Raw genomic sequence first — 72,089 nt, 5'->3', positions numbered from 1 at the left:
CTATGATCCTGTGACTTTTCAGAGCTTCATTAAGATAGTCTATTGCTTTTCCAGTTAAAATTCAGAAATATATTCAGAGTAACCTTTCATGTCACAGAAGGCCAGTCATCAGACTTTTCCAGGGTTTGCCTGTTGTCTGATTTTAGAAATTGTAGCAATGTCAAGGTGTGGGATCAGCAGATGGCACCAAAACTTATTGAGAAAGCGGGGTCTTAGACATCTAGTGACAGTCTTGAAGCAATAATCTGACATTTATCCACCAGTTGCTTAAAAATATTTATCTCCCAAAGGTCCATAACCAAAAGCCAGGAGTAAAATAATCACCAGGAAATTACACACAGACTTTTGTTTACTTTTATTTTCTTTCGTAAGTATAATTTTTCTTTGCCTATTTACTTATTTACTAGAGGTGATGCATCCTGATGGTGACTATAGCAGGAGATTTAAAAATAAGAGATGGATATTTCACCGCTAACTCTGAGAGGCTCCTGAATCTATTTGCCACCTTTATGTATCCGTTTTCTCATTCACTCGTTACTTATTCAGTCCAGAGAAATTGTGTTAAATGCAGGTAGAAACATGAATCGGACATAGTCATTGCCTTCAGAGCTGACAGTCTTGTGAGGATGATGGGAAAGATAAACATGTCTGACTAACAGTAAGGTGAGTGCCATTATAATGAGGCAGGTAAAATGCGTCATGAGAGCACAGAAAGAGGACCATCTAATTATCTCTGAGTGACTAGGACTAGGAGTCAAAGGGGAGTGGACACTGGTGCTGGGCTGTGAAGAATGAAAACAAGTTGTCAAGTCAGAAAAGCGGGTAGGATTTCCAGACAGAATGAGGAGGTTAGGACATACAATAGTGCCTGCCATTTGCTGAACACCTTTTCACAAACAATTTACAATTATTAAGATCATGAGTATTATTTCTATTTTTATTGACCAGTATTATAATTTTCCAAGAGGCTATACAAAGTTAGCCAAAGCCATTTAGCCAAAAGTGTTTGAGATTAGATTTGAACCCAGGTATGATTTTTTTTATTATTATTATGTCTGATTGGCTCCAAAACTTACATATTTCCAAACCAGTACACTGCCTGTCTCTATAGATGAACTTCAAGTTTCCTTCCTGGAGAAGACCCTAACATTTTAAATTTCCAACATGCAGAAATGTCAGTAATGTGACAACTCACAGGTGTGGATTAGTCTGGGTCATTACTGAATACTACACTTTTTCTGTATTGTGACAATCCATTTACACTGCATTGGTGGGATTTAAAGCCCCATACTGGGAGCCTGGGGAGGTTTAGGCTGTTGACTGCATTTTTAATTAGACACAGAATAGGTTACATGAGAAGTCTTTTCATTGAATGTTTTCACGGTTACATGCATATGTGTATATTTCTATCTAGTTAATTTAGTATTCATCTAGCATCCAGTGTGAGAGGCATTAAAGCTGTTCTATCTTCCATGAAGTTACCAATAAAAATGAGCTATTGTATATACCCAGTTATGTAATGAGTAAATGAGTTTATAAGTAAAAACATTTGCAGTGTGCATAAAAAAAGAAACAAAACCAAACCTGTTACCGTTGAATTGATTCCAACTCATAGAGACCCTATCGGGCAGACAAGAACTGCCCCCATAGGGTTTTCAAGGAGTGACTGGTGGATTGGAACTGCCAACCTTTTAATTATTAGCTGAGCTTTTAACCACCGTACCACCAGGGATCCTGGCTATGTGCATACCAAAATAAACAAACCAGTTGCTGTCAATTCTGACTCATAGTGACCCTAAAAATTTAGTTTATAAAACTGTAGAAAAAAGTTACTATCAATAATTATTATTATGTGAATATTTTTAACATCTAAAATTAACCTCTGTCCATATATGAGTTACTTTCTGTTAACATGTCCAATAACTTCGCCAAGTATTTTCAGTGCTATTTTAACATTCAAAGCTACTAATATAAAATTTTATCAGAAAAAAAAAAAAATCCACTTTTCTGAAGGAAGTTGAAGTCTAGAGAAGTAAAGATGCTCATGTCAAACACCACATAAAGCAATTAGAAAAGAAGAAAAAAAGATAAGAGCTCATCATGCTCACTATAACATCAACTCCACAAGGATTAAGATTTCTATCTGTTTTGCTTACTGATGTCTCCCAAGTACAAGGAACAGTATGTGGCCTACAACAGGCTTTCAAAAGTTATGTGTGAATAAATAATTGATCAAGTGTTGTGTGTCTACTGAATTTCAGGATAAACTACAACATGAGTCAGACAAAAAAAAAAAAAAAGAGATCTATGAAGAGCTTTATGGAGTGGAAGAACTTGAGCCAGGATGGAAGAAGGAGTAACATTCGGAGAAAGGGTGGAGAGAAGAAGTATGCCAGTCTAGGAGCACAGCATTGGCCATCTTGGGTCAAGGCTCAGTAGTGGATCGTTGTGCACCAAAAGAGGCCCACATCCACACTAAAAAAAAAAAAAAAAATTAAATAGAACAGAAAATAAAAGAGATGAACAGATAATAGCAGAGTATATTACAGGGGATAAAGATAAGCACTTCAGATAACGATAAGGTATTGTGCTGCCACTGAAGTCTGGTGAAATGCCTCTTGGGTTTGGAATCAGAAGTGCTTACTCTCAGCCCAGGTGCTGTCCTTTAGTATCTGTGTAAACTTTGACAAGTTACTTTGTATGAAAAAACTTTTGTTTCGTCTGGAAAATGGGATCATTATACATATTTCACAGGATTTCAGTGGAAGTTGATTGCCAAATACCTAGCAAAGGACATGGTTCCTAGTGTACAATCAATAGTAGTTATTATTATACCTTATAGAGATGTTATGATGATTTATCAAGACATCACTTTCATGCAATACTTACAGCTTACTAGAAAAAAAAAAAAAAATTTTTTTTTTTTTTTTTACTAGAAGCACTCCGTAATCTCACAATTACATTTGCTACCACATTGGCATTATTTAAATTTACTTTAAAAGATTTTTATTTTATAATTAGAAATACAGATTCTAAATGAGGTCATGTTTTACTTACTTTAAAAACTATGTTAATTCTTTCATTCTTATTTTTTTTTAGTTATCCATTAATTCAGTATTTTTAAAGCACATAGAATGTGCTAAATGATTTATATGATATACACACTGATACTAAGATGAAATAACTAACAATCTAATTCAAGAATGAGGCAACAAAGAAGTAAAATACCAGTTATAATACAAAGTGCTTGACTATTAGCCAAAAGAGATTCAAACCTACCCAGAAGTGCCTCGGAAGACACGTTTGACAACCTGCTTCTGAAATGTCACAGCCTTTCTGCACACATGGGTCACCATGAATTGGAATCAACTCCATGACAACTAACAACAACAGAGAAAATACTAGTAACTCTGGGAATTCATTGAGGTATAACATCTGAGTTAAACCTTGGAAGGTAAATAAGAGGCAGGGCCAGCTTCATGAACAGACAACCTGTACAGTCACACAGGACCCTGGGTTTAGAAGGACCCCAGGCTTGGCTTAATGTTCTGCTGTCACTGTCTTGAAACTCTTAATAGTTTTATCTTTGAACTTGTGTTTCTTAAGTGAAGTCTGATGGGACGATGACAAATGTGTGTGAGCTGAGGAGATACATGGAACTGATGTGTTTGCTGTTCCTTGCCACCTAATTCACATATAGTGTTGGAGATGCCCTGTGAACACAGAATTTCAGTGAATATACGATACATAGGAATTCAGTCAGACTCAAAGGGAATACAAGTTAAGCATGGTACGTACATCTATGACTGAACAAGTGGGGAGGGGATAGGGTGCTGACAGCCCAAAGAGGTCACATTTTCTATCGGAACCAGGGCTTATTTTCCAACCCAGAAAGAAGGCAATGACATGGTGGTTTGAACAGCTCAATCATGTCCTTTCTTAATCATATTACTTTCTTATATTAGCCAATCACCTGAAAATGATGACAAAAGACAGGATGGACAAGAAAGAACAACCCATAGTTGATTTTCCTTTTCTTTTGTCCTGATTCACCAGTAAGCTCAAGGTAGAGAAAGTGTTGGTAGAATGTGTGCCTATGAAGAACGAAAATAAAAAGAGTTGAGTTAATGTTGTTCAGTGTTCTCAAGGTTTTTGTAAGAACAAAATATGTATGCATGTATAAGCTACCAAATATGAATTGAGTAATTCTGGTGCTTCTGCATTCAAGTTAACTGCTCTTATATTTGCATTTAAAACTGAAATTGCACAAGATAAAGATGAATAGTAAGATTCTTGCTACTAATATAAAATTTTAATTTTTATTTACTTATAACAACATTAAATGGCAAATTAAAACACCACCATGTCAAGTCCAGAGAGAGACCATGGATGAAAGAAAAGAGCTTTATATTATAGTGCTGTATAGTTGCAGTTTTTTTTCCTGCTTTTTGAACAAGTAAATTTACATTTTCACTTTTCACTGGACGCTAAAATTTATTAAACCAATCCTGATAAGGGATACTTTGACTAAAGCTCCCACAAGGTCAAGTTGTGAAGAACATGGACCGTGGGATACTTAAAAGTTGCACTTTTAGAAAAAAAACCAAGCAGGTAGGTAAAGGAAGACCAAACTTGCCCAAAACTTACCTCATTGACTTCCCATTTTTGCTCAGAACTTTCTAAGAATTAAACTGCAAAGTCAAATGGCAGCAAAAGTTAAGATGTCTCTAGATTCCAATGGTTCTACTGGGAGAAAGTATAAGGAATGTGAAGGAATGTGGCTGTATATTCATGGAAGGCCCTAAGCCATTTTCGTTTTAAGAATGTAAAAAAAGAAACTAAGCTTTTGCTGGCTGTCAGGCTGATTCGTGAAGATTGAGAAAAGTAAGGTAATATATGAAGAAATCCGGATGTGGGGAATGAGGGCCACTGGGAGAGTATAACTGCATGTCCTTTAAGCTCCTTTTCCTGTATCAGAGTCATGAATTTGAATTTCATTAGTATAGACATTATCTTCAGTTGTCTGTACCATGATGTGTATTAAACGGGCGATCATGTGTTTAGAAATCAGCCGTCAGCCATAGAAAGTTAATTATTATTTAACTTTGAGGGTTATAAATCAAACCATTTTTAATTAAACAAAACTGCTTAACGATGACAAAAGTACATTAGTGCATTTTTAGGACAAATTACAAAGGAGTGTCATATATTGAGACTTTAATTGTCAATTTAGACATTCCATTGTTTTCTGACCCTTTCAAGAAAATCTATTTTATGTTGGTAAAATATTGACTATTAATTTTTTTTAAGTATTGATTATTAAAACCATCCTCCAACTGTGTAGTTGGTAAAGAATTTGAAAACTATTTTTCTGTGACACAGTAACAACACTTCATAGGTGTAAATACTTTATACTAATATACCTTTCATAATTCATTGGTAAATTTGTTTGGAAGATCTTCCTCGTGGGAAACAAGCTAGCAATGTAAAACTTTTACTGAGAGTTTCATATGTGCTAAGCACGCTGCTAAGTGCCTAACATGGGTCATCGTATTTAATACTCATAAAACCAATTAAATTTTAAGGTACTATTATATTTATATAACATTTTTATAGAACGTTTTTTAGAAGGAAGCTAAAGCTAAGAGAGATTGCCCAAATTAGCTTTTTGTGCAGTAGAGAATTGGTAGTAAATTCTCAGCTCTCCACTGGAGCCTTTAGCCTCCTGGTCTACTCACAACAATGTTTTTTTATTTTTTTGATAATCCCCACTCTAGTTCAAAATGTCTATGTTTATATTGTTTATGAGTATGCATGTGGCTTATTGTATGGGAGAATTATATAGGAGAAATGTATTTGTATTAGAAATCTACAATAGTTCACTCACATAAATTGCAAAATTATTAGATACGAAGAATGAGCTAATAATTTAAGCATACGTTGGGAAGAGGCAAGGTGAAGGGGGCTGTACGAAAGTTTCTGAAAAGCAACTTACCTAAAGCACTAAACAGAAACCCTGGTGGTGTAGTGGTTAACTGCTACCGCTGCTAACCAAGAGGTCAGCAGTTCGAATCCGCCAGCGCTCCTTGGAAACTCTATGGGGCAGTTCTACTCCGTCCTGTAGGGTCGCTATGAGTCAGAATCGACTCCACGGCAACCAGGTTTAGTTTTTTGGTTTAAAGCACTAAACAGAATTGACTGGACAACTGGACAGCAATCATTTGTTTGTTTGTTTGTTTTGGAAAGCACTAAATTAACAATAACACTAAAATCTGTTAAAGGAGAGAGTGCTGACAAAAGAGTTTTTTTTTTTTTTTTAATTCCTACAGAAACAAGACAAGCATAAGACAGCCCTCATTCCAAGTGACAAATTCCCAGTTACTGACCCTAAGTTAATGTGTCAGGCCACAGTATCCCCTAACAGAAGAGCTTCACAAACAGTGTGCACTGTGAAATTCAGAAATTCAGAGAGGAGAAAGAATCTGACCTGTCCACTTGGTGCTCAGACAAACTGTTTGGACTTGTCACAGCATCACCTGTGGGAGGACTTGTAATTTGAACCAGGAATCAAAAGAAAACTATCTCAAACCCCTCTCTCTTCCTATCTCTTTATTGTTGATTCTGGTAAAACAAACAAAAATTTTTTTAAGAGGCCATATTTCTCAGCATTATATCTTCTAGTGCTTGTTTCCGTTGTTTTTTAAAAAAGCATTGTCCTTTCCAAAATTATCTAAAAACTGTTAACTGCCCATGCTTTTATCTAGTAATTTTATTATTTTATTATTTTTTTTAAACTAAGTATTATTTATCTGAAATTTATTTTGATCTTAGGGCAACAATAAGGATCTAGCAATTTTTTTCTCCAAAATAACTAATTTTTACAAAATGATTCTTTGAAATCTGTATGAAATTGTCAGCTTTACCATATGCTCAATCCCTTAGTGATTCTGGGTCTATTTCTCAACTGTCTAGTCTGTTCCATTGGTGATTAATCTATTACTGGCTCGCTGTATGCTGCTTTCATTATTGTAGCTTTATTATTTATTTCAATACTGGTAAAACTAGTCCCTCATCATTATCTAGGAAAAAAGAAAAACCTTACAATTTTGCTTTCTGTATTTGAAGTCCATAACCATTCTTTTCCGATGCTTAAAAATCCTAACACATTTCATTAAATGGTGGTGTTCATCACAAGAGAGCACCAGAACCTCCCAAGCTGAGGGTTCTGTCTATATGGATCCCTCTTGGGGAGAAATCACATCATATCTCTGTTTTAAAGTTTTATTGTTCTATATATTTAAATATGCTCTATAATTCCCACCTGCTTCTTCTGGGAAAAAAAAAAAACACAATTCTTTTTACATGGAATTGAATATATATCTGCTGACTCAGGGAATCAGGCATAAAGAGAGACATAAAAAAAAAAAATCATGAAAAGAGGGAACAAAGTTTACAGCAGCCTGTTTCCTGTTTTGCAATCAACTGCCTTCTCACTCCTGGGCAATGAATAAGGAAGTTCAAGTGGAGTTTGATTTGATAAATTGCAAGTAGTTGGTTTTTACCATGAGAATGAAGCTTCCCATAAATGAAAGTAACTTTACTAAATACATGTATAATATATATGCATGTTTTTAGGAGTTTTGGAATCTATAAGCCAGCTGAGTAGGTTCAAAAAGTCTAAGCCTCAACTTCCCCATCCATTCTTAAAATGTGGATAAACCAAGAAAAAAAAAAATGATGGTGAGTTTGATTGCTGTCTCACAAAAATCAGATGTAATCTAAGAGTGATAAGTTAAAATGAATAACAAATAGATTATTGTGCCTAGGTGTTTGCATTTGTAAATAAATAAAGCCATTTTTTTAAATAATATATTAATACACATTACCACCGGTATTTAATAAGATCTTTTCTCTGTCATGTAAAAGAATGCTATAGACCTCACTTGGAGCATCGGTCTGGTTCACATAACCTTATCTCCCTCTTAATTCTATTACCCAAAGAGGAAACACAGTTGATTGGACCATGGAGATGCCTGACTTAAACTGGGGTGGTCAGCATTCTTTCTTAAGGATTCTGGGTTTGAGATAAACAGTCGATCACTCTGAGTGACTTTTTATGTGTCTAATCTGAGCTCACTAGCTCTGGAGCCCATTTTATACACGGCACATAAGCCACAGAAGCAGACCGTGCTGGCATGCCCATAGAGAAAAATCAAGCAGGCAGAGAAAGGGGCCAGAAAGTGCCTGGGAAAACCCAGAAGGCTTTCTAAGTCCCTGGTGTCAATACCTTTCTGAAGCTCTGTGAGACACTGCCGAGTTTATTCACTAAGCCCTCATCTCCCTTCTCTTCCCCTGCCTTTTATTTGGTTTAACTTAGTTATGACTTGCAATCAAAAGAGTTGTAGCTAAATCTGTGTAGTTGTTAGATACGAAGCCTTTCAGACCTGTGTGTAAATCCCAAGCCTGTGATTTGGGACAATTGCCTAATCTAACTTTTTGAGTGTCTTCGAGGATTAAAAACCCACCTCAAAAATTATAAGCAAGATTATAGACTATCTAGTGTGCTGAGGCAGGCTCCTACCAGCCTTCAGGAGTCAATTGTTAAATAACCAAGAATTTTGCCAACTGGCGGTTAAATCCATTTAAATCCATTAGTAACTTGAAATTGACTGTTGTGGGAGTATTTACACCAGGAAAATTAGCAAATGCTTTAAAAAGGACTTTGATTTAAGTCTGTTTACCAGCATACCACTCTTTAAAATAATGGACGTAAAGTGCTTAACATAGGCCTAGTACATCATAAGCTGTCAATAAAATATTATTAGAAAATTAATCACTATATTCGGACTCTATGAGCCTAAAGCAATCTAACTGTTTGTGTTATGTGAACATATACCAGATGTCAATAGCAAATAGCCAATTGGGAAACCATGTTCATCAGAGTTTATCCAAATTACAAAGAAGGGTGTTAATCTGGGTCTTCCAAGAAAAAATTACACATGCAATGGTTTTATTAGGAAAGAAGTCTGTGTAAGGAAAATAGGCAGGGACCTGAGTGAAGGAAAAATAGAGAGAAAATTGGGTGGAAGCATGCTAGACTGACAGGTCTTCTAAAGAAGGTTGAGTGGGGGCTTGAGGCAAAGTTGGCCCTCAGAGCAGCCCTGTTTCTCCCAAGAAGGGATCTACTTTAGTATCCTTGCTATTGTAGCCATTAGCCAGCCAGATCCCATGTGAGGTGCGGACTCAACACCAAGCAGGATGTATTTCAATGCAAAGCGGCTGAGGGTCCATAGATCAGTGATATTACCTACAGTAGAGGCCACCCAGGACCACTCTCATTGCTGCCACAAGGAGTTACTGAAGAGCCTCAACGATTCCAGCTTTGTAGAGCCTGCAGTTGCTCTCAGCTTTAGTGTGCTTAAAAATCAAAGTAGTGATGATTAACTCACAGTTTCTTTGGTTCCTCTCAAAGAAAAAGTGATTCAGCAGATCTGGAACTACAGACCATGAATTTGATTTTTAGCATGTTCTCTAGGTAATTCTGGTGGAATAGTAGAAAAACATTTTCAGAGGATTTTTTTTTTTCCTTAAAATTTTAAGGTTACTTGAGTCTGAATTGACTCTATGGCAACAGGTGTTTTTGGTTTGTTTCTTTTTGTTTGTTTTATTTTGTCATTTTACATCTTTAGGAATCATACTATGCATAACTGAAAAATAATAAGACTGTTGAGAGTCATACAGAAAAAGACAGTAGCACAACCCTGGCCTATTATTTGGAGTCACTTTGTTCTTCTGATCTGGTTGTGTTCTCCATATGTGTCTAAACACATTTATTCTGACCAGGGGAGGGCCTCTGGATAAGTTTCATTCACCACACCCCCTTTTTTCTTTTTTTATACTTTCCTTCTCTCTTTTCAGTGACCTTGTTTTTGCTACTTCCATTGTTATTTTGGTTTTTCAAGGGCAAATGTTTCAATACTACTTATCTTGCCCACCCACATCATTAGTGCTTCTGTCTTCTCTATTTTCAACGTCACCATCCTAATCCAACTGCGAAAAAAAATTTGAGCATTGCAATTATCTCCGTAGTGAAAATTTTCAAGACATTTGCCTTCAATTCACCACACAGAGGAGTTTTCTTATTATCTAAACTGGGTTACTTAAATCTCTTCCTCAAAAACTTTTCCTGCTAAAAAAAAAAAAAAAAAAACACCTTCTCAAGGGCTTTCTAAAACAAACAAACACACAAAAAAACCTGTTGCCGGCTGAGTCGATTCCGACTCATAGCGACTGTATAGGGCAGAGTAGAACTGCAGCATCGGGTTTCCAGGGAGCGCCTGGTGGATTTGAACTTCCGACCTTTTGGTTGGCAGCTGAGGCTCTTAACCACTACGTCACTAGGGTAGGACTCTGATAGTCTATTTGGCATATATAAATCAGCATTGCCTAAAGCGCGTCCTATAGAAAACTAGTTATGTGATAGGAGTTTATTATGGTCTGCGTTCAAACAAATGTGGGAATTGAAAGCCTGAACCAAAGTTAACAGCTTCATTTATTTAAGACTCTCGGACGCTTTAATCTGCTAATGCATACAGTGAATTTTAGGAGGAATATGCAGTATGCTGGGTGGCGGGGTGGTGGTGGTTCAGAGGTAGAATTCCCACCTTCCATGTGGGGGAGCTGAGTTCAATTCCAACAGAATGCACCTCATGGACAAGCTCATCTGTGCATGGGTTTGCCATGAGTTGAGGGCCAGCTCCATGGCAGCTAACAACAACATGTAACGTGGTTCTGGATTAGCGGTCCACAGAAAACATTTTTGTGAAAGGCAACCTGACTTGATTTTCTGCCATTCCCCACAGGGAACTGGGACTCCAAATGTACCTCCTCTGTGTACTCTGTCTCATTGCATCTTCCTGTTTGCTCACACTTTTCCTTCATCCTGATTCAAGGAGAGTTTTTTGTTTTGTTTTGTTTTAATGTAACATTGACTATGAACCAGGATGTGACGTGAAGTTTGTGATGCATAAAGATACACCATGAACTCAGGCAGGCTCTCTGCACTCTTTACGTTGCTGGGCTCAGTAACTTGAAGAGGGTGTTTCTAAATTAGCAGCCAACGATAGCATCAACTTGATACTCTATTGACTATTTCATCTATAGTCTATGAGTGTTGTCTCTTGATTTTATCACATTTAGCACTTTTCAAATTGGTTCACTTGGTTAATTCTTGCCTCCCCCAGAAAATTGTGCATATTTCAAGGACAAGTTCATACCTTATTTATGTTCTGTATAGTATCCAGCAGAGTGCATTATGATGTGTACCAAGTGGGATTTGCTGAATTGAAAATTAGGTGTGTGTGTGTGTGAGAAAGAGAGAGAAAGGGAGAGAGGTGGGGGGAGGGATTCAGGAGTCAGGAATATAAACAAAGGAAGTTGAGATTGTGGGAAAATGGATGCAAAGTCTAGCTACTCAGAAGGGAAAACTGCAACAGAATGGTGAGTCCAAAGCGTGCAATGAATCACACAAATGTCTTTTTTTAATGTTGTTACTTAGCCAGCTTTGCTTTGTATTGCACCCTCAAGTTTTTCACCGTTCACAGACACTCACTAATTGCCACACTTGGAAAATAGGCTTTTCTCTGTAATAGCCTAAAATAATTCAAGCCAGTGGAGCCTCCTGAAGTACCAAAGCCTATTGCAATTGGATTTCTCTCAGACTGACGGCCTCTTTCTCTGTGGATGCACATGAACGCACAGCCTGTGTTTTTAATATATCATAAAGAGATACAATCTCCCTCTGTCTACAGCAGTTGTGAAATATTGTGCCTGGGGATGAACAGGGTCTGCAGGAAGAATAGTAAGATAAACTAAAGGAGTTTTTAAATTGAGAATTTATGTGTGAAAGAAAAAGGCTAACATATACTCGACCAAATGTATTTCTTTTGAAAATGGAAACTAGAAATTATTACAGCTTCAATGTGTTATCCCTGTAATAGCTCAGCTGATAGCACCAGTGTCTATGTGATAAGAGCCTCAAAGAAAGGTGAAGCAGAAGTCACTTAGAATGACTTGTAAGTGAGGAGTTTTGTATTACTGACAGTTCTAAAAACAGTGAAGGGTCAATTTTGTGCACTTCAATTCATTTGATCCAGGAGGATAGTTCTTTACTAAAGAGACTGATAGATAACCTTCAGAAGGTTATCTTAAAAAAAAAAAAAAAAGACATTTGATTTGTGAATTAAAGGAGAATCTATCTGGAATAAACTCTAAGTAAAATGACAAGGATGATATGAGGCTAAGTATATAGTATTTAACAGAGAACTCAAAATTAGCACATTTCTATCTTTACTCATCACTCATTCCCTAGATATACTCCTATCCACCCACCAGGTACAGTGGATGGTAGAAAAGAGAGACAAAGAGTATAAATTACAGCCTGGTGACCAACTACTGCCAGAGGGGCTAACCTATCTCAATAACCTATCAGTTCCATTTACAAGGAAAGACAGTAATGAGGTGGACTGAATTATTTGGAGAACTCCTTTTGCCTAACCTAGAAATGGTTAGAGCCAGTAATAAACATGGATTGAAAAGCTCATTCTGCCTTAAGTTCATATACAAATCTTGAATCTCAACACTCTCAGTGGTAAGGAGAGGCTTTTCAGAATCAGTAGTGAGTAGAAGAAGAAGGAAATGCTAGTAGTGGAACTTTTGACCAGCATCTCCTTGGCTGTTAACCAAAAGATCAATGGTTCAAACCCACCAGTGATTATCGCAGGAGAAAAGAACTGGAAATCTGCTCCTGTAAAGATTTACAGCCTGGGAAACCCCATGGTGTAGTTCTACTTTGGCCTATAAAGTTTCTATGAATTAGAATCAACTTTACAATACACAACATTTTAATCAGTTTACCTTAAGTAAATCCCATTATCTTTTATAATGTAGTGGGCTTCATCCAATCAGTTGAAGGCCTTAAGAACAAAAAACTGAGATTTCCCCAGAGAGAAGGATTCTACTTCAAGACTGTAAATAGTCATCCTTCTGGAATTGCCAGTTCACTTGATGGTCTACAGAGTCAGAAAGAAAACTGCTGGAGTTTTCTTCCTGACGTAAGGATTTTGAACTTAGGAGCAGTGGTTAAGAGCTCAGCAGCGAATGAAAAGACTGGCAGTTTGAATCCACCAGCTCTTGGAAACCCTTTGTTCTATACGGTGGTGATGAGTCACAATCAACTCAACAGCAACAGGTTTTTCGGTTAAGCTTCACAATAAAAAAAAAAAAAAAAAATTTTTTTTTTTTTTATTGTGAAGCTTAACCGAAAAACCTGTTGCTGTTGAGTTGATCACAATAGCCTCACCAAATTCCTTAAAAAAAGTTTATTTTCTGTCTGTCCATCTCCCCATCTGTCCATCCATCTGTTCATCCATCCATCTGTTCATCCATCCATCCATCCATCCATCCGTCCGTCCGTCCGTCCGTTCCATCCATCCATCCGTCCGTCCGTCCATCCGTCCGTCCATCATCCATCCATCCATCCATCCATCCATCCATCCATCCATCCATCCATCCATCCATCCATCCATCCATCCATCCATCCATCCATCCATCCATCCATCCATCCATCCATCCATCCATCCATCCATCCATCCATCCATCCATCCATCCATCCATCCATCCATCCATCCATCCATCCATCCATCCATCCATCCATCCATCCATCCATCCATCCATCTATATATCTAAGAAGTCTGATGGCTCAGTTTTTAAGCACTTGGCTGCTTTAGGTTAAAGGTCACCTGTTTGAACCCACCAGAACCTCTGTGGGAGAGAGATGTGGCAGTCTGCTTCCATTAAATATTTACAACCTTGGAAACACTATAGGCCAATTCTACTCTTTCCTATAGGGTCACTTTAAGTTGGAATCGACTCCAGGGCAATGGGTTTGGTTTGATTTTGGTATCTATCTATCAGTCCGTCCATCGGTCCGTCCGTCCGTCCATCTGTCTGTCCATCTATCTAGAGCCCTGGTGGTGCAGTGGTTAAAAGTTACAGCTACTAATCAAAAGGTTGGCAGTTCAAATCCACCAGCCCCTCCTTAGAAACCCTATTGGGGCAGTTCTACTCTGTCCTATAGTGTCCCTATGAGTCAGAATTGACTCCACGGCAATTTTTTTTCCTTTTTTTTTGTATCTATCTATCCATTCTTCCATCCATGTCTCTGTCTACCTTATTGGTTCTATTTCTCTGAAGAACCTTGACTAATACAGTTGAGCCCTCCTTCTGCATGAAGCGAGTCAAGGAACCTGTTGCTGTCCAGTAGATTCCAACTCATAGTGACCCTACAGAGGCACTATAAAAGAGGAGCTTTAATCTTGCTTTCTATAGAGGATAACCTTGCATAAAAATGAGTGTGATTTTATAACTGTTCTCACAATTGCCCAGTCATTTTCTTACAGAATTATTGTAAACAATTGAAGCAAATTATAATAGCTTAAATTAACACGATTATACCACATTTTTATCCCTAAAAATAGTGATGTGTATGAATTTCTAAGGTAGCCTTTGATGTTCTACTACATACAAATGCTTCTTGAGAGAGAGAGAGAAAGCTAAAAAGAAAGAGAGATTGTCCATACACTGAAGGTAGAATACATATCTGGGAGAATGAACTGTTATAAGTTTAATTACTGTACTAAACATTAAGATGTTTAGGGTAAAATTGAATCTTTGAATAAATATTGGACCATGAAATGGAGCCCTTTTAGTGTCTGACTGTTTCTAATTTAGGCAAATGGTTACCAAGTGATCTAGACGCCATAAAATGTCAGTGGTCTAGATGACAGTGGTCTCAATAATTCTATGACCTCAACAGTATAGCATTTGGCTTGAGGGAGGAGTGTAGACATTTGTGCCTCATGCTCTCTTCAAAGAAACGAAACCTGATAAAATATATAAACAAATCCAATCTCTTCTTTTTCCTCTGGGCCCTCTACAGTGCTTACCAGTGACCCAGGCTCAAGTTTGCTCAGGACTCAAAAGAACTGTCTATGGAGGCTAGCTTTGGTCTTTAAATGTAATAGTGCTATTTCAACCTACACAGAAATTTTCCCTCAGATCTCTGAAATTTTGAGAAGCAGGCAGGGCTTTGGAATTGTTGCGTATAAGTAATAAAAATAATAATGACGATTTAACACTTATGGTTCACTTAATATGTGCCAGACTCTTTACATATAATAGATCATTTAAACATCACAACAGCACAATGCAGTAAATATGATGATAACCATTATGACAACAAAACAAACCATTATAGTCCAGTTTAATTAAATGGTGGAAGAGTTTTCACAAGTAGGTCAAATTCATATTTCTAGGCAGAGGAAGAAGCAGGGTTTGAGCTCATGATGTGTTCTTAGCTCTTAAGCTCTACGATATACTCCCTCATACATGTCGCAAACCGTGGCAAATCAGTGGATCAGTAACTCCCGGACACTGCTCAGAAAAGGACACAGCTCAAAAGAGGGCTGTGGGTGTAACGGCTACTGAGGTCATTAATCTCCCCTTCATTTATTATGAATGTGGGGAAGCAACACATGGACTAGTTTTTTGCCCGCCACCCTCTGAAGATGGATGGGAGATACGTTTCAAGAAATAAGTAGAAGTCATAGTCTTCAGATCTGTTTATGTTATACTAAAGTGTTTGAACTTTGTCTTACACAAGTGAGGTGTAATTAAATAAAGATTTTACGGAGTAGGAGGTACAATTTGGTGGAAGAAGACAAACCTCTGTTGCATGGATTAAGGAGGGAAAATTGAAAGTGAGAAGGATTAGTTTTGAGGATGTAAATCAGAGACTGTGATAAGAATCTGCACTACATTTGATAGGAGAGAAAAAGAAAAGAAACAACACACATGTGTCCTTTCGTGAAGGAAAAATTATTTTCCACAAATCAATGACCCACATAAAGTATGCCTGATTTCCATGTCAGTTAAAGTTCAAGCAATTGACAATGCCATTTGTGACTCAAATCCTGGAATATAGTTGTGAAAATCTAGAATTGTTCCTTTCTTCTCAATTCTGACCCATTAGTCAAAGCTCACTCTGAGTCTTGACAGAATTCCTGGTTTGGAGCCTGCTGTTTCACCCAACTGTGCTCCTGTCTCCAAGAATCCTTGTCATAGATCCAGGGTAAAATCATTCTGGAAGGGTTGAGCCAAGCATGGAGAAAGAGGTCATGTGTTGTAAATCATTTAAAGATACGTCTTCATCCGTTTTCCCCGCATGTCTGATTTCCCTGAGAAGCCATGGAAAAGGCAATGCAAAGGATACTTCCATATTTATCGGAAAAAAAAATGTTAATGCACATGAATTTAGCCCTTGAGTATGCATTTTTCCCAAATGATCAGCCAGAGATAGTTCATGTCTGTGTTTAATAAATCTAAAGATATGCTGGTGTAGCTCAACACCAATCAAGTTTTTCTATAGATTGGAAGCTATCATTGCCCAGGTGCAGGATAACTGCCAAGGTTCATCTTCTTCTCTAGGCCTCAGCTACTGTCACTGATATATCTTGCTGTTACAAGGCATCTGGAAAAATTCAAACCTTCAGTCTAAGCCTATGCTGACTATTTCAGCCATGGACAAAAAATATATCTATCTGACCCCTGCCACTGTCACTTATATAAATATCTCACTCAAGAACTCTGTTCCTTTCTCTTCATTGGACATACATAAAACCAAGCACTTTTATAGGGACGATAGTTCTCTTCCTTCCTTTGGTATGGTGACTGGGTAGGCTCTGATATTATTAACATAAAATCTATTAATCTTTCCTGTTCTTTTCACAACAGATAAACTACTCTTCAACACGAATCATAAAGCCTTTTGTGATCTGGCTATTCCTTAACATACCAGTTCCACCCAGGTATAAGGAAGCAGTTGCAAATTTTAGAAATTAAAACAGTTTTGCTCACCTCTAGAATTTAGCACGTGATTTTTCTCCACCTGGAGTATTTTTTTCCCAGCACTCTCTCTGGCCACTTAACTACTGTGGTTCATTAGGTCTTAAAGTAAAAATTGCTTCCTCTGAGAAGGTGTCCCTGACAACTAAGATATTGATGCCTATCTGTCTTCTGTACTTTCATAGCAATCTGTATTTGTAGGCAATTTAGAGCTTTAAAACCTGGCATCAAGAATTTCACAGACTTGAGTTCAAATACAAACCCTGCCACTCATTAACTGTATAAATTGGAAAGATACATACTATCTCTTGGAAAAATATACATACACTGAAAGTCATTATAAAACTAAAAGAATAATTTCTATATCATAGATTTATGGTAAGGATTAAGGGAAATACACATATAAAAACTAAGTACAATTCTTCGAATTTCTTTTTTTAAGCATTCTTTTTTTTTTTTTTTTTTTAGTGAATATACTCAACCCAAGTGTGGCCTGGCAGTAAACCTCAGCTCCTTATGTAACAAGTTCTCTGACAAGTCACAGCTCCTTGGTGGCATGGCATATATAGTCCAAATGCTTTGAAAGAAGTTTAGCCAAAAGAAGCAAATTGAACAGCCTCTCTGTATTTCCACATCTCTGATTGCCCAAGTCCTCACTTTCAAGATGGGGAAGTTTGTTAGCATACCCCAATCAAATTCTGAGAATTGAAATCCCTAGATGGCACAAATAGTTAAGCACTCAACTACTAGCCAAATATTTGGCAGTTTGAACCCACCTGGAGGCATAAGGAAGACAGGCTTGGAGACCTGCTTCCAAAAGTTCACAGCCTTAAAAAGTCTATGAAGTTCTACTCTGCACACATGGGGTGGCCATAAGTCGCAATTGACTCAACAGTAACTAATAACAACAACAACAAAATACCCTAAGTTTTCAAGGAGGCATGATAGCCTTTGCTATGTCCCTTCTACCAACCACTTAATTTCATGTTCACCTGACATCATACTTTATCGGAATAGAACTCCTCATCATAACAGAATATTTAGCATATGAGTTAATTATTCTGAATAAGTAGATATGCCTTTCAAATGCCTTTTTTGCCTCCAGAAAGGCAAAAACTCAGCTTTTGAGTAGTCCGGTGGCCTCTGATTTATATGTGGTTGCTTACAGGAGTCTACCTCCACTGATAATTTGCCCAAAGAATCCACTGAGAGGCTGAGTAACTTCAAAAATTTTATTTCCAGTGGAAATGGGGCTAAAATAATGCATCACCTTTCCTTCAGAGGACTGTTTTTTCCCCTCTATTTTAATGTCACGGTGGCTGCAGCAATGGGCTCGAGCATAACAGCGATTGTGGGGATGGCACAAGACCAGGCAGTATTTCTTTCTGTTGTACATAGGGTCGTTATGAGGCGGAACCAACTCGATGGCACTTAACAACAGCATTTTAATGTAATTAAATGGGGAGGGATTTTTCTGCCACCAGCCAGATAAAAGTCTTTCACACTGATAAAATATTTGCTTTTTCCTGAGGAAGTGAGCAAACCATTCTCTCTTATAGATGATTAGAGGCTATGATTAGAGGTTTTTTAAAGGCAAGTTTAACAGAAATTAATTAATGATAGTAAGAAAAGCAGCAATATATTCAAAATGCCACCAATTCAAACCTAAACATATGGTTTAGTCAAAGGAATCTGAGCAATGACTAGACATCCAATGCCTGGCTTAGAAATAAAGTATTTCTCAAATTTATTGATGAAACAAGCCTCATCCGAGTTCACCTCAGTTAAATAAACGTGATTCCCTGCAGCCATTCTGAGAATTTTTAAACAAAATAGATTAAAACTTATTTTTGTTCTAACAATGGACACCATGTGACAGCAAAGATATCATATTCAAAGATTATTTGTAGTTGAATACTTCCAGTCCTTCTCTTTGTGTCGTAAAATTTTCACAGGTGTGTTCTGAAGGTTTTAGCTTTCAGTCTTTTTAACAGAGATGTGGTGGCATTATTTTATAGATTTGATAATAACAAGAAACGTTACCAAAATATCAAGGGCACCTAGTTAGCATATGGCGAGCAGAGGTCACCCAGTCCTCTCATCCTGTAGCTTCACTGTGTGCTCAGGCATTGCTTGGTTCCCTGGGTCATATGTATTGGCTGCACTAGATTATACGTATCGGTTATACCAGGACACACTCTACATGTTTCCTTGACAACACGACACAGAAAACTAAAAAAAAAAAAGAAAGCAAAACCAAAACTCAGCTTAGAGTAATGACATTTAGGAATACAAAGGTAATTACTAAAAGGATAATAACTAGTTCTTTTCCAACTTTACAAAATTCAAAAAGAACCAAAATACTTTTGGCTTGAAAGAAGTAGATGAAACAAAAGGATTGTTCTGCCTGTGTGGATTGCTCGGTAGACAATGACATAGGTACAAATGCAACCCGTGACCTCCTGCAACGGCTGTATTCTGTCTAAGGTAACAGATGGCAACTAGATAGTCACTTCATGTTCTTTTAGATTCTACCAATTTATTAGGAGAAATCATTTACCACTGTCTACAGTTATTTCAAAGAACTTTAAAAGTTGAACTGTGCAATGCTTTCTGCCTAAATAATTAGATTTTTTAAAAGCTAAGTAATCAGTTACCAACCACCAGCTGTCAATGACCAGGGTGGATAGAATGGTTTTAAGATAATGACAGTGAGGGCCCGAGAGCCAAGATGGCAGACTAGGCAGACGCTACCTCGGATCCCTCTTACAACAAAGACACGGAAAAACAAGTGAATCGATCACATACGTAACAATCTACGAACCCTGAACAACAAACACAGATTTAGAGACGGAGAACGAACTAATACGGGGAAGCAGCGATTGTTTCCAGAGCCTGGAGCCAGCGTACCAGTCAGGTACGGCACAAGCACAGAGAGCTGCTCCACCCCCCCGAACTAACCCCGGGAGGGAGACCAGCCAGTTCCACGGGCGGCGTGGGATGCAGCCGGTAGGAGAAGTCCCCGGGAGGCAGTGACTGGTCTTGGAGCAGAAAGAGCAGCATCCGAGCCGGGGAACCGTCCCGCAGGGATTTGGACTGGACGCAGCGGATTTTCTGGAAAAACTAGTTTCCCAGTGATGGCTCGGAGACAACAATCCATATCAAACCACTTAAAGAAGCAGACCGTGACAGCTTCTCCAAACCCCCAAACAAAAGAATCAAAACCTTTCCCAAATGAAGATACAATCTTGGAATTATCAGATACAGAATATAAAAAACTAATTTACAGAATGCTTAATGATATCACAAATGAAATTAGGATAACTGCAGAAAAAGCCAAGGAACACACTGATAAAACTGTTGAAGAACTCAAAAAGATTATTCAAGAACATACTGGAAAAATTAATAAGTTGCAAGAATCCATAGAGAGACAACATGTAGAAATCCAAAAGATTAACAATAAAATAACAGAATTAGACAATGCACTAGGAAGTCAGAGGAGCAGACTCGAGCAATTAGAATGCAGACTGGGACATCTGGAGGACCAGGGGATCAACACCAACATAGCTGAAAAAAAATCGGATAAAAGAATTAAAAAAAATGAAGAAACCTTAAGAATTATGTGGGACTCTATCAAGAAGGATAACCTGCGAGTGATTGGAGTCCCAGAACAGGGAGGGGGGACAGAAAACACAGAGAAAATAGTTGAAGAACTCCTGACAGAAAACTTCCCTAACATCATGAAAGACAAAAGGATAGCTATCCAAGATGCTCATCGAACCCCATTTAAGATTGATACAAAAAGAAAAACACCAAGACATATTATCATCAAACTCACCAAAACCAAAGATAAACAGAAAATTTTAAAAGCAGTCAGGGAGAAAAAAAAGGTTTCCTTCAAGGGAGAATCAATAAGAATATGTTCTGACTACTCAGCAGAAACCATGCAGGCAAGAAGAGAATGGGACGACATATACAGAACACTGAAGGAGAAAAACTGCCAGCCAAGGATCATATATCCAGCAAAACTCTCTCTGAAATATGAAGGCGAAATTAAGATATTTACAGACAAACACAAGTTTAGAGAATTTGCAAAAACCAAACCAAAGCTACAAGAAATACTAAAGGATATTGTTTGGTCAGAGAACCAATAATATCAGATATCAGCACAACACAAGGTCACAAAACAGAACGTCCTGATATCAACTCAAATAGGGAAATCACAAAAACAAACAAATTAAGATTAATTAAAAAAAAAAAAAACACATAACAGGGAATCATGGAAGTCAATAGGTAAAAGATCACAATAATCAAAAAGAGGGACTAAATACAGGAGACATTGAACTGCCATATGGAGAGTGATACAAGGCGATATACAACAATACAAGTTAGGTTTTTACTTAGACAAATAGGGGTAAATAATAAGGTAACCACAAAAAGGTATAACAACTCTATAACTCAAGATAAAAACCAAGAAAAACGTAATGACTCAACTAACATAAAGTCAACCACTATGAAAATGAGGATCTCACAATTTACTAAGAAAAACGCCTCAGCACAAAAAAGTATGTGGAAAAATGAAATTGTCAACAATGCACATAAAAAGGCATCAAAATGACAGCACTAAAAACTTATTTATCTATAATTACCCTGAATGTAAATGGACTAAATGCACCAATAAAGAGACAGAGAGTCACAGACTGGATAAAGAAACACGATCCATCTATATGCTGCCTACAAGAGACACACCTTAGACTTAGAGACACAAACAAACTAAAACTCAAAGGATGGAAAAAAATATATCAAGCAAACAATAAGCAAAAAAGAAGAGGAGTAGCAATATTAATTTCTGACAAAATAGATTTTAGACTTAAATCCACCACAAAGGATAAAGAAGGACACTATATAATGATAAAAGGGACAATTGATCAGGAAGACATAACCATATTAAATATTTACGCACCCAATGACAGGGCTGCAAGATACATAAATCAAATTTTAACAGAATTGAAAAGCGAGATAGATACCTCCACAATTATAGTAGGAGACTTCAACACACCACTTTCGGAGAAGGACAGGACATCCAGTAAGAAGCTCAACAGAGACACGGAAGATCTAATTACAACAATCAACCAACTTGACCTCATTGACTTATACAGAACTCTCCACCCAACTGCTGCAAAATATACTTTTTTTTCTAGCGCACATGGAACATTCTCTAGAATAGACCACATATTAGGTCATAAAACAAACCTTTGCAGAGTCCAAAACATCGAAATATTACAAAGCATCTTCTCAGACCACAAGGCAATAAAACTAGAGATCAATGACAGAAAAACTAGGGAAAAGAAATCAAATACTTGGAAAATGAACAATACCCTCCTGAAAAAAGACTGGGTTATAGAAGACATCAAGGAGGGAATAAGCAAATTCATAGAAAGCAACGAGAATGAAAATACTTCCTATCAAAACCTCTGGGACACAGCAAAAGCAGTCCTCAGAGGCCAATTTACATCAATACATGCACACATACAAAAAGAAGAAAGAGCCAAAATCAGAGAACTGTCCCTACAACTTGAACAAATAGAAAGTGAGCAACAAAAGAATCCATCAGGCACCAGAAGAAAGCAAATAATAAAAATTAGAGCTGAACTAAATGAATTAGAGAACAGAAAAACAATTGAAAGAATTAACAAAGCCAAAAGCTGGTTCTTTGAAAAAATTAACAAAATTGATAAACCATTGGCTAGACTGACTAAAGAAATACAGGAAAGGAAACAAATAACCTGAATAAGAAATGAGAAGGACCACATCACAACAGAACCAAATGAAATTAAAAGAATCATTTCAGATTATTATGAAAAATTGTACTCTAACAAATTTGAAAACCTAGAAGAAATGGATGAATTCCTGGAAAAACACTACCTACCTAAACTAACACATTCAGAAGTAGAACAACTAAATAGACCCATAACAAAAAAAGAGATTGAAACGGTAATCAAAAAACTCCCAACAAAAAAAAGCCCTGGCCCGGACGGCTTCACTGCAGAGTTCTACCAAACTTTCAGAGAAGAGTTAACACCACTACTACTAAAGGTATTCCAAAGCATAGAAAATGACGGAATACTACCCAACTCATTCTATGAAGCCACCATCTCCCTGATACCAAAACCAGGTAAAGACATTACAAAAAAAGAAAATTATAGACTTATATCCCTCATGAACATTGATGCAAAAATCCTCAACAAAATTCTAGCCAATAGAATCCAACAACACATCAAAAAAATAATTCACCCTGATCAAGTGGGATTTATACCAGGTATGCAAGGCTGGTTTAATATCAGAAAAACCATTAATGTAATCCATCACATAAATAAAACAAAAGACAAAAACCACATGATCTTATCAATGGATGCAGAAAAGGCATTTGAGAAAGTCCAACACCCATTCATGATAAAAACTCTTACCAAAATAAGAATTGAAGGAAAATTCCTCAACATAATAAAGGGCATCTATGCAAAGCCAACAGCCAATATCACTCTAAATGGAGAGAACCTGAAAGCATTTCCCTTGAGAACGGGAACCAGACAAGGATGCCCTTTATCACCGCTCTTATTCAACATCGTGTTGGAAGTCTTAGCCAGGGCAATTAGACTAGATAAAGAAATAAAAGGTATCCGGATTGGCAAGGAAGAAGTAAAGTTATTACTATTTGCAGATGACATGATTATATACACAGAAAACCCTAAGGAATCCTCCAGAAAACTACTGAAACTAATAGAAGAGTTTGGCAGAGTCTCAGGTTATAAGATAAACATACAAAAATCACTTGGATTCCTCTACATCAACAAAAAGAACACCGAAGAGGAAATAACCAAATCAGTACCATTCACAGTAGCCCCCAAGAAGATAAGATACTTAGGAATAAATCTTACCAAGGATGTAAAAGACCTATACAAAGAAAACTACAAAGCTCTACTACAAGAAATTCAAAAGGACATACTTAAGTGGAAAAACATACCCTGCTCATGGATAGGAAGACTTAACATAGTAAAAATGTCTATTCTACCAAAAGCCATCTATACATTTAACGCACTTCCGATCCAAATTCCAATGTCATATTTTAAGGGGATAGAGAAACAAATCACCAATTTCATATGGAAGGGAAAGAAGCCCCGGATAAGCAAAGCATTACTGAAAAAGAAGCAGAAAGTGGGAGGCCTCACCTTACCTGACTTCAGAACCTATTATACAGCCACAGTAGTCAAAACAGCCTGGTACTGGTACAACAACAGGCACATAGACCAATGGAACAGAATTGAGAACCCAGACATAGATCCATCCACGTATGAGCAGCTGATATTTGACAAAGGACCAGTGTCAATTAACTGGGGAAAAGATAGCCTTTTTAACAAATGGTGCTGGCATAACTGGATATCCCTTTGCAAAAAAATGAAACAGGACCCATACCTCACACCATGCACAAAAACTAACTCCAAGTGGATCAAAGACCTAAACATAAAGACTAAAACGATAAAGATCATGGAGGAAAAAATTGGGACAACCCTAGGAGCCCTAATACAAGGTATAAACAGAATACAAAACATTACCAAAAATGATGAAGAGAAACCCAATAACTGGGAGCTCCTAAAAATCAAACACCTATGCTCATCTAAAGACTTCACCAAAAGAGTGAAAAGACCACCTACAGATTGGGAAAGAATTTTCAGCTATGACATCTCCGACCAGCGCCTGATCTCTAAAATCTACATGATTCTGTCAAAACTCAACCACAAAAAGACAAACAACCCAATCAAGAAGTGGGCAAAGGATATGAACACACATTTCACTAAAGAAGATATTCAGGCAGCCAACAGATACATGAGAAAATGCTCTCGATCATTAGCGATTAGAGAAATGCAAATTAAAACTACGATGAGATTCCATCTCACACCAGCAAGGCTGACATTAATCCAAAAAACACAAAATAATAAATGTTGGAGAGGCTGCGGAGAGATTGGAACTCTCATACACTGCTGGTGGGAATGTAAAATGGTACAACCACTTTGGAAATCTATCTGGCGTTATCTTAAACAGTTAGAAATAGAACTACCATACAACCCAGAAATCCCACTCCTCAGAATATACCCTAGAGATACAAGAGCCTTCACACAAACAGATATATGCACACCCATGTTTATTGCGGCTCTGTTTACAATAGCAAAAAGTTGGAAGCAACCAAGGTGTCCATCAACGGATGAATGGGTAAATAAATTGTGGTATATTCACACAATGGAATACTACGCATCGATAAAGAACAGTGAGGAATCTGTGAAACATTTCATAACATGGAGGAACCTGGAAGGCATTATGCTGAGCGAAATTAGTCAGAGGCAAAAGGACAAATATTGTATAAGACCACTATTATAAGATCTTGAGAAATAGTAAACCTGAGAAGAACACATACTTTGTGGTTACGAGGGGGGGAGGGAGGGAGGGTGGGAGAGGGTTTTTTATTGATTAATCAGTAGATAAGAACTGCTTTAGGTGAAGGGAAAGACAACATTCAATACATGGAAGGTCAGCTCAATGGGACTGGACCAAAAGCAAAGAAGTTTCCGGGATAAAATGAATGCTTCAAAGGTCAGCGGAGCAAGTGCGGGGGTCTGGGGAACATGGTTTGCGGGGACTTCTAAGTCAATTGGCAAAATAATCCTATTATGAAATCATTCTGCATCCCACTTTGAAATGTGGTGTCTGGGGTCTTAAATGCTAACAAGCGGCCATCTAAGATGCAGCAATTGGTCTCAACCCACCTGGAGCAAAGGAAAAAGAAGAACACCAAGGCCACACTACAACTAAGAGCCCAAGAGACAGAAAGGGCCACATGAACCAGAGACCTACATCATCCTGAGACCAGAAGAACTAGTTGGTGCCCGGCCACAATCGATGACTGCCCTGACAGGGAGCACAGCAGAGGACCCCTGAGGGAGCAGGAGATCAGTGGAATGCAGACCCCAAATTCTCATAAAAAGACCAAACTTAATGGTCTGACTGAGACTGGAGGAATCCCGGCGGCCATGCTCCCCAGACCTTCTGTTGACACAGGACAGGAACCATCCCCGAAGACAACTCATCAGACATGAAAGGGACTGGTCAGCGGGTGGGAGAGAGATGCTGATGAAGAGTGAGCTATTTATATCAGGTGGACACTTGAGATTGTGTTGGCAACTCTTGTCTGGAGGGGGGATGGGAGGATAGAGAGAGAGGGAAGCAGGCAAAATTGTCAAGAAAGGAGAGACTGAAAGGGCTGACTCAAGAGGGGGAGAGTAAGTGGGAGTAGGGAGTGAGATGTATGTAAACTTATATGTGACAGACTGATTGGATTTGTAAACGTTCACTTGAAGTTTAATAAAAGTTATTAAAAAAAAAGATAATGACAGTGAGAAGAGCAATTGATTCAAAACTACAGCAAAGGTTAACAAATAAATATTTTCCTTATGGGAGGCCACCTTATGCAAAATTGTGAAAGCCTATCTCTTTAGCATTCCTGTATCTTTTCCTAGCACTGCCTCTTCCTTCTCCCTACTCTCTACTACCAATCATCCAAGAAACTTCACATCCAGTATGTCCTGTTGTTGTTAGGTGCTGTCGAGTCAGTTCCAACTCATAGCGACCCTATGTACAACAGAACAAAGCATTGCCTGGTCCTGCACCATCCTCACAATCATTGCTATGTTTGAGCTCATTGTTGTAGCCAGTCAATCCATTTTGTCAAGGGTCTTCCTCCTTTTTTGCAGGCCCTCTAATTTACCAAGAATGATGTCCTTCTCCAGGGACTGGGTCCCTCCTGGATCCTCTAAGGAGCATTCTGGCTGTACTTCTTCCATGACAGATTTGTTCATTTTCCAGGCAGTCCGTGGTATATTCAATATTCTTTGCCAACACCATAATTCAAATGCATCAATTCTTCTTAGGTCTCCCTTATTCATTATCCCAATTTCACATACATATGATGCGATTGAAAATACGATGGTTTGGTCGGACACACCTTACTCCTCAAAGTGACATCTTTGCTTTTTAACGCTTTAAAGAGGTCTTTTGCTGGGGCCAAGATGGCTGACTAGGTAGCAGCTACCTCGGATCCCCCTTGCAGCAAAGACTCGGAAAAACAAGTGAATCGATCACATACGTGTCAATCTACGAACCCTGACCAACAAACACAGATTTAAAGAGTTGACCTGAGTGACAGAGACTGAGAACGAACAACCACGGGGAAGCAGAAACTCTTTTCGGAGCCTGGAGCCAGTGTCCCAGTCAGGAAACCTTGGTGCCGGGCTTTGGACTGGGCACAGGGGAGCTGAGCACAGCATCCTGAGATGGCGCAAACACAGGGCACAGCCAGAGCCCCCTGAACTGACCTGGAGGAGCCCAGCAGGTGCGCGCAGGTGGCGTGGCGATGCGGCTGGCGGGAGGAGAAGTCCCCGGGAGGCAGAGACTGGTTTTGGAGCAAGGAGTGCGGCGTCCCAGCTGGGGAATCTTGGCGCTGGGCTTTGGACTGGGAGCAGAGGTACTAACCGCGGCTTTTGAGACAGCGCAAGCATGGGACACGGGCCTGACCCTCGGGGGCAATCTCTACCCAGCCAGGGTGCACAGTCTACACGGAGTGTGGCATCCCAGCTGGGGAACCTTGGCTCTGGGCTTTGGACTGAGAGCAGAGGAACTAACCAAGACTTCTGAGACAGCACAAGCACGGGATGTGGGCCTGAACCTTGGGGACAATCTCTACCCAGCCAGCGCACACAGTCGATGCGCCCCTCGGGAATCTCAGATAAAACAATCATCCCAAGCAATATAAGTAACTTCATCTATATTCCAGGGTGCTACTCTCTCCTATTTATCTGAACCCTCCCCTCCCCTTCCCAGACAGCTTCATTAACACCGGAATTTCCTGAGAGGAGCAGACTCGAGCAATTAGAATGCAGACTGGGAAATCTGAAGGACCAGGGAATTAACACCAATATAGCTGAAAAAAAAAAATCAGATAAAAGAATTAAAAAAAATGAAGAAACCCTAAGAATCATGTGAGACTCTATCAAGAAGAATAACTTGCATGTGATTGGAGTCCCAGAACAGGGAGGGATAACAGAAAACACAGAAAGAATAGTTGAAGATCTGCTGGCAGAAAACTTTCCTGACGTCATCAAAGACGAAAGGACATCTATCTAAGATGCTCATGGAAACCCATTTAAGATTGATCCAAAAAGAAAATCACCAAGACATATTATCATCAAACTTGCCAAAACCAAAGATAAAGAGAAAATTTGAAAAGCAGCCAGGGATAAAAGAAAGGTCTCCTACAAGGGAGAATCAATAAGAATAAGTTCAGACTACTCAGCAGAAACCATGCAGGAAAGAAGGGAATGGGATGACATATACAGAGAACTGAAGGAGAAAAACTGCCAGCCAAGGATCATATATCCAGCAAAACTCCCTCTGAAATATGAAGGCGAAATTAAGACATTTACAGATAAACACAAGCTTAGAGAATTTGCAAAAACCAAACCAAAGCTACAAGAAATACTAAAGAAAATTGGTCAGAAAACCAATAATATCAGATACCAGCACAACACAAGGTCACAGAACAGAACATCCTGATATCAACTCAAATAGGGAAATCACAAAAACAAATTAAGATTAATTAAAAAAAAAAAAAGGCTCAAAACAGGGAATCATTGAAGTCAATATGTAAAAGATCACAATAATCAAAAAGAGGGACTAAATACAGGTGGCATAGAAGTGCCACATGGAGAGGGATATAAGGCGATATAAGACAATACAAGTTAGGTTTTTACTTAGAAAAATAGGGGTAAATATTAAGGTAACCACAAAGAGGTATAACAACTCCATAACTCAAAATAAAAACCAGGAAAAACGTAACAACTCAGCAAACATAAAGTCAAATACTATGAAAATGAAGAACGCACAATTTACAAAGAAAAATGTCTCAGCACAAACAAGTAAGTGGAAAAATGAAATTGTCAACAACACACATAAAAAGGCATCAAAATGACAGCACTAAACACATACTTATCTATAATTACGTTGAATGTAAATGGACTAAACGCACCAATAAAGAGACAGAGAGTCTCAGACTGGATAAAGAAACACAATCCGTCTATATGCTGCCTACAAGAGACATACCATAGGCTTAGAGACACAAACAAACTAAAACTCAAAGGATGGAAAAAGATATGTCAAGCAAACAATAAGCAAAAAAGAGCAGGAGTAGCAATATTAATTTCTGACAAAATAGACTTTAAAGTTAAATCCACCACAAAGGATAAAGAAGGACACCACATAATGATAAAAGGGGCAATTGACCAGGAAGATATAACCATAGTAAATATTTATACACCCAATGACAGGGCTGCAAGATACATAAAACAAATTTTAACAGAAGTGAAAAGTGAGATAGACACCTCCACAATTATAGTAGGAGACTTCAACACACCACTTTCAGAGAAGGACAGGACATCCAGTAAGAAGCTCAATAGGTACACGGAAGAAATAATTACAACAATCAACCAACTTGATCTCATTGACTTATACAGAACACTCCACCCAACTGCTGCAAAGTATACTTTTTTTTCTAGCGCGCATGGAACATTCTCTAGAATAGACCACATATTAGGTCATAAAACAAACCTTTGCAGAATCCAAAACATCGAAATATTACAAAGCATCTTCTCAGACCACAAGGCCATAAAAGTGGAAATCAATAACAGAAAAATTAGGGAAAAGAAATCAAATACTTGAAAACTGAACAATACCCTCCTGAAAAAAGACTGGGTTATAGAAGACATGAAGGAGGGAATAAGGAAATTCATAGAATGCAACAGGAATGAAAACACTTCCTATCAAAACCTCTGGGACACAGCAAAAGCAGTGCTCAGAGGTCAATTTCTATCGATAAATGCACACATACAAAAAGAAGAAAGAGCCAAAATCGGAGAACTGTCCCTACAACTTGAACAAATAGAAAGTGAGCAACAAAAGAATCCATCAGGCACCAGAAGAAAACAAATAATAAAAATTAGAGCTGAACTAAATGAATTAGAGAACAGAAAAACAATTGAAAGAATTAACAAAGCCAAAAGCTGGTTCTTTGAAAAAATTAACAAAATTGATAAACCATTGGCCAGAAGGACTAAGAAATACGGGAAAGGAAACAAATAACCCAAATAAGAAACGAGATGGGCCACATCACAACAGACCCAACTGAAATTAAAAGAATCATATCAGATTATTATGAAAAATTGTACTCTAACAAATTTGCAAACCTAGAAGAAATGGATGAATTCCTGGAAAAACCTAAACTAACACATTCAGAAGTAGAACAACTAAATAGACCCCTAACAAAAAAAGAGATTGAAAGGGTAATCAAAAAACTCCCACAAAAAAAAAGCCCTGGCCCGGATGGCTGTACTGCAGAGTTCTACCAAACTTTCAGAGAAGACTTAACACCACTACTAAAGGTATTTCAAAGCATAGAAAATGGCGGAATACTGCCTAACTCATTCTATGAAGCCGCCATCTCCCTGATACCAAAACCAGGTAAAGACATCACCAAAAAAGAAAATTACAGACTTATATTCCCCATGAACACAGATGCAAAAATCCTCAACAAAATTCTAGCCAATAGAATTCAACAACATATCAAAAAAAATAATCCACCATGACCAAGTGGGATTTATTTTTATGCAAGGCTGGTTTAATATTAGAAAAACCATTAATGTAATCCACCATAGAAATAAAACAAAAGACAAAAACCACATGATCTTATCAATTGATGCAGAAAAGGCATTTGACAAAGTCCAACACCCATTCATGATAAAAACTCTCAGCAAAATAGGAATTGAAGGAAAATTCCTCAACATCTAAAGGGCATCTATACAAAGCCAACAGCCAATATCACTCTAAATGGAGAGAGCCTGAAAGCATTTCCCTTGAGAACGGGAACCAGACAAGGATGCCCTTTATCACCGCTCTTATTCAACATTGTGCTAGAGGTCCTAGCCAGGGCAATTAGGCTAGACAAAGAAATAAAGGGCATCCAGACTGGCAAGGAGGAAGTAAAATTATCTCTATTTGCAGATGGCATGATCTTACACAGAAAACCCTAAGGAATCCTCCAGAAAACTACTGAAACTAATAGAAGAGTTTGGCAGAGTCTCAGGTTGTAAGATAAACATACAAAAATCACTTGGATTCCTCTACATCAACAAAAAGAACATCGAAGAGGAAATCACCAAATGAATACCATTCACAGTAGCCCCCAAGAAGATAAAATACTTAGGAATAAATCTTACCAAAGATGTAAAAGATCTATATAAAGAAAACTACAAAGTACTACTACAAGAAACTAAAAAGGACCTACTTAAGTGGAAAAACATACCTTGCTCATGTATAGGAAGACTTAACATAGTAAAAATGTCTATTCTACCAAAAGCCATCTATACTTACAATGCACTTCCGATCCAAATTCCAATGTCATTTTTTAATGTGATGGAGAAACAAATCACCAACTTCATATGGAAGGGAAAGAAGCCTCGGATAAGTAAAGCATTACTGAAAAAGAAGAAGAAAGTGGGAGACCTCACTCTACCTGATTTTAAAACCTATTATGCAGCCACAGTAGTCAAAACAGCCTGGTACTGGTACAACAACAGGCACATAGACCAATGGAACAGAATTGAGAACCCAGATATAAATCCATCCACATATGAGCAGCTGATATTTGACAAAGGCCCAGTGTCAGTTAATTGGGGAAAAGGTAGTCTTTTTAACAAATGGTGCTGGCATAACTGGATATCCATTTGCAAAAAAATGAAACAGAACCCATACCTCACACCATGCACAAAAACTAACTCCAAGTGGATCAAAGACCTAACATAAAGACTAAAACAATAAAGATCATGGAAGAAAAAATAGGGACAACGTTAGGAGCCCTAATACAAGGCATAAACAGAATACAAAACATTACCAAAAATGACGAAGAGGAACCAGATAACTGGGCGCTCCTAAAAATCAAACACCTATGCTCATCTAAAGACTTCACCAAAAGAGTAGAAAGACCACCTACAGATTGGGAAAGAATTTTCTGTTATGACATCTCCGACCAGCACCTGATCTCTAAAATCTATATGATTCTGTTAAAACTCAACCACAAAAAGACAAACAACCCAATCAAGAACTGGGCAAAGGATATGAACACGCACTTCACTAAAGAAGATATTCAGGCAGCTAACAGATACATGAGAAAATGCTCTCAATCATTAGCCATTAGAGAAATGCAAATTAAAACTACGATGAGATTCCACCTCACTCCAACAAGGCTAGCATTAATTCAAAAAACACAAAATAATAAATGTTGGAGAGGCTGCGGAGAGATTGGAACTCATACACTGGTGGTGGGAATGTCAAATGGTACAACACTTTGGAAATCTATCTGGCATTTTCTTAAAAAGTTAGAAATAGAACCATACAACCCAGAAATCCTAGTCCTCGGAATATACCCTAGAGAAATAAGAGCCTTCACACGAACAGATATATGCACACCCATGTTTATTGCAGCTCTGTTTACAATAGCAAAAAGCTGGAAGCAACCAAGGTGTCCATCAAAGGATAAATGGTTAAATAAATTGTGGTATATTCACACAATGGAATACTATGCATTGGTAAAGAACAGTGACGAATCTGTGAAACATTTCATTACATGGAAGAACCTGGAAGGCATTATGCTGAGCGAAATCACTCAGAGGCAAAAGGACAAATATTGTATAAGACCACTATTATAAGATCTTGAGAAATAGTATAAACTGAGAAGAACACATACTTTTGTGGTTACGAGGGGGGGGGAGGGAGGGTGGGAGAGCGTTATTTACTGATTAGTTAGTAGATAAGAACTACTTTGGGTGAAGAGAAGGACAATACTCAATACATGGAAGGTCAGCTCAACTGGACTGGACCAAAAGTAAAGAAGTTTCTGGGATAAACTGAATGCTTCATAGGTCAGCGGAGCAAGGGCGGGGGTTTGGGGACTATGGCTTAAGGGGACTTCTAAGTCAATTGGCAAAATAATTCTATTATGAAACATTCTGCATCCCACTTTGAACTGTGGTGTCTGGGGTCTTAAATGCTAACAAGTGGCTATCTAAGATGCATCAATTGGTCTCAACCCACCTGGATCAAAGGAGAATGAAGAACACCAAGGTCACACGATAACTATGAGCCCAAGAGACAGAAAGGGCCACACGAACCAGAGACTTACACCATCCTGAGACCAGAAGAACTAGATGGTGCCCGGCCACAACTGATGACTGCCCTGACAGGGAGCACAACAGAGAAACCCTAAGGGAGCAGGAGAGCAGTGGGATGCAGACCCCAAATTCTGATAAAAAGACCAGACTTAATGGTCTGACTGAGACTAGAGGAATTCCGGCGGTCATGGTCCCCAAACCTTCTGTTGGCCCAGAACAGGATCCATTCCCGAAGACAACTCATCAGACATGGAAGGGACTGAGCAATGGATTGGAGAGAGATGCTGATGAAGAGTGAGCTACTTGTATCAGGTGGACACTTGAGACTGTGTTGGCATCTCCTGTCTGGAGGGGAGATAGGAGGGTAGAGAGGGTTAGAAACTGGCAAAATTGTCATGAAAGGAGAGACTGGAAGGGCTGACTCATTAGGGGAGAGTAAGTGGGAGTATGAAGTAAGGTGTATATAAACTTATATGTGACAGACTGACTTGATTTGTAAACGTTCACTTAAAGCTCAATAAAATTTTTTTTTTTTTAAAAAAAAGAAGTCTTTTGCAGCAGACTTGCCCAATACAATATGTCTTTTGATTTCTTGGCTGCTGCTTCTATGGGCATTGATTGTGGATCAAAGTAAAATGAAATTCACATCTTCAATATTTTCTCCGTTATGCCCTAGGACATTGATTTCAGCTATTTTCTCTGAAATGCACAAGGTCATTCTTGATTTTATTTTCCATGTGGGTGAAAAAAAAAGTCCTGGACCCTATTCTCTGAGAACAGTGCTCTCAAATTATCTATCTAATAATATAGTTACTCATAGTAATGATTGTTCACATGAAGATTTACTGAGCTCTGGTAGGTGAACATATGCTGATATTCTCCGGGATAAACTCATAAATGAGTGGCTGAGAAGCCTGGCTCTGTTCTACAGCCCTGGCCTCCACAGAGGGCTTAGCATACAAAGCCTCACCCTAGACGTAACCACGGTGTTTACAGCAGCCATCAGGGCAGCAGATCCAGATAGACCACTTAGACTGTTTATCACCAAAACCTAACCGGATTGTCTGTTTATACATTCACCTGTTTTTTTTTTTTTTTTCCATTTGGTTATTCATTTACTTATTTGTTCTTATTGATATGCGGCTGTATTTTTTATACTAACTCAATGTCTGCCACAGCTGTTTCATATATCTTCTAGTCTGACTCTTATTTTTACAATGTATTCTGCTGTATAAAATATTTTAATTTAGATTTAGCCTAATGTATCAATACTTTTTATGATTTGTGCTCTCAGTGTTTATAAAATAAAACATTTCTTTATCCTCAGATCATAAAAATGTTTTATGTTTCCTACTAGATATTTATTACTCAATATGAAGAGATATTGAAACAGTAGTGTTGAATAAATAAAAGAAAGCTACCAGTGATAAATGTAGGATAACATTTCCGATTTTTTTAAGGCTATGCACATATGCTTTCCCACCCAGTAAAAATATTAAAACATGGCCTGAGAGGTTAATAACAAATTCATGATAGCAATTGCTTCTGAAGTAACAGAGAGGCAAATGAGACTAGGTATTGGCACGGAGAGAAATTCTACATTATCAATATTGTTGAATATCTTTCATAAGAATATATATAAATAAAACATGACTATGATTCTGAAGGCTAAATGCACACACAGATGCTTATTGTAATCTCTGCATTTTTGTACATCCAGATTTTCCTAAAAATAGTGAAATAAAATATTTAGGAAACCTGAGTTCCTTTCCCTCCATGCCTGTAATCTGACCAAGAACATGTCCAGAAGAGCCTATATGATAATAAAAATACTAGCAATAATAACAATGACAACAACTATTGTCATTGTTAGTTCCCATCAAGTCGATTTCAACTCATGGTGACCCATGTGTGCTGAATAGAGCTGCTCCACAGGGTTTTCAGGTTGTGATCTTTCAGAAGCAGAATGGCAGGTCTATCTTCTGAGGCACCTCTGAGTAGGTTAGAATTGCCAACCTTTTGGCTTATTCCAGCTCTTAACAATTCCTCCCCGCCCCCCACCCCCCACCCCGGGACTCCTAAAACAACAACTATGACCACTTATTTAACACATACTCAACAGCAACAATTTAAAAGCCTTTGTGTTAACCAAAAGTTTTGCATGAACCATTTTGTTTAATCCAGTACTGTGAGGTAAATACTACTATTATGAATGAAAAATTCTGGTATAAAGTAAGTCAAATAGCTCATTATCAACTAGTAAGTTATTCCACAAGAATTTAAAAATTAGACCAAAGTGGCTTGTGTTAAATTCTGTATGGTAGGCAGAATTCTAAAAATGGCCCCTGAAAATGTCATACCATAATACCTAGAACCTGTGAAGATGATGAGATATCACTCCTATGATTAAGTTGTGTTATATGTCACCCATTACCCATTGCCATAGAGTCAATTCCTACTCATAGTGACCCTATAAGACAGAGCAGAACTGCTGATTAGGGTTTCCAAGGAGTGCCAAACTCTTAACCACTATGCCACCAGGGTTTCCATTGTATGCCACAGTGAACCTAATAAAGGGAGATTATCTGGGTATGCCTAATCTAATCACATGAACCCAACATCTCTATAAAAGCAGAGAACTTTCTCCAGTCAGTGGCAGAAAGGGAAGCCAGAGAGAGTTGAAGCATGAGAAGGGCTTCATGCTTTGTTGCTGGTTTGAAGATGGAGGAGACCACATGAAAAGGAATGCAGGTGACCTCTAGGAGTAGGAAGTGGCCCAGCAAGGAATCAGAGACCTTACATCTACAGCTAAATGGAATTAAATTCTGCCAGCAAACTGAGTGAGTCTGGAAGCAGATTCTTTCCTGGAGGCTCCAGAAAAAAACCCAGCCTGGTTGATACCATGAGTTTAGCCTCGTGAGATAAGTAGCAGAGAACACATTAAAACCCATTCTTACCTATAAAACCTTGATCTAATAAATGACTGCTGTTTTAAGTCATTAAGTTTGTGGTAACTTGTTATGACAGCAATAGAAAACTAATACAGCTTGTGTCCCTCTATGTATGTAACTCTCAAGAGTCTGCCCACTGGTGTTCAAATTAAACTTCAAAAGTTATGCCCACCATCATCACTAATACAAATACTGCTACCACTACGACTACTACAATGAAGACTATTACTACTTCTATTACTCCTTCTATTACTACAGCTAAAAATTATGAAATAATAATAATAAAAACAGTTGCTGACATATGCAAGGGCTTATTATGTGCCAGGGACTAACTAGGCCACACTTACAATGATTTTCATCTAATAGATCAGAGATGGAGGTGGCCATCTGTATGTTTATATAGCTCCTAAGAAAATACTGATATATAATCAAAGTTAAGAAACTAATGGGTTAGAAATGGAAAGTCAGAAAAGCTAAAATAATTCCTAAGATCACACATGTATGTATAAATATTGGAACTTGAATTCATATTTGGTTTGCTTTGCTTTCAGAGACCAAGCAGTACAATCTCCCCTTAAGAACATTCTTTCTTTGTAGCAATCCAAATTTCACACTGCTAAAGCAAAGGTGTGATTTATGCTGGTTAATTGGATATCAGGTACTAAACTACTTCCCAAACACACACAGAAAATAAATCTTTTGAGTAACTGTGTATCTAATAGGACTTAGGAAATTCTTCAAGGAATTCTCAAGTAGCCTTAGATTCATACATGTTTCTAATCATTTTTTTTTTTTTTTAAAGTCAGCAACAAAATTTGACAGCATTAAGAAGATTGACAAGCACAAGAAGGGAGTATTTTATGCATTAAATTGGAGAAATAAATTCCTTTGTGTTATTTTATTTTGGAAATAGACTTCTCAAGCCTAATAGGAAATACCAAAACAGAGAAACTCTATAAATAGTACTTAGAATGACATTTTTGCTGTAATAGTAAATTAATGCCAAAAATGTAGTTTTGAGTTATATCACTTGGAAAAAAGCTAAGGCAGCCAAAGAAAAATCAAATTGTCTACTAGATGGAAACTATATTTTTTTATTTTTTTAAATTTATTTGAGAGAATTTGAAAAGCCCCATGTCCACAATTCCATTTCATTAAAACATGATATTTTAGGTTTGATTAGAAAAGTTTCCTCTGTGAATATTACTACATTCAACTAATATTTTATTTTAAATCATATTATTAATATTATAAATGTGTTGCTAATATTAATGGCAAACATATTTAGTTTTATACTATAAGTAAAAATAAAAATCCTTTCTTCAATCACTTTGGAAGTACTAGTTTTAGACAGGGCCATAATAGTGAAATCAATGGTTAAGCTCTGCTCTGCTCATTGAAAGGTTGGCAGTTCGAATTCACTAGCCACTCCACAGGAGACTAGATCTGGTGATCTTCTTCCATAAAGATTTCAGCTTAGGAAACCCTGTGGGGCAGTTCTACTCTGTCCTACAGGGTCGCTATGAGTTGGAATCTTCTTGATGGCACACAACAACAACATTTTAGATAATATTCCTACCGTTTTAAGATTAAGTTCAAGGTCTATGCATAGAACCCTTTTAAAACAAACACCGTTGAGTATAGGAAAACCTTTAGATAAAAGTCAGCCAGCAAAGAACCAAAGTCAAGAGGGAACAGGATTTTAGAAGCAAATTGCTAAAAGGAAAATGCTTTAAGAGTTCATTAGCAGGCAAATTCAAAAGAACTAAAATAGACCTGAATTTAAGTAGACAATTTCAATATTTAGCCCTTGCTAAAAGGAAACCCTAGTGGCGTAGTGGTTAAGAGCTACGGCTGCTGGCTGCTAATCAAAAAGTTGCAGTTCGAGTCTACCAGGCGCTCCTTGAAAACTCTGTGGGGCAGTTCTACTCTGTCCTATAGGGCTGCTATGAGTCAGAATTGACTCCATGACAATGGATTTTGATTAATGCAATCAAATGGTTCATTTAGGGGAGGAAAAGAAACCCAAAAAACTGCTGTTCTTTCTAAGGGACAGACTGTTATTTTATCCCAGATATTGAACTGTAGACATTATTATGAGGCAATTTTTAAATGCAGCCTGTTCACATAGGACAGTCAGTCATGATTACTGCATTTTTATTGCTAAGTGAAGGAGAAATTGACTGTGGCTTCTTTGTTAAGTGTGATTAAGTACATATAAAAAAAAATAGTAACTAAAATATACATTCTAGCCAAGATCACAAAGAACTGTTATTGGCTAATACCTGAAATGTTCCTAGGTTTGCAAAATGAAATCAATATTCTAAAAATTAAAGGAGGTGATATTTGAAACAGCCTTTAAAGTACACGTACAATTCAGCAATAATAGGAGAAAGGAACATTACAAGCAGGTTTCCTCAACTGTAGAATGCTATCAAATTTTGTTATTTGGGGGGAAAATGCCCATTTTATTTCTTCCCACCCTGCCGTCTACATGCCGTCTTCATCCCTATAGAATCACTTTATCTAAGAAAACCAGAAGCATCTTTTTGACTGAAATCTCTTTAGGGCTTCGCCACATAGAATCCATTAGAAATAAATGAGGAAATGTCAGAGACAATACAATCATGAAATACTAAAAATGCTGGCAATGTGTCAGTCAGGATTTACTTGGGGAAGCAGAGCCCTATGAGTATTATGGGAATAAAGGTTTTATTATAGGAAGTACAAGACTGGAGAGGGGATTTGGATGATCAGAGAACAAGTCACTAAGTAGTCAGCTGGAAAGCTGAGCGAGGGTAGCTTAATTGGAGTTTTCGGGAAAACCTGAGAAACAAAGGACGTCGAGCATCAAAACGGGACTGTGAAGGGGGAATATGTGGAGAGATCTAAGGCTAGTCAATGTCTCAGTGTAGCTACCACACCTGCAGGCCCATAGCCGATGGTCTGATGGTGTGTTTAAGGCCACTATTGGTCAGCAGGCCAGTAGCCAGGAAGACAAGGAGGAAGCAGAGCAAAGGAGAGTGAAGTTAAGCTGGAACTCGCCAGGTCCCTCTGTATCTGTCCATCAACTTATTGAACAAATGACCCTTTGAGACGAAGAGTTGCTGTGTTGTTGTTAGGCGCCAATGAGTCAGTTCTGATTCATAGCGACCCTATGTACAACAGAAGGAAATACTGCCTGGTCCTGCGCCATCCTTGCAATTGTTGTTTTGCTTGAGCCCATTGCTTCAGCCACTGTGTCAATCCATCTTGTTGAGGGTCTTCCTCTTTTTCACTGACCCACTACTCTACCAAGCATGATGTCCTTCTCCAGGGACTGGTCCCTCCTGATGACTTGTCCAAAGTATGTGAGATGAAGTCTCACCATCCTTGTTTCTAATGCGAATTCTGGCTGTACTTCTTCCAAGACAGATTAGTTCATTCTTCTGGCAGTCCATGGTGTATTCAATATTCTTCGCCAACACCATAATTCAAAGACATCAATTCTTTGATTTACCTTATTCATTGTTCAGCATTCACATGCATATGAGGCAATTGAAAACATTGGCTTGGGTCAGGCGCATCTTAGTCCTTAAAGTGACATCTTTGCTTTTTAACACATTAAAGAGATCTTTTGCAGCAGATTTGCTCTGTGCAATGCTTCGTTTGATTTCTTGACTACTGCTTGACTGGGCGTTGATTGTGGATCCAAGTAAAGTGAAATCTGACAATTTCAATCTTATCTCTTTTTATTGTAATGTTGCTATTGGTCCAGTTGTGAGGATTTTTGTTTTATTTAGATTGAGGTATAATTCATACTGAAGGCTGTGGTCTTTAATCTTCATCAGCTTCAAGTCTTCTTCACTTGCAGCAAGCAAGGTTCTGTCATCTGGATCATGCAGGTTGTTAATGAGTCTTCCTCCAATCCTGAGGCCCTGTTCTTTTTCATATAGCCTCACTGTTACCGCAATTTCACGAGTTAAAGCCACCTGCTGCAAATAGCCAATTCTTGAGACAGGGGTGAGGTGGGTAGCAAGAGCTTTATTAGATATACCGGTATATGGAGACAGAGGGGAATGATCTCGTCCTAAAGACATCTGTCTCACCAGACTACCAATGGGTTCAGGTTTTGAAGGAAAAAGGGGCCATAAGTTTTAGGGACTTGTGGAATGTGCACTCTCTTTCTTCTGTTTGGTTTTGGTGGTCGTATCTCAAACATGTTGATCTTTTCCTGCCATTATCCCATTAGCTCAGGGGGTAGCTGGCGCCATCCTTCTTCTTATTTGACAGGCTTAGATCAGTATCATTTGTTTTCCACAGTCTTAGAGGAAACATTGGTCAACACTTAACCATTTGGGGAGCTAACACCAGGATCTTACTTGGAGGCAGGGATGGGCTGGGGGAGGGAAAGGAGAGAAAGAAGAAGGAAAAAAAATTGGCTCAGGTACTGTTCAAGATATGGCTGAGCAGCCTGTTTCACCACTTCTAGGGTTATTTGCTCAGCGTACAGACCGAATAAATATGGTGAAAAGATACCACCCTGACGCACACCTTTGCTGACTTTATACCACACAGTATTCCATCGTTCTGTTTGAATGACTGCCTCTTGATCTAAGTACAGATTCTTCATGAGCATAATTAAGTGTTGTGGAATTCCCATCCTTCGCAATGTTGTCCACAATTTGTTATGATCCACATAGTCAAATGGCTTAGCATAGTCAATAAAACACAGGTAAGCATCTTTCTGGTATTCTCTGCTTTCAGCCAGGATCCGGAAAATATAGTTCACAGCCTTAATCAACGTGGCATAGCATGATAAGGCAGAGGGAAGAGAGAGTGGCTATATTAGTGTTTTAACCTAAGGTCAAAGGAACTCTAGTGTGTCCATAAATTAGCATTAAATTATTCGTAAAAATTAAAGACAAGGTACTGTGTATGTGTAGATACTGTGTGTTAGTAGAATAGGATGCGGACCCGGACAGACAGGTTTGAACTTTCAGGTTTTTTTTTTTTAAATCATTTGTTAGCTATGTGACCTTGGACAAGTACATTAATCTTTTTGGACCTCAGTGTTCTTATACATAAAATGAGAGTTATAAAGCATTATGGCTTTGATAAAATATGTGACATGAAAAGTCATTAATTAGTTTGTTTTAGTAGAGGGAACAGCTTGTGTAAAGACCTTGAGATGGGAAACATCTCAAAGTAGTTAAGGGACAGAAAGGAAGCTAGTATCAACAAATACTAGTAAAAAGTAAGCAAAGTGCTAGATAATTAGGCAGAGAAAAAAAAAATTTTTTTTTTTTAGGTAGAATTCAGAGTATGTAGGCATGTAGGTCGTGGTGCGCTGTGGAATAGTGCTTGGTTTTTCATTCTAGAGATTTTGTTCTAGTCCTTGAAGGAGTTTAAGTAGGGCTACGGCATGATCTGAGAGAATAAAAAATAAATTATTCAATTCCCACCCCCCCCCCCCCAAAAAGAAAACCAAGGTTCAGGTTCTCTGTCCAGCATTGCTGTTTTACTTTTCATATTCCCCTTCCCCATGCACCTAGTGAAACATCTCCTTCTTAGTTGGTGGTTCCCATATACATGTTGCTGAAGGAGTTAAGTTGTTGATACAAAATGATAATAAAATAACTTGGAAAAAAAGGAGAGCTTTTTATGATTGGATGAGATCTTGATTTGTTAATTTCTCACTGTAGGGGTCAGAAAACATGGCAGTGGTCATTCTTGCGTGTGCTGCAGTTTATGCACTTGGCCTGATAACTGAAAGTTTGGAGGTTCAAGTCCACCCAGAAGCACCTGATGATCTCCTTTTGAAAAATCGCCTCTTAAAAACCCTATGGAGCACAGTTCTATTGTGACACATATAGGGTCACCATGAGCCAGAATCAGCTTGATAGTAACTGCTTATACGTAAGGAAGGGTGACAGGCCAAAGCCCTCAGGAATAGACCCTAGATGTTTTGAACCAGGGAATAGCACGGAGACAAGGGTCAAGGTACCACCACTTTAAAGATGTCAAAACTTGCAGAATTACCTAATATTTATGTTAGGTCTAAGTCAAATAGAAGATCAGTATTAAAATAATGACTAAAATTTTATTCGATGATTCACAAAATTTCTCAAAGATCTTTCTGCTTTAGCTTTTTTCTGGTGATAGATAACAATGCTTTAAATACATATCAAATTTTTGTAAATTAAAGAGCAGGCAAGGCTCTGTAGTTAAATTAATGATTTTATAAAGAAAAATTATCATATCCTGCTACTGTATTATTTATATCTTCTTTTATTAATTTTTAATCTTGTAAATCACAAAAAAGAAAAATCTCTAGGTGACTAGGAAGTTGATTAATGGTTTAAAACAATTTCAACTTGGTGAAAACACTAAAAATTGTGAAGGCTTATTTGTAAGTCTGTATTTTATAGGCTAAATTATACTTGAACTCCTGCTGGAAAAATGTTCCCTCTGTCATTTGACACTAACTGGCAGAACTTTTGAGAATCTTAGCAGAGAACCCAAAGGGGCAAATAGGGAAGTTCTTTGCTACACATACACATGACATGCAAGAGCAAAATATATTTGACTTCTCTGCTAATGTGCTTACTCTATACAAAAAAAATTAAATTTTATGGGGTTGTATATCTGATTCTGTACATTTGCATTGGATCGGATATGAGAAATATTTTTCCCAGGTAATATACACATACATTGTGATTTTTTTTTTTTTTTTAAACAACAAAATGCTCTCTTGTTAGGAAATGTCTAAATGACTGGAAATAATTGAGCTGACTTTTCCAAACCAGAATAGCTAAGCTCAAATTGATTACATTCATGCTCTGAAAATTCTGATTGCTTGGATCCATTTACTGTAACCAAATTGAAGACACCCTGGTTTTTAGGTCATATATTGTTCATGACAAAATTGCACTGGAAATTCACACATTTGTTCTGTTTAATTCATTTATGGGCATATCATACATGTCTTCGTGGACAGAAATGTCAATCCTGGTAATTACAATAATCGAGTTGTATTTAGGTTGTTGTATAAATGCTGAGAATATTAAGATATCTGGCAAACTGTAATTTCAATATCTTTAGCTGTAGATTAGATACATCCCTCAGTTGCCAGAGAAACTCATAGACAGAAGAAAAGAAAAAATACATTAAGATTTCCACTTTACCTCAAAAGCAAAATCGTCAGTATATTTTTCTTTATCTCATGTACAGGATTTTCAAGTGCCACATACAAAGGTAAGTTAAAATTAATAGAGCATATGAAAATATTCTCCAGGTCACCTCCGCCAGGACAAGCAAATAAAGACGAAAAGCTGTTGTGAAAACAATCCGTTTGCTCTGCCTAACACAGTCACACATACCTGAATTTTCTCCTAGCCACTAAAGCTAGCTGACCTGAGGAAACTCAACTAATGACAAACAAAAATTAGCAACCACATGCCCTTTGCCTAAAGCAAGCCACGGCTGAAGGGTGGGGAACTGGAAACAGGAAGGCCTTCTGTAGCTGGAAATTGTGCCTAGTTGTTCAGTAGTTGTCCATTCAGTATAAGCACTAAGTTTTATTACTACATACGCTTAACAACAGAATCGTGAGGCTCAAATAAGCCTTGAGCGTTTAAGAAATCCGTATCCCCGCGTCCAGGTGGGTGGGACAGTTATATTATAGAAATATTATAGAGGAATGCTGAGCACTGCCTGTCTCCCTTGAATGCTCATTTTCTTCTTTGTAAAGCCAAGGATGAGTCAGTAATCACTATGGAAAACTTCAAAGGCTTGTGGCAAATATGAGCCATATGGAGAAACGTTTATATCCCTGACGGCTGTTTTTAGCTTTGGCCCTCGTGTAGCCAACTAAATGAGGAGCACCGAAGAGGACCGTCTCCGACTCAGACAGGATAACAGAATCCACTGAAACTTCCCCGAAAGCAACGGTTCGGGTCTGCACCGTTTGATTTTTTTTTTTTTTTTAAAGCTCCCACTTTTCTTTCAAGAAAGCAATTGGTAAAATTGTTAAAAGGAAAATATTTTGGGCATGTGCTAATTGATTGGTTATTTTGCTGTTTTGTTTTTGCCTTATTCTTTGACTATTAAAAAAAAAAGCCATCTGTGTGGCTCTCAGATCAGTTTCTAAGATAATTTTAATAATTATAAGAGTATTAGAGCAATTATTTATTTGTTGTCCACTCATCGTGTCTCATACTCTATGCCGAAGCCTTTATATCATTGATTCCCAAACTTTACTTCATATTAAAATTACCTGGGGAGTTTTGTAAAAACCCTGAAGGTCAGATTGCACCCCACGCCAACAAAATCAGAATGTCTGGGGCGGGGGCCAGAGTCCCCAGGTGAAACAAACAGTTAATGCACTCAGCTGCTAACTGAGAGGTTGGAGGTTTGAGTCTACCCTGAGGCACCTTGAAGGAAAGGCTTGGTGATCTACTCCTGAAAAACAAGCCGTTGGAAATCCTATGGAGCACAGTTCTATTCTGACACACCATGGGGTCACCATGAGTCAGAATCAACTTGATAGCAATTCATTTACTCGGGCTGGGAGCCAGACATCGGAACTTTCTGGGCAGCCACGGTTTTACCTATTATCTCACAGGATTCTCTCCCCAGTCCTGTGAGACCTCCTGATTATAATGGCCACAGGGGACAGTTAAGCCTGTCTACACTGGTGTCTAACTCTCTGGTGTTGATTCCAGGCTAGGCAATGAGGAAGGTGCCATTTATTTCTAAAAGTGGTTCTCAACTATGAAACCACTTAGACAGATTTTTAAAAATACTGATAGCTGCATCTCACACTTACAAATACCAATTTAATAGGTTTTGGGTGGGATTCAAGTAACTTTTTTTTTTTTTAACTTATGCAGTGATTCAAAAGTATAGTCAGAGTTAAGGATCAATGCAACAGAATATAAAGTGCGAAACTTCATCATTTTAAATACAAGTTGTAAATACTACCAAATCTGAAGTCTTCCGTATTACCACTGCCAACCACCGTCGGGAAGTACTTCAAGGATAATTTACTCATAATTTTCAGTGTATACAGCAAGTTTTCAGCAGTGAATTAGAAGAGTGAGTGTTGTTATTTTTTCTTTTTTTAATATCTGGAACTTTTTGTTATTATTGTTGTTGTTTCAATTATTTGTATGTTATAGAGATAGTGGTTTTTGTTGAAGGTCCTGTAACAAAATCTCACCCCTTTGACACTCTAAAAATTCACAGTATAATGGAAAGACAGATAAACAGAAAATAACAGGCTTTAAAGTCAGATAGACTTGGGATTTAATCCCCTTTCCAGAATTTCCCAGCCATGTGACCTTGTACAAAATCCTTAACCTCTCAGAGATCGTTTCCTTTGGTATAAAATGGAAATAATAAAATCAAACCTTAAGGTTTGTTTGTTTTAGGGATTGAATAATATTGCATGTGTTTAATGTGTAGTCTAGCACTGGAATAAAATAAGCCTTCAAAAAGTGGTTGCTATTAGCTTTTATCATAATTCAGCATGATAAGTAGGGAAACAGAAGTAATATCCAGGGTGCTATGGGAGTGCAGCAGTGAGACCCCAAAACAGAGGGGGTTGGGGAAGGAAAGTTTCACGGAGGACATACTGTTCACTGCTTCAGAGAGTCTGATACAACACCCCTTGATGTATCTCTGAAGTCAGCTTGCTGAAGTATGCCTTTAATTATGAATACACATACGTTTTCATTTTCTGCTTATTTGCTGGTATTGTACAGCTGTTGAGTTAAAAGTCAAATCTGCTGTAAAACTCTTGACCCACTGTGACCTCATACACTCCCTATATAACCCCAGTGAATGAAGAAACAGAAATAAAATGAAAACAATTATGAAGCATATATGATACTTATAAATCATATTTAATGTTATTTGAGAATAACTCCTCCTCCTACGTAACCCTTGGAGTCACTTGGTATGTCATATTTGATGCCTTTTCCCAAATTAATTTCCATCTGTATGAAAATTCTGCCAGTACTGACTCTCTAAATCAAAGCTATTTCACTTTACATATAGAACTAAGAACAAAAAAAAGAGAACAGACTATGTTAAAGCTGTCTTAGGGCTGTCACAGCAGGATAGTTTAGCAAAAACTTCAGTGGTTTTGTGCTCCCTGCGTGAAGATCAGAGCACTGTATTGTTTTGTCCATGAAACCCAGTACCCATCCTATCTTCACTCATTCATTCATATTTGAACTGGCAACTGTTATCCTGCAATTACCAGTTCTCAAGAACAATTCTTCTATTTCCACAGGGCTTTAGTTCTGTGAGTTCCTAGTGAGCTCTTAAAAATAACCTATTGATTCATACCGCTTTCTTTTCATAACACAGGTACTGCTCAAACTTCCTATTGAAATAAAATTGTTACATTATCTAGCTAGAGTTGAAATTTCAAGTCGTATTAATATACAATAAAGTACATAAATTGTTAACATTTTTTAAAAAATCAATCCATTTTAATGTACCTCCACAGAAAGGACTTGAAAGTTATGAAGAAACTGTCATATATTTATATTTTAAAACTATTCTGTGCCATTTTTCCCTGAATCCTTTAGAAGGTAAAAAATGCTGCTTTATTTAAGAAGGCTGAGGCAGCCTTATTGAAAACATTTCTCAAGACCTGCTGCATCATATTAAACAACATATAAAACAGTTATCAGTTGTCGTTGAGTTGATTCTGACTGATAGCGGCCACATGTGCACAGTGTAGAACTGCTTTATAGGGTTTTCAAGGCCATGATCTTTCAGAAGCAAATTGCCAGGCCTGTCTTCAGAGATGCCTCTGGGTGGGTTTGAAATGCTAACCTTTAGGCTAGTAGTCAAGAACCTAACCATTTGTACCACCCAGGGATTCCTTATTAAACGGTAAAACCAGTTGCCATCGAGTTGATTCTGATTCATACTCAAACAGTACGAAGGAATTACTTGATGGCTGCCCCTTCAAAAAGAAAATGGAGTAAGAAAATCCCACTTTGGGGAATTCCTATCATAGGAAATACTGGTTGAAATGTCAGCTCAGTTAATAGCTTCATGTTCCAGCATTCTTTTTCTGTTGTCCATCAGGAAGTTAAAAAAAAAAAAAAAAAGCATGCTTACTCTGACAAGGTCAAAATTTGACTGCTTTAGAGGAGAAATATTCAGAGGGTTTTGTTTTGTTTTGTTTTTCCCTATGAAAGGAAAGTATAGTAATTTTTACTCCTAGGATCAGTGAAACCCATGCCAGACTTTTGTTATAAAAACTAAAACAGGCCGCAAGAGGAAAACTGCAAGTGGGAAGCCTGGAAGCTATCTGTTTTTGATGCTCCAAGCACTGTAAAGAAAAGAAATTAAAGGTAAATTCCAAGAGGACAGATTTCTGTGTCTCTGGTTCATTACTCTGCATGGAAGCTAGAATGGTGCCTCGCACAGAGTAAGTGCTCAACAAATATTTGTTAAATGAAGAAAATAAAGAATTGCGCTTAATAAAAAATGAGGAAATGTACACTTAATCTTAAGAATGACTAAAACCAGTTGTAATTTCATATGAGGTGGACATTAAATTCTACTCAAGAGTTTAATATGTTTTTAATGACATGCTTTGTGATCTGTTCTTATCTACCTCTCCAAACTTGTCTTGTACCATTCTCCCTTTGCTTTATTCTAGGCAAACTCACTCCCTTTCAGTTTATTAAAAACTTAAGCTCTTCCCCACCTCATGGTCTTTGTACTTAATATTCACCTAAAGGTATTTGCACTAATGTCCCATCTGCTTGGAAGGGTCTTTCCCCAGCTCTTAACACAGCTGACCACTTCTAATCCTTAGTTCTCAGCTACAAGTTAACCTCTCAGAGACGCCTTCCCTTAATGCCTATGTCAAGTATCTCCATCCTCAATTTCAGTAAGCTTATCATAACCAACCAAGCCAAACCCAGTGCCGTCGAGTCGATTCCAACTCATAGCTTCATATCCTTTATCTAACATTATATGATTAAATGAGTTATTTACCTATTTATTGTTTGTTGTCCTCTATTTTCAATTATAACCTCTTTGACGGCAGAAACTGTCAATTTTATCTTATTTACTATGGTATCTTCAACATCTAGAACAATGCCAGAAACACTATTATGCCTGTCTAGTAATTTAATGTTCATATTTGTGATCATATTTGTGGGTCTATATATATATTACGTGTGTGTGTGTATATATATATATATACACACACATATATGGAAACCCTGGTGTCATAGTGGTTAAGTGCTACAGCTGCTAACCATACGGGTCAGCAGTTCAAATCTGCCAGGTGCTCCTTGGAAACTATGGGGCAGTTCTACTCTGTCCTACAGGGTAGCTATGAATTGGAATCAACTCAATGGCACTGAGTTTGGTTTTTTTGGTTTTATATACATATGTGTTATTGCTATAAAAAACCAAAAAAAAAAGTTAAATCGGAATTGATGCACACTATTATGAGTGTGCATCAATTCTGATTTATAGCAACCCGATAAAATAGAGCAAGGCCACCTAAAACGTTTTCTAGGCTACAATCTTTCCCGGACCAGATTGCTAGGTCTTTTCTCCCACAGAGCCACTGATGGGTTCCAATCATGAACCTCTCAGTTAGCAGCCTAGTGCATATTTAATTTATATATATTTATTTAAATATATGTGTATATGTATATACATATATATATAATTTTTTAAATATATTAAGCTTTCTCTTTTTTCTCTCTCTTTAAGGATTCCACAGGAAAAGCTTAACTCAGTAAATCACTAATGCCCTGGTGGTAAAAAAAAAAAAAAAACACACACAAAGGAGAAAATGTATGTGTATGTGGGTGTGACTTTACAACCCAAATTTCCAAGTGCCACAGAGATTTTTACACTGCTGTGAAAGTCATCCGATTGTTACAATAGGCTTCTAACTAATACAAACATAAACAAAGACAAAATTAAACAAATGATGGAGAATTATTTACTTTTATTGAAAAGCATCATATCACAGCCATTAATATAACTAAACAAAAAGAATGAGCAATCATAGGCATATAACCCCTGAAATATATTGTTCGATTATTGTGTAGCTTAGGCAAGTTTTTTTTTTTTAGTTTTTATTGTGCTTTAAGTGAAAGTTTACAAACCAAGTCAGTCTGTCACACAAAAACTTATATACACCTTGCTACATACTCCCAATTGCTCTCCCGCTAATGAGACAGCCCGCTCTCTCCCTCCACTCTCTCTTTTCATGTCCATTTCACCAGCTTCTAACCCCCTCCACCCTCTCATCTCCCCCCGCCCAGGCAGGAGATGCCAACATAGTCTCAAGTGTCCACCTGATCCAAGAAGCTTACTCCTCACTGGCATCCATCTCCAACCCATCCTCCAGTCCAATCCCTGTCTGAAGAGTTGACTTTGGGCATGGTTTCTGTCCTGGGCCAAAAGAAGATCTGGGGGCCATGACCACCAGAGTCCTTCCAATCTCAGTCAGGCCATTAAGTCTGGTCTTTTTATGAGAATTTGGGGTCTGCATCCTACTGCTCTCCTGCTCCCTCAGGGGTTCTCTGTTGTGTTCCCTGTCAGGACGGTCATCAGTTGTAGCCGGGCACCATCTAGTTCTTCTGGTCTCAGGATGATGTAGTCTCTGGTAAATGTGGCCCTTTCTACCTCTTGGGCTTGTAATTGCCTTGTGTCCTTGGTGTTCTTCATTCTCCTTTGATCCAGGTGGGTTAAGACCAATTGATGCATCTTAGATAGCCACTTGCTAGTGTTTAAGACCCAGAAGCCACTCTCCAAAGTGGGATGCAGAATGTTTTCTTAATAGATTTTATTATGCCAGTTGACTTAGATGTCCCCTGAAACCATGGTCCCCAAACCCATTCGCCTGCTATGCTGGCCTTCAAAGCATCCAGTTTCTTCAGGAAACGTCTTTGTTTTTTATTTAGTCCAGTTGTGCTGACCATGCCTATATTGTATGTTGCCTATCCTGTCACCTAAAGTAGTTCTTATCTACTATCTAATTAGTGAATACCCCTCTCCCACCCTCCCTCTCTTCTCCCCCTTGTAGCCATCAAACAATATTTTCTTCTCCATTTAAACTAATTCTTGAGTTCTTGTACAACTGGTCTTATAAAGTGTTTGTCCTTTTGCAACTGACTAAATTCACTCAGCATAATGCCTTCCAGATTCCTCCATGTTATGAAATGTTTCAAAGATTCATCACTGTTCTTTATCAATGTGTAGTATTCCATTGTGTGAATATACCATAATTTATTCATCTATTCCTCCACAGATGGACACCTTGGTTGCTTCCATCTTTTTGCTATTGTCTACAGTGCTGCAGTAAACATGAATGTGCATGTATCTGTTCTTGTAAAGGCTCTTATTTCTCTAGGATATATTCCAAGGAGTGGGATTACTGGATCGTATGGTAGTTCCATTTCTAGCTTTTTCAGGAAGCACCAAATGGATTTCCAGAGTGGTTGTACCATTTGACATTCCCACCAGCAGGGTTTAAGTGTTCCAATCTCTCCACAGCCCCTCCAACATTTATTGTTTTGTGTTTTTTGGATAAATGCCAGCCTTGTTGGAGTGAGATGAAATCTCATTGTAGTTTTGACTTGCATTTCTCAAATTGCTAATGATCCTGAGCATTTCCTCATATATCTGTTAGCTACCGGAATGTCTTCTTTGGTGAAGTGTCTGCTTATATCTTTTGCCCATGTTTTAATTGGGTTATTTGTCTTTTTGTAGTTGAGTTTTTGCAGTATCATGCAGATTTTAGAGATCAGAAGCTGATCGGATATGTCATAGCTAAAAACTTTTTCCCAGTCTGTAGGTAGTCTTTTTACTTTTTTGGTGAAGTCTTTGGATGAGCATAGGTGTTTAATTTTTAGGAGCTCCCAGTGATCTAGTTTTTCTTCTATGTTCTTTATAATGTTTCGTATACTGTTTATGCCATGTATTAGGGTTGTCCCTGTTTTTTCTTCCATGATCTTTATCATTTTAGATTTTAAATTTAGGTCTTTGATCGATTTTGAGTTAGTTTTTGTGCATGGAGTGAGGTATGGGTCCTGTTTCATTTTTTTGCAGATGGATATCCAGTTATGCCAGCACCATTTGTTAAAAAGACTGTCATTTCCCCCATTTAACTATTTTGGGGCCTTTGTCAAATATCAGCTGCTCATATGTGGGTGGATTTATGTCTGTGTTCTCAATCCTGTTCCATTGGTCTATGCATTTGTTTTTGTACCAGGACCAGGCTGTTTTGACTACTATGGTGGTATAATATGTTCTAAAATCAGGTAGAGTAAGGCCTCCTACTTTGTTCTTCTTTCTCAGTAACGCTTTACTTATCCAGGGCCTCTTTCCCTTCCATATGAAGTTGGTGATTTATTTCTCCATCTCATTAAAAAATGTCATTTGAATTCGGTTTGGAATTGCATTAAATCTATAGATGGCTTTTGGTAGAATAGACATTTTTACGATATTAAGTCTTCCTTTATCCATGAGCAAGGAATGTTTTTCCACTTATGTAGGTCTCTTTTGGTTTCTTGGAGAAGTGTTTTGTAGCTTTCTTTGTATAGGTCTTTTACATCTCTGGTAAGATTTATTCCTAAGTATTTTATCTTTTTGAGGGCTCCTGTAAATGGCATTGATTTGGTGATTTCCTCTTCCATGTTCTTTTTATTGGTGTAGAGCAATCCAACTGATTTTTGTATGTTTATCTTGTATCCCGATACTCTGCTGAACTCTTCTATTAGTTTCAGTAGATTTCTTGAGGATTTTTAAGGGTTTCCTGTGTATTAGATCATGTCGTCTGCAAATAGGATAATTTTACTTCTTTCTCGCCAATCTGGATGCCCTTTATTTCTTTATCTAGCCTAATTGTTCTGACAAAGGCCTCCAGCACAATATTGAAGAAGAGTGGTGATAAAGGGCATGCTTGTCTGGTTCCTAATCTGACGGGGAATGCTTTCAGGCTCTCTCCATTTAGGATGATGCTGACTATTGGCTTTGTATAAATGCCCTTTATCGTGTTGAGGAATTTTGCTTTTATTCCTATTTTGCTGAGAGGTTTATCATGAATGGGTGTTGAACTTTGTCAAATGCCTTTTCTGCATCAATTGATAAAATCATGTGATTCTTGTCTTTTGTTCTATTTATATGATGGATTATATTAGTAGTTTTTCTAATATTGAACCACCCCTACATAAAAAAAAAAAAAATACCTGATATAAATCCCACTTGGTCATGATGAATTATTTTTTTGATATGGTGTTGAGATCTACTGGCTAGAATTTTGTTGACGATTTTTGCATCTAAGTTCATGAGGGATATAGGTCTATAATTTTCTTTTTTTGTGGTGTCTTTACCTGGTTTTGGTATCAGGGATATGCTGGCTTCATAGAATGAGTTTGGGAGTAATCTGCCTTTTATATGCTTTTTTATCCTTAGGTAGTACTGGTCTTAACCCTTCTCTGAAAGTTTGGTAGAGCTCTGTAGTGAAGCCTTCTGAGTCAGGGTTTTTTTTTGTTGTTATTGGGACTTTTTGATTACCTTTTCAATCTCTTCTTTTGTTAGGGGTCTATTTAGTTGTTCTACCTTTGTTTGTGTTAGTTTAGGTAGGTAGTGTGTTTCTAGGAGTTCATCCATTTCTTCTGGGTTTTCAAATTTGTTAGAATACAATTTTTCATAGTAATCTGATTCTTGATTTCAGTTGGGTCTTTTGTAATATCACCCATCTCATTTCTTATTCGGGTTATTTGCCTCCTCTCCTGTTATAATTTTGTCAGTTTGGCCAATGATTTATCAATTTTGTTAATTTTTTCAAAGAACCAACTTTCGGTCTTGTTAATTCTTTCAATTGTTTTTCTGTTTCCTATTTCATTTAGTTCTACTCTAATTTTTATTATTTGTTTTTTTCTGGTGCATGAGGGGTTCTTTTGTTGCTCTCTTTCTATTTGTTCAAGCTGTAAGGATAATTCTTTGATTTGGCCCTTTCTTCTTTTTGTATGTGTGCATTTATTCATATAAATTGACCCCTGAGCACTGCTTTCGCTGTGTCCCACAGGTTCTGATAGGAAGTGTTTTCATTCTTCCTGGATTCTATGAATTTCTTTATTCCATCATTAAAATCTTCTATAACCCAGTCTTTTTTGATCATGGTATTGTTCAGTTTCCAAGTGTTTGATTTCTTTTCCCTGCTTTTCTTGTTAATGATTTCCACTTTTATGGCCTCTGGTCGGAGAAGATGCTTTGTAAAATTTAAATGTTTTGGATTCTGCTAAGACTTCCTTTATGACCTAAAAAAAAAACAAAACAAAACAAAACCCAGTGCCATTAAGTCGATTCTGACTCATAGCGACCCTATAGGACAGAGTAGAACTACACCATAGAGTTTCCAAGGAGCACCTGGCGGATTCAAACTACTGACCTATTACCTAATATGTGGTGTATTCTAGAGAGTGTTCCAGGTGCACTAGAAAAAAAAATGTACTTGGATGCTGTTGGGAAGAGGTTGTGTATATGTCTATGAGGTCAAGTTGGTTGATTGTGACATTTAGATCTTCCGTGTCTTTATTCAGGTTCTTTCTGGATGTCCTGTCCTTCACCAAAAGTTGTATGTTGAAATCTCCTACTATTATTGTGGAGCTGCCTATCTCACTTTTCAGTGCTGATAGAGTTTGTTTTATGTATCTTGCAGCCCTGTCATTGGGTGCCTAAGTATTTAATATGGTTATATCTTCTTGGTATATTGTCCCTTTAATTATTATGTAGTGTCCCTCCTTATTGGTTATGATGAATTTAACTATAAAGTCTATTTTTTCAGAAATTAATATTGCCACTCCTGCTCTTTTTTGATTGTTGTTTGCTTGATATATTTTTTTCCATCCTTTGAGTTTTAGTTTGTGTCTCTAAGGTATGTCTCCTGTAGGCGGCATATAGATGGATCATGTTTTTTAATCCCTTCTGCCACTATCTGTCTCTTTATTCATGCATTTAGTCCATTTTCATCCAGCGTAATTATGGATAGGTACGAATTTAATGCTATTATTTTCATATCTTTGTTTGTGTGTTGTTGACAGTTTCTTTTCCCCACTCAATATTATGTGCTGAGTAGATTATCTTTATATATTTTCCTTTCCTCATATTTGTTGTTGGTTTTGTTTCTGCTGAGTCTCTATTTTTTTTTCTTGTAATTTATTTTGATGTGTAGGATAGTTTGTCCCCTTTGTGGTAACCTTATTATTTATCCCGATTTTTCTAAATTTAAACTTAACTTTTATTTCTTTGTATCACCTTATCTTCCTCTCCATATGGAAGATCTATAACTACATTTCTTAGTCCCTCTTTATTGTTTTAATGTTGTCTTCTTTTACATAATAACATTGCTGTTTCCCTGTTTTGAGTGTTTTTTATCTTGATTTATTTTTGTGATTTTCCTGTCTGGGTTAACTTCTGATTGCTCTGCCCAGTGTTCTAGTCTTGGGTTGATACCTGATATTATTGATTTTCTAACCAAAGAGTCCCTTTAGTATTTCTTGTAGTTTTGGTTTGGTTTTTCCAAATTCCCTAAACTTCTCTTTATCTGGAAATGTCTTAATTTCACCTTCATATTTGAGAAAAAGTTTTTCTGGTTATATGATTCTTGGCTGGCGATTTTTTCCTTCAGTTTTTTGAATAAGTCATCCCATTGCCTTCTTGCCTGCATGGTTTCTGCTGAGTAGTCCGAGCTCATTCTTACTGGCTCTCCTTTGGAGGTTACTTTTCGTTTTTCTGTAGCTGCTCTTAAAATTCTCTCTTTATCTTTGACTTTAGAAAGTTTAATTATAATATGTCTTGGTGAGTTTCTTTTAACATCTACCTTATGTGGCTCACGTGTCTGATTGCTTTAAAGACAGGAAATGTGCGGATCAGGGTTGTGTTATTTCACCATACCTATTCAGTCTGTATGCTGAGCAAATAATACGAGAAGCTGGAGTATATGAAGAAGAATGGGGCATCAGGATTGGAGCAAGACTCATTAACAACCTGTGTTTTGCAGATGACACAACCTTGCTTGCTGAAAGTGAAAGTGAAGAGGACTTGAAGCACTTACTAATGAAGACCAAAGACCACAGCCTTCAGTATCTGTTTCACCTCAACATAAAGAAAACAAAAATCCTCACAACTGGACCAATGAGCAACAACATGAGAAATGGGGAAAAGATTGAAGTTGTCAAGCATTTCATTTTACTTGGATCCACAATCAACAGCCATGGAACCAACAGTCAAGAAATCAAAAGAGGCATTACATTAGGTAAATCTGCTGCAAAGGACCTCTTTAAAAAGTGTTGAGGAGCAATGACATCACCTTGAAGACTAAGGTGAGCCTAATCCAAGCCATGGTATTGTCAATCTCATCATATGCGTATGAAAGCTGGAAAATGAATAAGGAAGACTGAAGAAGAATTGGTGCCTTTGAATTGTGGTGTTGGCAAAGAATATTGAATATACCATGGACTGCTAAAAGAACAAACAAATCTGTCTTAAAAAAAAAAGACTTTTTTTTTTTTTTTGGAGGTAAAACCAGAATGCTTCTTAGAAGCAAGGATGGCAAGACTGCATCTTACATACTTTGGACATGTTGTTAGGAGGGATCAGTCCCTCTAGAAGGACATCATGCTTGGCAGAGTACAGGGTCAGCAGAAAAGAGAAGACTCTCAACCAGTTGGATTGACACTGTGACCGCAACAATGAACTCAAGCATAATAATCATTGTAAGGATGGTGGGGGACTGGGCAATGTTTCATTCTGTTGTGCATAGTGTTGCTATGAGTCAGAACCGAGTCGATGGTACCTAACAACAACAACAACACCTTATGTAGAGTTTGATGAGCATCATGGATAAATATCTTCTCATCTTTCACGATATCAGGGAAAGTTTCAGCCAACAAATCTTCAAAAATTCTTTCAGTATTTTCTGTTATCCCTCCCTGTTCTGGTACTCCAATCACTTGTAGGTTATTTCCCTTGATAGAGTCCTACATGATTCTTAAGATTTTTTCATTTTTTTAAATTCTTTTTTCTGATTTTTTCAAGTGTAATGGTGTCAAGTGCTTTACCTTCAAGTTCAGAAATTCTGCCTTCCACTTGCTCAAATCTGCTCCTCTGACTTTCTATTGAGTTGTCTACGTCTGTAATTTTATTGTTAATCTTCTGAATTTCTGATTGCTGTTTATGGATTTTTCCAGCTTGTTAAATTATTCACTATGTTCCTGAATAATCTTTTTAAGTTCTTCAATTGCTTTATCTGTGTGTTCCTTGGCTTGTTCTGCGTATTGCCTGATTTCCTTCCTGATGTCTTGAAGGGTTCTGTGCACTAGACTTTTGTATTCTGCCACTGGTAATTCCAGGAATGCACTTTCATCTAGAAGACCCCTTGATTCTTTGTTTTGAGAGCTTGTTGTGGTGATCATGGTCTATTTCTTCATATGATTTGATATTGACTGATGTCTCTGAGCCATCTATATGTTATTGTATTAGTTTTTTTATGTTTGTTTACTGTGATTCTGGGCTCCCTGTGATTCTGGTCTGGTAAGTCCTCTCTACTTATGAACCGTCTCTTCCTCCCTCTGCCCCTCAGTTTGTTTTCTAAGCTTGGCTTTGATGCTCAGGGCTCCTAGCTTCTCAGAGATATACTCGTTTCACTTGTTTTTTTGGGTCTTTGTTGTAAAGAGGGCTCTCTGGAAGCATCCGTCTATTCCACCATCTTGGCTTTACCTCCTCTAGGTGTTTTTCATATAATAATGTTTTAGAACTTTTGTCTGTTTTATTTTTTTAGAAGCGTGAAACTGGTCACAGTGCCTTGTACTTTTTCAAGCAGAATATGTGTGAACTCAGGATAAAATTACTGGGAAGGTGAATTCAAGTCTTATTTGCTATGATACAGGGATTGAATGTAGTTCAAATAGCCTCCAAAGAAAAGGTAACTTATTCTTTCCCATTTGATTATCAATTGTACTTTGATTTTTAAGACTGACACATTGCCCTCCTTTCTTTTAGACTAGGTGCAATTGTACAGTTTGTCTGCATTTGTGGAGCATACACATACTGAGAGTTGGGGAATCTGCCTTATCAGAGGTGGTTGAGGAGAAATCATCGGGGAAAATAAAAACAAGCAAAAAAACCTAAATATATTTCAAAGAAAAAAAATGGATACTATCCAATTAGATAATAATTAAGAGTTGACTGTTTTATGAAACTTTATCTTAACAACAGAGTAATGAGCATTAATTATTGGTGCAATGAAGAATAAACCATAATTCATTAAAAAAGAGGCTCTAAAATCCTACCTCCTCTAATGTCAATCAAATAATTTCAGCTTTATTAAAATTCTTCATCCTTTTTACAGTTTCCAATTATTTGAAAAGCTTTTTGGCAGAAGAGCACATTGGTGGTGGTGGTAACTACCAGGATTCTTTATTTTGAGAGTCCTATAAAGAATGTTGACTGAAATGTACAGACCTCTGTATTTGGAAATGCTATTATTGAAGATAATATACGTGACTTGTTTTCAACTCATGGAGTTAAAGAGTTTTGTGTACAGTGCCCAATATTATCTGTAACATTTTTCCATCCTGATTTGCCAAAGGGATTTGACCAATGAGAACACGCTCTGGCTTTGTTTGCACCCTCTGGGATGTTTCCTCAGTATAGTCTATCACAGAGATCATTAAAACTTCAAGGATTGTCATTCAGAGTTACTCTTTAACTTAAGGAAACATGTTTCCAAATATGTCTAAAAGTAAAGAGAGAGCTTTGCAATGAAATATTCTTTCAGGTAAAATGTGAAAAATAGGTACAATAATAAACATTTAAAAATATATATTTTTCTTTTTAAAGAGTACTTTCTCATACATGGAAACCCTGGTCGTGTAGTGGTTAAGCGCTATTGCTGCTAACAAAAAGGTCAGCAGTTGGAATCCACCAGGCTCCTTAGAAACCCTATGGGGCAGTTCTACTCTGTCCTATAGGGCCATTATGAGTCAGAATCAGCTCCATGGCAATGGGTTTTTTCGTTTTGTTTTGTTTTTGGTTCTCATACATTATTTCATTTGGTCAAAAAAACAACCTGTGAAGTGGTACTGATAAAGGAACTGACATATATAAAGGCGACTAACATGACTTGCCCACAATTGAGAGGGCTATAAAGTCACTCTAAGACTCCTAGCCTTTCTCCCTCAATGTGTACTTACAGCCCATAGGAGACAATGGATGAAACTGCCAACAGCTTCATAGAGTTCAGACACCTTTGGAAGGCTAAGCATCAGCAAGACGATTATTCAGAAAATTAAAGGAGTCTGGCAACATTGTGGTACTCTTTAAAATAGAGTTCAAGGATAGTTAATATTTTTACAGGTTTGAGAATATTCAGCTTCTTAACATTTCATCACAACTACAATAAAAGATTTTCGTTGCAATATATATGTATTTATAATATCTCTATGTATATGGGAAACCCTGGTGGCATAATGGTTAAGAGCTATGGCTGCCAACCAAAAGGTCATCGGTTTGAACCCACCAGGTGCTCCTTGAACTCTGTATGGGACAATTCTCCTCTGTCCTATAGGGTGGCTATGAGTCAGAGTCGACTCAATGGCAATGGGTTTGGTTTTTGGTATGTATGTGTGTATATATTCATACACACACACATAGATATGTGTATATACATACATATATGTATATGCATACATTTATATATACATACATACCCACCCAGTGCCGTCGAGTCGATTCCGACAAACATATGTATTTTAATACATATATATATGTATTTTTTTTTTTATATATGTAGGAGCCCTTGTGGAGCAGTGGTTAAGAGCTCAGCTGCTAGCCAAAAGGTCAGCAGTTCAAATCTACCTGCCACTGCTTGGAAACCCTACTCTCTTCTATAGGGTGGCTATGAGTCAGAATTGAGTCCACGGCAACAGGTTTGTTTTTTCGGTTTTTGGTATATAGACGGCAGTGGGTTTGTATATGTATATGTATTCATATACATGTGTATATGTGTATAGGAATTGTAACAGTCTCTCAACCTGACTAAAACTATTTTTTATTCAGTAACTGCCTGCTATATAGAAGTAAAAATAATAATATACCACTAAAATGTCAAATTATTTATTAAACACAATAAAGCAAAGAAAAATAATTGAATAATCCTTTTGGGTCTATTTTTTACTCTCATGGGAAAATATCTATGAAATTCCATTGTAAATTAATGGAATAATATTTTCTGAAAATGTCAGGGAAGGCATCAGCTGAGAGAGGACTCTAAGTAATATGCTCTTCCCAAATCTGCCTTTCCTTATTCTGTTAGAAAACATAAGTGTTTCCTCCAAGGGAGGCCTACCAAAATATAGATAAATGTTCCCAAAGAATTTTATCCATGGGTACTAATAATACTTTTTCTTGTAATATTCTAAGAACGCGATTCTTTCCAAGGGCTGGGACAGAGGGAGCCTTTGTCGCTGTTCAACATCTCATAAGATTTTCTGTATCCTCTGATATGGAAATAAAGATGTTTTCTTTTCCCCTTGGTCTCAGGGCCCTCAAATTTTAGCATGTGCCAGCATAACCTGAGAGATATATTAAACTTTTGGCTCCCAGGCCTGAAGATTTCAACTCATTAAATCTGGGGTAAGAGGCCAAGATTCAGCATGTTTATCACACTCTCCAGGTGATTCTGATCCAAGTGATCAATAGTTCACATATGGACAAAGAGATATTTAATCAATAACTTCCCAAAAGTGAGAATGAGCCTTAAGTGGTGTTCAGTTCTCAATCTTAAACAGCTAACATGATGTGACAACTAAATCAGAGGTGACAGTTTGCCATTTCCTAATCCCTAATCATTTCAGTCATACAGACTGTATTATTTTCTTCAAGTCTCAATTTAAAATCAGTCTCTCAGAGACAACCTCCCCACTCTCACCCTCATCCCAGGTCAAAGTTAGATCTCTTCTTTTATACTATCACTAATGATTGAAGAAGGCAGAGGACCGGGCACTGTCTCGTTCTGTTGTACATGGAGTCCCTGTGAGTCAGAACTGACTCCAGGGCATCTAACAACATCAACGACAGTGGTTTTTATTCACCACTTTATCTCCAATATAACACAGTGCCTGCCACATTAAAAAAAAAAAAATGATTGCTGAACAGACACATAGGTAAATTACAAAGATTTTTAATTGATTTAAAATATTCCTCATGATTTTCCCATAGTACAAAATATTGTTAAATACTGGTAAGGATGAGAAACCTGAGTACGTTCACTGATGTTTACCATATGCTGATTGTTTTATATATATGGCGTTTTTATCCTGCCAATAACACTAACCAAAAAACCAAACTCGTGAAGTCACTTCTAACTCATAGAGACCCTGTAGAAACTGGATAATTATACTCACCTGGCATACGAGGATGCTGACATTCAGGGAAGTGTTTCACAATCAGTAAGTAAAAGAGCTAAGGAATAGGGGAATTACACTTCAATTCAATCACTATTTGCAACCAATGAAAATTATAACTGCATTACCTTGAACTCCACTTAAAAAAAAAAAAAAAAAAAAAAAAAACTCATTGCCAGTTCAGTCGATTCTGACTTATAGCAACCCTATAGGACAGAGTAGAACTGCCCCATAGCCTTTCCAAAGAGCAACTGGTAGGTTCAAATTACCCAATTTTTGGTTAGCAGCCAAGCACTTACCCACTGCCCTCCCAGGGCTCCTTACCTCTATTAGCAAGCTCCTAATTTCTTGTCAATTTGATGCACTTCCCAGCCTTTTACACTTTGCAAGTCTTAATTTTATTTTATCCATTCCCTTTCTTTTCATTCTACAAAAATTGTTCCATTGAAAGCCCTATCCTCCTTTTATTTACGATTGACCCATATTAGGTACACGAATTGTGATCCCATAAACTGCATTACCATCAAGTCGATTCCAAATCATAGCAACACTAAGGGACAGAGTAGGACTGCCCCAGAGGGTTTCTAAGGAGCACCTGGTAGTTTCGAACTGTGGACCTTTTGGTTAGCAGCTGAGATCTTAACCACTGAGCTACCAGGGCTCCAGCCCACACCTAGTTTCCCCCACTATTAACATCTTGTACTTGTGTGGAGGTCAGTATAACTTTTTTATTGAAATCAAAAGAAAGTTAAAAAAAAATTGCTGAGAAGGCTCAGTTTCTTGGCATTTGTTTTTCATTCCGAAGAGAAAAACAATTACTGTTATAAAATGTCCCTTTGGTTTAAATGATAACCACATCTGTGTATGCATTATTTGTTCTTTTACAAACAGAATCACTGGAATTATGTAGAGAAATAAAGGTAACAGTATTTTCTAATAAAGTATTAATTAAAAAAAAAACCCCGTTGCCGTTGAGTCAATTCTGACTCATAATGAACTCATAGGTCAGAGTAGAACTGACCCATTGGGTTTCCAGGGAGTGGCTGGTGGATTGGAATTTCCAACCTTTTGGTTAGCAATGAATCACTTAACCACCACACCACCAGGGTTTCCAAAGTATTAATAAATAGAACTAAGTTGAGGGAAGGCCATTCCAATATATACATTGCTTATAAAAAGCTGATTTGTCCAAATTAAAGCCTTCTTGATGTCCTTATAAACAGACCATGAATTCACTCATTCAATCAGCAAACATTTACAGAGTGCCTACTTTATGCTAAACACTAAGGAATAAAGATGAATATGACAAGGTTTCTGCCCTCCAGATGTTCACAGCCCACAGTGATGATAGATATGTAAATAAAAAGAAGTACACCATTACATGACAAGTGCAGTAATAGAGTTATAATTGGAATTCAGGGAAAATACAAAGAGAAGAAATAATTGTCTGGGGGAATGAAGTATATCGGAGCTGAGTAGAAAGGAATCTGGCAAGTGCAAAAGGAAAGAGGGTCAGCTGATGTAAAAGAAATGAAATGGTGTGGTATGGAGTTGGAAAGAATAGTGGCTTCATCCTTCATCCTATGGGCAAGAGAACAAACAATAAAATCTGGCCTATGTGTTTTCTACGCCCATAAAACTCATATGCTGTGCAAATAAGGCAAACAATTCCTGGAATTTGGCCAGCATCATCTCAAAAATTAAAGATCATTGGATCACAAAGAAAAAATCCTATTGAATACATATGACAATTTTGTTTACAGATTTAAAGGAATCATATAGGGAATGGGTTCATGCAGTTATACCTGCCTCAAGGACATTTGCTTCTTAAGTTTGGATACCTGCCTGTAAAGTAGCTGCAATTTAGCTCAAGGACTAGAAATTCAAGATAATAAAAAATGACAACTTACACTTCATTGTCTCTAGGCGGTTGATGCATAGTCCAATCTACACAGCATCTTCTGTTGACTGTGAAGTAACAAAAGGAGACAAAATTGCTTATAAATATTGATAGACAATTAAAGTAGGGAAAAAAATTAGCTTCAGATATGAAAAGGAGCAATTCAACAATCTTATGAGGAAGAATAAGACACACAGAAAGTGACAATGCCAAGTTTTAATAATACACAAAAGCAAGAAGTCATTAAAAAAAAAAAAAAACTCTAAGACAGCCTCCCAATATTTCCAGACATTCCAAATATTAATAAATAAATAAATAAATAGAGGGCTGAGTCTAGAAAAGCACCTCAAGGAAGTTATGATGTTATGGGCACTGACAAATGGAAGGTGATCAAAGGAATTAACTGCCTGTGGTATGAAAGATAAGAAGCACAGTGCCCGCTTCCCCAAAGAATGTAAGGCGTTGTGAGTTAAGAACTCTTTTACTGGCACTAAAATAAATAACAACAACAAAAAAATGACTGGTGGGCAGACAGTCTGCGGGAAAACACCCCTAAAAAAGAAGATGTTTTAAAGAAAAAGGTGATAAATCTCTCTGTGTACATATTTAATCTACACCTGGAAGATCTTCGAAGTACACAATTATAAAACAAAATTCTTTCTGTTGAAGCGATTCAATACACTCAAATTCAGCAAGCATTTAATTGTATATCTATAATGTGAGTGGAAACTTGCACTGAGTGGGAAAAGGATGAGAGACAAAAAATAAATAAAACAGAAGAATTTATAAGTTAATTTGACGGGGATTATTTTAGAAATATTTAAATTCAAGGAAAGTGAACTAGCAGAAGTGGAGACCAAAGAAGGAAGAGGTAATATATAATTGGGGACTCAGAAAACTCTAGAAGATAAAAGAATTGAGATGAGCATAGGGGCATTGGAAAGAGTTTTACAGGCTTGTTTGGGAAGATGGAGGACGTTGCTACTGGTAGAAGGATGAGATTTTGTTGTTTTGTGATCCTGAGGTAACCTAAAGGAAGACAAAGAACACTGACAGAAATTGATGTATTATGACCCTGAGAACCTAAAACACAATGTAAGTAACAGACAATGTGATGCCTCAAGCCTCACATTTAAATAAAATGTATAATGTATCAACAGAAAATCCCTTTCTCCAGTCAATATCTCACAATCTTTTCTAAATCGTAGTTTCTTCCCAACACAACTACCCATATCATGGAATCAAATCTCTTTTTCTACTCAAACTGTGTTCTTAAGTTAAAAAAAAAAAAAAAAAAAAGCCTTTTTCTTGGTGTTATTTGCCTCTGTGATTATCTGTCCATAATCATGGAAAGCCAAAACCAAAACCAAGCCCGTTGCCATCCAGTGGACTCTGGCTCATAGCGACCCTATAGGACAGAGTAGAGCTACCCCATAGAATTTCCAAGAAGCACCTGGTGGATTCAAACAGTCAACCTTTTGGTTAGTGGCTGTTATGGAAGAAGATTTTATTAGAGGTCATGGTACTTATCTCCTTGTCCTATGACTAGCATCAAAAAATCTGAGATGGGCATGCCAACCAAGAGAAAAATAGAAAAGCAAAGCACTCTAAGGCCAACGCAGTGCCAGCTACCACTGAGTTACTCAAAGGCATGTTAACAATGCTAAATTCTCCAGCAGCTGTACTCCACCGCTCCCCATCTCCCAGTCATTAAAGGGAAGCCCAGGTTATGGCTTCAGTGCTATCCAAAGTCATCATAGCAGGTATTTCAAGAAAAGAAAAGAGCATGAGAGCAGGGAAGGATTCAAGAAGATATAGACATTGGGAAGAAAAAGCGATCCAGTTTAGTAGGTTATATAAAGTAGATTAACAGAAGGTGAAGGTCTAGAGATTGCAACTATATTGTGGGGGGCATCAAAGGTCAGGTTGAGGACTTAAAAACGGAACATTTCTGAGAAGTTATTGTTAGATACCATCGAGTCAGTTCCGACTCATACTGACCCCATGAACAACAGAACTAAACACTGCCCTGTCCTGAGCCATCCTTACAATTGGTGTTATGTTTGAGCTCATTGTTCCAGCCACTGTGTCAATCCACCTCGCTGAGGGTCTTCCTCTTTTCCAGTGACCCTGTACTCTGCCAAGCATGATGTCCTTCTCCAGGGACTGATCCCTCCTGACAACACGTCCAAAGTATGTAGGATGTAGTCATCCAAGGAACATTCTGGCTGTACTTCTAAGACAGATTTCTTCGTTCTTTTGGCAGTCCATGGTATATTCATGGTATATTCTTCGCCAACACCACAATTCAAAGGCGTCAATTCTTCTTCGGCCTTCCTTATTCATTGCCCAGCTTTCACGTGCATATGATGCGATTGAAAATACCATGGCTTTGGTCAGGCATACCTTAGTCTTCAAAGTGACATCTTTGCTCTTCAACACTTTAAAGAGGTCCTTTGCAGCAGATTTACCCAATGCAATGCATCTTTTGATTTCTTGACTGCTGCTTCCATGGCTGTTGATTGTGGATCCAAGTAAAATGAAATCCTTGACAACTTCAATCTTTTCTCCGTTTATCATGATGTTGCTCATTGGTCCAGTTGTGAGGATTTTTGTTTTCTTTATGTTGAGGTGCAATCCACACTGAAGGCTGTGGTTTTTGATCTTCATTAGTAAGTGCTTTAAGTCCTCTTCACTTTCAGCATTGAAACATTGAACATTTCTGGGAAGTTATAGAAGAAGTAAAAGACATTAGGAAGTTTGATCTGGCAGAGGCATGCAGGATGGCTTTTTTTTTTTTTTTTTTAATTGTGCTTTAGATGAAGGTTTACAGAACTCTCATTGAACAGTACACATATTGTTTTATGACATTGGTTAACAACCCCACGACATGTCAACACTCTCCCTTCTCAACCTTGGGTTCCCTATTACCAGCTTTCTGGTTCCCTCTGCCTTCTAGCCCTTGTCCCAGGGCTGGTGTGCCCCTTTAGTCTCATTTTTTTTATGGGCCTGTTCAATTTTTGGCTGAAGGGTGAACCTCAGGAGTGACTTCATTACTGAGCTGAAAGGATGTCCAGAGCCATACTCTCGGGGTTTCTCCAGTCTCTGTCAGGCCAGCAAGTCTGATCTTTCTTTTTCAGTTAGAACTTTGTTCTACATTTTTTCTCCAGCTCTGTCTGGGACCCTCTATTGTGATCCCTGTCAGAGCACTCAATGGTGGTAGCCAGGCACCATCTAGTTGTACTGGACTCAGTCTGGCGGAGGCCACAGTGGATGTGGTCCATTAGTCTTTTGGACTAATCATTCCGTTGTATCTTTAGTTTCCTTCATTCTTCCTTGATTACTAAGGGGTGAGAGTTGTAGAGTTTCCTAGATGGCTGCTCACAGGCTTTTAAGACCCCAGATGCTACTTACCAATGTAGAATGTCAAGCATTTTCTTTATAAACTACGATTTGCCAGTTGAGCTAGGTGTTCCTGGAGACCATGGTCCCCACAGACCTCAGCCCAGCAATTCGGTCTCAGGGAGTTTGGATGTGTCTGTGAAGCCTCCATGACCTTGCCTTGTACAAGCTGTGCTGGCTTCTCCAGTACTGTGTACTGTCTTACCCTTCACCAAAGTTACCACTTATCTATTGTCTATTTAGTGTTTTTCCATCCCCACCCCTACCCTCCCTCGTAACCATCAAAGATTTTTTGTGTGTGTACATAAACCTTTTCATGAATTTTTACAGTAGTGGTCTTGTACAATATTTGTCCTTTTTGGCTGACTTATTTCACTCTGCATAATGCCCTCCAGATTCATCCATGTTAAGAGGTGCTTCACAGAATAATCATTGTTCTTTTTCATTGTGTAGTACTCCATCGTGTGTATGTACCACAGTTTGATTATCCATTCATCTGTTGATGGGCATCTAGGTTGTTTCCATCTTTTTGCTATAGTGAACAACGCTGTAGTGAACACAGGTGTGCATATATCTATTCGTGTGACGACTTATTTCCCTAGGACGTAGTCCTAGGAGTGGAATTGCTGGATCATATGGTGTTCCTGTTTCTAGCTTTCTGAGGAAGTATCATTCTCCAACACGATATATCATTTTGCCTTCCCACCAGCTGTGCATAAGAGTTCCAATCTCTCCGCAGCCTCTCCAATATTTGTTATTTCCTGTTTTTTTGATTTGTGCCCGTAATGCCAGGAAGAGATGGTATCTGATTGTGGTTTTGATTTGCATTTTGGCTAGTGATCATGGGCATTTCATCTTGTGTTTGTTGGCTGCTTGAATGTCTTCTTTGGCGAAATGTCTGTTCATTTCCTTTGCCCATTTTTTAATTGGATTATTTGTTTTCTGTTGTTGTTGTTGTAGAGGTGTTGGATTTTCTTATAGATTTTAAAGATTAGACCTTTTTCTTTTTGTAATAGCAAAAAATTCTTTCCCAATGTATAGGTCCTCTTTTTACTCTTTTGGTGAAGTCTTTAGATGACATGTGTTTTGTTTTTGAAGAACATAAGTGTTTAATTTTTAGAAGATCCCAGTTATCTACCTTAACCTCTGGAGCTTTTGTGTTGTTGGTTGTGGTTTGTATCCTGTTAATGCTGTGTATTAGAGCCTCTAGCATGGATCCTATTTTTTCTTCTATGAGCTTCATGGTTTTGAGCTTTGTATTTAGGTCCTTGATCCATTTTGAGTTAGCTTTGGTGAATGGTGTGAGGTATGGGTCCTGTTTCACTTTTTTGCAAATGCACATCCAGTTTTGCCAGTACCATTTGTTAAAAAGACTGTCTTTTCCTCATATGAGGGACATTGGGCCCTTGTCAAAGATCAGGTGACCAGAGGTGGATGGATTTATGTCTGGTTTCTCAATTCTGTTCTATTAGTCAATGTGTCTGTCCTTGTACCAGTACCAGGCTGTTTTGACTACCGTAGCTATATAGTAGTTCTGGGGTCAGGTAGTGTGAGTCCTCCTACTTTATTCTTCTAGTTCAATAGTGCTTTACTTATCCAGGGCTTCCTCCCTTTGCATATAGAGTTAATGATAAGTTTTTCTATCTCTTTAAAAAATGTTGTTGGTATTTGGATCAGTATTTCGTTGTATTTGTAAATCACTTTGGGTAGGATGGCTTTTTGAGGGAAAGGGTAAGAGGGAAGATGAGTTTGGCAGTTTTGTCAAGTAGAACAGAATTTGTCCAAGACTAAATCATAGCCTGCTAGTAAGCTGAGAGGAAGTGACTACAGTAGTCAGGGCAGATCTGATGCAGGTTTTGTAGGGGTTGGGGCATATATATGTTGGAGACTTCTCTAAGAAACAGAAAAAAATCTTGAATGAAAAATGATACAATAATTAATTAAAAAAAAAAAAATCAGGACCCTGAAAATTAAGTTTCTGCCTCTGATGGAAGAAGTATATGATACCTATAACCCATTGCCATGGAGTCGATTCTGAGCCATAGCGACCCTTAAGACAGAGCAGAACTGCTACATAGATTTTCCAAGGAGTGCCTGGTGAATTTGAACTGCCTACCTTTTGGTTTTTACCTTTTGGTTAGCAGCCATAGTGTTACTGATAATCCAATTGACACAAGGGTCCTTGTCTTTCCCCAAGTAAGAATACACAAGGGAGACAGAGTTGATCGTAACTTTGGCAAGTTTATTTTACTTGTGACACTTAAAAGGAGTCAGCAGGGGACTAAGCGTCTGAGGTCACAGCTCTTATACTTTAGGATAGGATAATTGCGTCATCTTTATTCAGGAGTTTTCTTGGAATAGATGTGGTCTTCAAGCAAGTGGCATAGTTCATTATAAGGAAGTGCACGCGCATATTTTTTTCAGGTTGGAGTCACTCTTGCTCAGCGTAGCGCCTGCCACGTCTCTTTTGCCAGCTAAGGTCCTTTTGTTAAGATCTAGATCTATTCCCTGTAAGGGACTTCTGCTCGATCCTGTCTCTAGTGGAGGGTCATATAGGGTCATCTCGGTGGGGCCTTCACAGAGCAGGCTCCTCACCTGGTTGCTCAAAAAAAAAAAAAAAAAAGCCTTGGGGTTAGTGAACAAGCAAGCCCTAATTAATACTGCTGATAATAGGTTCTTTTCCAGGGTGTGCTGTTCAGCTGTTTGCTCCAGGCTCATGATGTTCCCTCACAAAAATCCCTGCCATTCCACCCTGGTACCAGTAGCACTTAACCACTAAGCCACCAGGGTTTCCATGAAGTATATGATAAAAGCCCTTTATAAACTGAACATTTTTTGAATAAATGAAAAGTTTTACCAGTGCTTGAGATTTACTGCCCCAAATTCTTATCCTTCCATTTCCCTAAGAAAACCTAGAGTAATGATTTTCAGTCAATTTGTTTTTTTTAAAAAAAAGCACATTTTACTCTCTAAAGAATTTCTAACCAGAAAAATAAAAAGGGAAGTCTGTATTCTTAAGTCATATATTCTTTCATTCCATACATTTATTAAAGTTTTATAATTTTTGTAGAAACTCTGTGAGAAATCCTTTTAATTCTCCTGGAATCCAGATTTCTGAGATCTATGGAGTTAGGATGACTTTTGAACCTTGAGTCTTTAAGAAACTGGTTTGCTAAAGTCACCTTCAAGTCAAACAATAGCCACATAAGCAGCTTAGTGGAGATCATTTTGTCTTAGGCATTGGGCTTTTTTGGAGAATTATCTATACGCAGTGGTCTGACTAGAAGCTGTGTTTTAGGATATATTGCATGTCCTTAATGACTCATTTTACAACTGACTGACCCTGAAACCCTGCAGGTGCTCTGACTCTAGCTCCTGAGAAACCAACATGAAAGGAATTTATAAGAATCTTCAGGAGACTATTCTGTTCTTACCCTGCTATATAACCTGTTTTCACTATCTCCCCTTTGTAGCACCTTCCTGATACTTTTGGTTTGATGCTGCCTGATTCACATCTTATCTACCCGCAATAAATATCCCTGGTGCCACAGTGGTTAAGAACTAAGGCTGCTAACCAAAAAGTCAGCAGTTCGAATCCACCAGAGGCTGAAAACCCAATGGGGCAGTTCTATTCTGTCAGAATCGACCTACCAGCAACAGGTTTGGTTTTTAGTTTAAATTAACTTCTGGTTTTTCTCTACTCATTTAGGTTTTTAAATTCTGTTAGACCCTGGAGGTATTATGGTAAAAAATAAAATAAAACAATACAGAAGAAATGCCAAGGATCTTATAGCTCAAATTGGACACTTGAAATGGGAGGTATTTTGCTAATTTTTGAGAGTCCTTTATTTATTGACAGTGTTCCATGTATAAAGGATAGTTTGTAATATTATTTTAAAATTGTCTCACCATAATATCCATCAACTCTTTCTAGTATATAATACCTTCTGGGGTTTTATAGATTATGGCCATTATCAGTAATGGATTAAAAAAATCAGGTATGAGTTTAACTATAGGAAAAAAAAATAACAAAAACAACCTGAAAATAAACCTTTCCAATGACAGAAGTTATGCACCATTAGTAACAGAGCAAAAGTAGAAATTCTAAAGAAACAACAGAACAACATTGCTAGTGATTTAGAATCAAAACCAAACGTCTTACTGTTCTTACTGGACAATTGACAATGTGAGGATGAAACACATGCTGAGGATAAAGGCATATATTGAACTTCCTGAATCTGGTGGGGAGGGTAACTCTGTTAAGCACCAAGGATGTGCAGAGTATGCTCTGCTATCTTGAGTGTGTTTGTAAACCAAACCAAAACCACACCCAGTGCCATGGAGTGGATTCCGACTCATAGCGCCCATACAGGACAGAGTAGAACTGCCCCATAGAGTTTCCAAGGAGCGCCTGGCAGATTTGAACTGCCGACCCTTTGGTTAGCAGCCATAGCACTTAACCTCTACACCACCAGTGTTTCCTAGTGTGTTCGTAAGGACAAATGCAAATAGAAAATAAGAGGTTTTAATTCTGCCTGTTGAAAATAAGGCAAGAAGCTATCCTTCTCCCCTGTTCTTTCAGAATTCACCTTAGATAAATTGTAATTGTAAATCCTTTCTCCGTCTTTTTGAAAAGTATGTTAATCAAGGATGTTTCCTCCAGGACATGGGAACCAACTCTTTCGAAATGTAATCATCAAGGAGGATCCCAGTTTCTTGGAAGGAAAAGAGTAAAACCTCAGGCATGCTACATAAGGATACTAGAAAATGAGCAATTTTATCTTGAAAGTTGGAATGTAGTGGGTTGTTTACATTAAGCTGCATTTTGTTGTTGTTAGTTGCCATCTGGTTGATTCTGACTCTCGCTGACCTCATGTGTGCGGAGTGAAGCTGTCCACAGGGCTTTCAGTGCTGCGACCTTTTGCATGCAGATTGCCAGGTCTTTCTTCTGAGATGCCTCTGGGTGAGTTGGAACCACAAACCTTCCGGCTGGTAAAAGGTAAGATTTAGTTCTGTTTTTTCAGTCTCTCTAATGGGTTTCCTGTGAGGCAATTCTGGTTTAATGCTTATTCAGTAATAAAACTTTTTTTTCTCTCCTATTTTTGTAGAGATGTTTTTTGGGTTGGAATTAGATTTTTTTTTTTTTAATTATATTTCCCCAATGTATGAAACATGAAAAATGAGAAAGAAAAAAATATATAACTATAGTCTTTACAAGTTTAGAGAGAAAATCAGTTGCCATCAAGTCAACTCCTAGCCGTGGTGTCCCATGTGTGTCAGAGTAGAACTGTGCTCCACAGAGTTGCCAATGGCTGATTTTTCAGAAGTAGATCACCAGGTCTTTCTTCCTGGTGCCTCTGGGTGGACTCAAACCTCTGACCTTTCAGTTAGCAACCAACTGTGTTAACCATTTGTATCATCCAGGGACTTCCTATATACAGAGAACAGTATAAAATCATTACCAGGTCTTTTTAAAAACCAGAAGAAGACCTTTCTTCCACTAAAAAAACAAAACAAAACTTAATGATAGCTCTGATAAATCTATTATTAAATATTAAAATGTATTTCTTTGTAATCAAGGAAATTGCAAATATTCACCCTTTAGCCAAAGATTAGACAGGCCTATAAAACAAACAATAATACATATAGTTCAACTAAATGGGCACACCAATCCAGGGGCAAGGACAAGAAGGCAAGAGAGGACAGGAACCCTGGATGAATGGAAATGGGGAACCCAAGCTCGAGAAGGGGTGAGTGTTGACACATCATGGGGTTGGCAAATAATGTCACAAAACAATGTGTGTATTAATTGTGTAATGAGAAGATAATTTGCTCTGTAAACCTTCATCTAAAGCACAATTTAAAAAAAAAAGGAAATTGCAAATACATTCACTTTACTTATGATACCAAACAAAACAAAACAAAAACCAAACCCATTGCCATTGAGTCAATTTCAACTCATAGTCACCCTGTAGGACAGAGTAGAATTGCCTCATAGGGTTTCCAAGGATGTAATCTTTATGAAGCAGACTGCCACATCTTTCTTCAGCAGAATAGCTGGGGCATTCAAACTTCTGACCTTTCAGTTAGCAGCCAAGAGCTT

This window comes from Elephas maximus, chromosome 7, assembly GCF_024166365.1.
Source record: "Elephas maximus indicus isolate mEleMax1 chromosome 7, mEleMax1 primary haplotype, whole genome shotgun sequence".
NCBI classification, from domain to species: domain Eukaryota; kingdom Metazoa; phylum Chordata; class Mammalia; order Proboscidea; family Elephantidae; genus Elephas; species Elephas maximus.
This window is presented reverse-complemented; position numbering follows the sequence as displayed.